We start from the raw sequence: 72,089 nt of genomic DNA, 5'->3' as shown, positions 1-72,089 counted from the left end.
GCAGCAGGGTAAGAGAAGCTGCCTTATGTTTGGGTATATTAGAAGGTGATAGCGCTGTCTTAACAACTGAATACACTGTTTGATGATTTTAATATTACGGTATATAGATAACAGCTGCATCAAAAATAGGAATATTTATTCACCTTTATTATTTATTTTTTCTGTTGCGCAATTCTGAAATTTCACTACATATCTCTTTGAGCTTTTGTTGTGCAAGAGCTGCGGAAATATAGATATGACCTGGGCACTGCTGATCTGTTGTCTATGTAATTAAAATTGCTTCTGACCACCTTGATTATTTTAAGGGGTCCACAGCATCAGGTGATGAGACACCCGATTGGGCACCTGGGTGATATTCTTTGGTGGTAGCCCATGGTGGAAGATTTATGATACTGTGGAAGATTTACCTGTATTGGCGGCACATGAACTGTGGTGGCTTTTTTTTCTGGACTCTTACAACCAAATTGGATGATATAAGGTACTGTTTTTTTTTTTTCATTTATTTACTGCACATGATATATGATGGTTTTAAAATTTATGAGCATTTTTGTTTATGCACATTCTGATTCAACATGTGATCATTTTTTTTTACTGTTATTGTGAATATATATATATTAAAACCAAATATATATCTTTATAATCAAATATTTCAGATAAAAGGCTCATATCAGAGCTCTAAATAAATGTGTCCTGTAATATGGTGAAATGTTAATGTATGCAAAAAATATGTCTTAAATATACAAATACAAGACACGGGATATATAGGCTTATTACCCCCCACACAAAATAAAATGTGGAGCCACACAAAAACAAAAAACATGCACCTAAACACATGTGTGTGCGCATACAGATGACCATTGACAGGAAGGGGTGGAAATCGTGACTCCAGAGGGATACATAAACTATTACAAAATAGTGTGGACCGCTATTTTCTCATAAAGTCCTTTCGGGCCAAGGTGTTGAGCATAAAAATCTAGAATGTTTCATGCTTACACAACTTCTTTAATCTTGGATGCCCGCAGTCTGCATCTGGTGTATAAGACGACCCCCGATTTTTGAGCCAAATTTTTAAATATAAAAGGTCGTCTTATACGCCGGCAAATATGGTAGTTCAGTCCCAAGTCTTCTATTTTCTTCAATCAAGTGGGCATCTCAAGGGCTATCTAAGGGCTATCTCTTCAGCCAGGAAGTTTGCCAAGGTCAAAGTTTTAGGCGAGGAAGGATCCTTTGCTGACTTACAGCTCCAGGTGGGATCCCCCCAGTCTAGTTGGAGTAAGGATTGAGCCATGATGTCAATCTCTCTAGAGCTACATCCTCAGCAGGAAGCTTGGCCAGAATCAGGGCCTTTAAGGCCCCTTTGACAGCTTGCTGCTCCAGATGGAAGCTCTTTCAGTCCAATTTTGAGTAAAGTCTGTCATGAAGGCAACCTTTCTATGTTTTTTTCCTCAGTCAGTAGGTTTGGCAGGATCTGGGATTTGTACCAAGAAGTATCCTTGTGGCTTTCTGTCCAGTACGGGGGAGTGTTTATATCCATACTGGGTGGCAATCTGAAGTGACTTTGGAATTCTATGAGAACAAAGGATTAGTTCCTCCCATATGCAGGACCACCAAGAATAACTGGTTCCATGCCATAGATATTTGGGATACTTCAAGCATGCTCTCAAGCTACAGCTTTGCTCAGAGTTTTAGGACATATTTGTCACTCTCTCTAGCAGAATCAGTGGGAAGGAGATGTCATCCAGAATGGATGGGTCATTCCAGCTAGCCATTAGGCTTATAAAGCTTAGGGCTTGGTTCGTACGGAAGCAGTCACCACACACTAATCCAGGAGTGTGTAGGCTACATGGGCTCGCTGTGAAAGGGCACCAGGAATAGCTGTGGGAGGATGACATGTCCTCCATTAAAGCTGTTCTGGCTCATTGTGGGGTGTAGCTAACTTCATTATGCTGTTAATATCTATCCATAGGGTTTATGTTGGCTATGATTGAAACCCTACTTTTCCGACTTCCCATCCTTAGTTTCCAAACATATGCTGCGATGGAAGTCTGTCTGGAAAACTAAAAATTTACTATCAAATACTTACCGTAATTTTCCTTTCCTGATGGAGTATTTGATAGTAAATTTTGCGTTATCATTTTCCTCACACTTCACAATTATATGCAACTTTGTGTTAGTCTATCACATAAAATCCCAATAAAATACATTTACAAATCTGGGTTGTAACATGACAAAATGTGGAAAATTTCAAGGTTATGAATACTTTTTCAAGGCACTGTATGACAGAAGACATACATGCAGTCTGTCATTAAAAAGCCTGCCTGTCAGATCTTATGAAATCCCTAATGTCTGAAAGCAAAAGAAGCCTTCACAAATGAACAAAGTTAAAACATTTTAGTATGTGTTTGTTAAACTGTACAACTACTTCATGTATCCAGGTGAATTATACCTTATTAAACCCCCCCTCCTCCATTCTGAGACATACAAAAAAATAGCAGATAGACTCAAAATCAGTTTACTTCAGCAGATCACGCAGCGATTGCAATTGTTTGCCAGATGTTACAGCCTATCCTTACCGCTCACTGGCTGGTTGCTAGAGGTTACAACACATTATTTCTGCTTGCTGATTGGTAGCTAGAGGTTACTGCACATTATTAGCGCTCACTGATTGGTTGCAATAGATAAATGCACATCATTACCACTCACTGAGCAGTGGTGCAATCCCAAATAATTGAGTGAGTAAAGCGGCACATTAATACACATACTACTTGAGAGGGTCAGAGACTGCGGACATACTGCACGAGATTACCAGAGACTGCGGACATACTGCATGAGATTACCAGATACTGTGACATACTGCATGAGATTACCAGAGACTCTGGACATTCTGCATGAGGTTACCAGAGACTATGGGCATACTGCACAAGATTACCAGAGACTGCGGACATACTGCACAAGATTACCCCGAGACTGCGGACATACTGCACAAGATTCCTAGAGACCAGGGGCGTTGCTAGGTTGCAAAAAGACTAGGGGCTTCAGCCCGAAGACGGCATGGGGGGGGGTCCGGGTGTGGTGGAGTGGCGCGGGGTGACCTACCTGGAACACATACCCTGACCTACGTGTGTGTGTGTCAGTACACACACACACTGACGTGTATGTATGTCAGTGTGTGGGTATGTATGTCAGTGTGTGTGTGTCTGTGTATGTCAGTACACACACACACTGACGGTTCAGTTACACATTCCATGAGATCAGCATGTAAGGAAGCTCTTAGGGACACTAGCATGTCTTTCAGGGCTGTTTCTGACACATGACCTGACCTGACCTACATACACTGACCTTACCTACAAACACTAACACTGACCTTACCTACATACCCTGACCTTACCTACATACACTAACACTGACATGTCCGACATACTGACATGTCCTACATAAACTGACATGTCCTACATACACTGACATGTCCTACATACACTGACACGTCCTACATACACTAAGGCCCCATACACACGAGAGGATTTATCCGCAGATACGGTCCAGCGGACCGTATCCGCGGATAAATCCTCTAGAGGATTTCAGAGGATTTCTATGCGATGGCGTGTACACACCATCGCATTGAAATCCGCGCTGAAATCCTCTGCCGATGACGTGTCGCGCCGTCGCCGCTATTATGACGCGGCGACGGGCGCGACGCTGTCATATAAGGAATTCCACGCATGCGTCAAATCATTACGACGCGTGCGGGGAATCCCTTTGGACGAATGGATCCGGTAAGTCTGTACAGACGAGCGGATCCATCCGTTGGAATGGATTCCAGCAGATGGATTTGTTGTGCATCACAGCAAATATCCGATCTGCTGGAATCCATCCCAGAGGAGATTTCTCCGCGGAAACAGATCCGCTGGCGTGTACACACCATAGGATCTATCCGCAGAAACCCATTTGCTGGGATTTATCTGCGGATGGATTCTATCGTGTGTACGGGGCCTAACACTGACATGTCCGACATACTGACATGTCCTACATAAACTGACATGTCCTACATACACTGACATGTCCTACATACACTGACACGTCCTACATACACTAACACGTCCTACATACACTGACACGTCCTACATACACTGACACGTCCTACATACACTGACATGTCCTACATACACTGACATGTCCTACATACACTAACACTGACATGTCCTACATACACTGACATGTCCTACATACACTGACACTGACATGTCCTACATACACAATTACTGACCTACATCAGCTGTGGTGTGCGGCGCCGGCACGCCCAATGTGCCCATCATAGAGATGCAGCCAGAGGAGGCTTGTAAAATGATGAGCGCAATAGTAATATAATAAAGAATTACAAGTGCAAAAAGTGCTAAATATAACAGTAAAATAAATGCAGTAATGTGCAATGAACAAAAAAATTATCACAAAATGTCCCAAATGGTGATAAACTGTGATCTTCGTGTATAAAACTGATGTTCTGGTAATCTTCTAAAAAAAGTCTTTAAACAGTGGGCTCACAGAGCACTTACCTCCTTGTAGATGTGATACACCTTGAATGGATGTCTCTGTTTTCCTTGATATCTTATTCCGGCTGTATACCTCCTGGAGTAGTTCCCATAAGATGGTCTCAAACCGAGTTCCAACTCTGCTCTTTGATCCAATTATGGATCGCAGCCGCCGGACAAAGAGGCAGCTCCAGGTTAGGAATTGCTGCAGCCTTTCAATGGCTTTCTTGTTCTGCACCGCGGTGAACCTTTTAAACTCCTCGGGGAGAGAGAAGCGCATAACAAATCTTTGCAGCAGTTTGGCTGTGTGTGTGTGCTCAGGAGCCCCAGGTGGGACATGACCGCGCCGTGTAGCCAGAGGAGGCTCAGGAGCCAAGGAGGAAAGGAGAGCTGCCGAGCCGAGCAGGGAGAGGGATGTGACATAGCGCGCCGGGCGGCATTGTAATTCCCGCCTTCTGAGCTTGCGGCACCTATGATGGACGAGGTCCCGGATTGGACCAGTGGGACATCCATCATAGGCACTGCAGGCTCCAGAAGGCGGGACCTGCTGTGTCACTCGGCGGTGCTCGGCAACAGAATGGTCCCTGCTCAGCTTCACTCGGGGGGGGGGGGTTGTAATTAAACACTGCATGCCCAAGACTCTGGCTTTTCGGCGGCCCATTCGGGGCTCCAGCCTCCTTAGCCCACCCCTAATGATGCCCCTGCCAGAGACTGCAGACATACTGCTCAAGATTAACAGAGACTGTGGACATACTGTATGAGATTACCAGAGACTGCGGACATACTGCATGAGATTACCAGAGACTGCGGACATACTGCACGAGATTACCAGAGCCTGCGGACATACTGCACGAGATTACCAGAGACTGCGGAGATATTGCCGGAGATTACCAGAGACTGCGGACATACTAAATGAGATTACCAGAGACTGCGGACATACTGCACAAGATTACCAGAGGCTGCGGACATACTGCATGAGATTACAAGAGACTGCGGACATACTGCAGGAAACAACCAGAGACTGCGGACATACTGCATTAGATTACCAGAGACCGCAGACATACTGCACAAGATTACCAGAGACTGCGGACATACTGCATTAGATTACCAGATACTGTGGACATACTGCATTAGATGACAGACTTTGCAGAGTGCACAGAGGACACAGGAGGATGTATTCGCACGCTAGCCAGCAGAGAGGGGGCGAGGCCAGGAGCTCCACTCAGAACAGAGCGCCTGTAGTGAGAGCCAATGATCAGAGTGGGCGCGTCAGTGGAGCTACCGGCCCCACCATTGGACCTCTGTATTCCTCAACCAGTATAGAGGGGGCGAGGCCGGGAGCTCCACTGACACGCCCACTCCAATCACTGCTCTTACTACAGCCGCTCTGCATACAGGCTACATTGGGTGGGGTCATCGCGTCAGTGGAGCTCCCAGCCCCGCCTCCTCACTGCTAGCTTGATTGGGAATACAGCCTCCGTGTCCTCTGTGCACTACTGCACTCTGCAAAGCCGTCATCGGGGCCCTAATTCACAGGTAGCGTGGGGCCCCCTACAATGATTGAGCCCAGGGCAAGTTCCTCGTTTGCCCTGCGCTAAAGACAGCCCTGGGTAAAAGTGAAATTCTCCCTTGATATTGCTTCTTTGATTTGAGAATGCTCAACCAGAAAAACACCAGAATTGTTTTCCCATTGACTTCAAAGGGGTTCAGATTCAATATCTTCTGATTCCCAAACATTTTGACCTGTTGAGCTGAATTCCCATGAAGCGAACATCAAGACATATTCAAGCAACACTAATGTTGTTTTACCACTCCAGATTCAGCAAAGAATTACGCCGGCGTATCCATAGATACGCCACGTAAATTCAAAGCTGCGCCGGCGTATCTATTTTCTGTATTCAGAAAGCAAGATACGCCGACATTAGCCTAAGATCCGACTGGCGTAATTTTCTTACGCCGTCGTATCTCACGCTGGCCGCTAGATGGCGCTTCCGTCGTTTTCGGCGTAGAGTATGCAAATTACCTAGTTACGCCGATTCACAAACGTACGTGCGCTCGGCAGTAGTTTTTTACGTAGTTTCCGTAAGGATTTTTCAGCGTAACGTTGCTCCTGCTATTAGGTGGCAAAGCCAATGTTAAGCATGGACGTCGTTCCCGCTTCGAAATTTAAATTTTTTACGTTGTTTGCGTAAGTCGTTCGCGAATAGGGCTGGACGTAATTTACGTTCACGTCGAAACCAATACGTCGTTGCGGCGTACTTGGGAGCAATGCACACTGGGATATGTACACGGACGGCACATCAGGTCATCACACATTAACATAAAACACGCCCCCCTTCCACATTCCCACATTCCGCCCCCATTTACGCTACGCCGCTGCAACTTACGGAGCAAGTGCTTTGTGAATACTGCTCTTGCTCCTGTAAGTTGCGTTGGCGTAGCGTAAATACGATACGCTGCGTCGCCGTAACTATGCTCGCCCCTACCTGAATCTAGCCCAGTATGCCTAACCAAATACTAGAACATCTAAAATAAAATAATGACAATAATGAAATTTAATGTAATTGGGCCTAATATTAAGTACAATAATATTCTCAAACTGGTTAATTAGTCTCTGCCATATACTCGCTTGATTTTTACTCTAAGGAATATTGAAAAGCCATCAGGGTCCAAAACAGACACATCTGCAATATAGAAGACATATTTAAACCCTGCTAATCAGCTTCCCTTCACAGCGTTGGGTAAATCTGTAATGATCGAGTAGATGGCAAACACATGTGTCTCAAACTGTACAGGCCACGTTGCCTTACAACTGACTATGGCTAATGGACCCTGTCTGTTTTACACGCTGAATATGAATGTAAAAGGTAAACAGGCGAGAGGCTTTTTTTCTTAATCAGGTATACTTTTTGCAACATAAATTAAAATAAATAAAAAGTCTACCACTAAATTGATTGCATATGATATGAGGTTTGTTAGCTGATCATCTGCAATGTACCTAAATGCTTATGATCAGTTTCTTTAAGTTGATTTTCTATTTATTGTGGTAAATTTCAGAAAATAACAATGCTATTATTATTATTATTATTTTATAATACTCATTGTTTTCGCTGAAAATTGGAAATTAAATTTTATTTCATATGCAACTACTATTTTGAATAAGTTAAACATACCTGGTGTATAAACAATATTAGTAATTAAATTAAATCTGATTGTCTTATTTTTGATTTTTGTTCTGGTTTTATTTTTAGATATAATGACTGTCACTCCATTTAATATGACAACAGCAAGAGAGTTTATTATCCTGGGCTTTGCAGATAGTCAGGAATTCAAGGTTCCCTTATTTTTGCTTTTTCTAGCAATGTACCTTCTTACAGTGCTAAGTAATCTAATAATTATTGCTTTAGTTTGTCTGGACAGTCACCTGCAGAAACCTATGTATTTTTTCATCTGTAACATGTCTTTAATTGACATGTTATATTCCTCTGTCACAGTTCCAAATCTGCTGCAAAACATCATAACCAACGATAAGAAGATTTCATTCCAAGGTTGCATGTCCCAACTCTTTTTTTTCAACTCTCTTGGTAGTTTAGAGTATATGTTGCTCACTTCCATGGCATATGATCGCTATGTTGCTATATGTCGTCCACTGGTCTATCACATGACCATGAACAAAAAGGTCTGTATAATTTTAGCAAGTGGTGCTTGGGGTGGAGGCTTTGCTGCAGCTCTTCCGCTTAGTGTCCTAATTTCATCTCTTTGTTACTGTGCTTCAACTAAGATCAACCATTTTTTTTGTGATCTTATACCACTGTTAAAATTAGCTTGTGATGATACATCTGCTGTTGAGTATGCTGTATTTGCAGAAGGAATAATAATTGTTTTAAATTGTTTCTTGTTAACTTTAACCACCTATGCATACATTATAGCCGCGATCCTCAAAATAAGCTCAAAGGAAGGTCGATACAAAACTTTTTCCACCTGTGCTTCCCATCTTACAGTGGTCAGCCTCTTCTACACAATGATTGCCTGCATGTATATGAAGCCATCATCTTCATATGATTTGGATGAAGGGAAGGGTCTCTCTATCCTTTATGTAATCATTGTTCCTATGCTAAATCCAATTATATATACTTTGAGAAACAAAGATGTGAAGGAAGCATTCAACAGATTAACTAAAATATAATAAATTAAATATATTCCATTTTTCTCTGTTTATTTTAGTCCTCATTTTTATTGTTTATTTTAGTCATTGTGTTTATATATAAAATAAATCGAAAAAAAAAAAACAAGAATGATCATGTTTCCTTTTTACAGACCACAATTTGTTTTGGGTAACTTTAAAAAAAAATAAGGAGGGGCTAGATTCTTAGCTATGTTTTTTATATTAAGATACGCATAGATTCCCATTTTATCTTCAGTGCCAATAATTCATGTCTATGTGATACCATAAATAATCAATATGTTCAAACAGTATATATAGTACAGTGACAACTGTGCCAAGATATACATTAATCCATGTACAGTACAGACCAAAAGTTTGGACACACCTTCTCATTCAAAGAGTTTTCTTTATTTTCATGACTATGAAAATTGTAGATTCACACTGAAGGCATCAAAACTATGAATTAACACATGTGGAAATTATACATAACAAAAAAGTGTGAAACAACTGAAAATATATTCTAGGTTCTTCAAAGTAGCCACCTTTTGCTTTGATTACTGCTTTGCACATTCTTGGCATTCTCTTGATGAGCTTCAAGAGGTAGTCACCTGGCGCAGCACCCCATCACTCTCCTTCTTGGTCAAATAGCCCTTACACAGCCTGGAGGTGTGTTTGGGGTCATTGTCCTGTTGAAAAATAAATGATAGTCCAACTAAACGCAAACCGGATGGAATAGCATGCCGCTGCAAGATGCTGTGGTAGCCATGCTGGTTCAGTATACCTTCAATTTTGAATAAATCCCCAACAGTGTCACCAGCAAAACACCCCCACACCATCACACCTCCTCCTCCATGCTTCACGGTGGGAACCAGGCATGTAGAGTCCATCCGTTCACCTTTTCTGCGTCGGACAAAGACACAGGGGTTGGAACCAAAGATCTCAAGTTTGGACTCATCAGACCAAAGCACAGATTTCCACTGGTCTAATGTCCATTCCTTGTGTTCTTTAGCCCAAACAAGTCTCTTCTGCTTGTTGCCTTTCTTTAGCAGTGGTTTCCTAGCAGATATTCTACCATGAAGGCCTGATTCACACAGTCTCCTCTTAACAGTTCTAGAGATGTGTCTGCTGCAAAAGGTGGCTACTTTGAAGAACCTAGAATATGAAATATATTTTCAGTTGTTACACACTTTTTTGTTATGTATAATTCCACATGTGTTAATTCATAGTTTTGATGCCTTCAGTGTGAATCTACAATTTTCATAGTCATGAAAATAGAGAAAACACTCTGAGAAGGTATTTCCAAACTTTTGGTCTGTACTGTATATGTTCTTCCAAAAACAAACACTCTGCGCCACAAACCCACTTCCAATGCAAATAATTTCCATGTGATCCTCCAAACACTTTTGACACCAATACATTTTCAGACCCCACGTGAATATGTACTTACCTCCTTAGGTAGACCTCTAAAATTGTAGGAGGTCTTAACACATTTTATCCCCTAAGGGGTTAATGTTCCATTGGGCTCCTGCAGCACCTATCCTTCAATTGAGCACAACAATACAGTTTTTTTTTTTACTTTTTCTAACCACTTAAAGAACTGTCCGTTCCTCCCCTTCCCCCTTCTTCAGTATAGGCAATTTTTCCATCTTTGGCACTGTCACACTTTGAATGGCAATGCTCCAGTCATGCAGCACACTACCAAGATGAATTTTATAAAATGTTTTGGACAAATCCATTTTTCTGAGTTTCTGTTACAAAATATTATAAATAAATAATCTGTCTTCATACATTTGGGGAAAATGTATTCTGCTACATTTATTTCATGTAAAAAAACATTGGGGTTGATTTACTAAAGGCAAATCCACTTTGCACTGCAAGTACACTTGCAAGATCTCGCTGTAGATCTCGCTGTAGATCTGAGGGGAAGATCTGAAATGAGGGAAAGCTCTGAAATGAGGGGAAGCTCTGTTGATTTCATCATCCAATCATATACAAGCAAAAGTTGTGTTTTTAATTTTCCTTGCATGTCCCCCTGAGATCTATGGCGATGGCACTTCCAAGTGCACTTGTAGTGCAAAGTGGATTTGCCTTTAGTAAATAAACTCCATTGTCTATTATTTAGTTTGTGTACACACTGATCGCTCTTCAGGGAGCACTGCGAGAGTATATATATGAATGAGGTCTTATTGTGACACTGGGACTGGTGTGGTGGTGATAAGGGGCACTATAACTGGTGTAGAGGTGACTGGGGATGCTGTGACTGGCTGCACTGGTCTGGTGACATTGTACTGCTGTGACAATAATCAGAGACAATAGCTGGTGGCACTGACATACAGAGATATCAGAGAGGCCAGCCATGAGTGGCAGATGCAAGAGGCCGTATATATACACCCTTGTGCATCGATGCTTGTTCCATCCACTCGTTTTAATAAAGTGGCCAGATGTGAAGGGGTCAACATGATTAAAGCAAATGAAAACACTCAAATTCTGTAGTAAAAAAAAAAGTCCGTCATCTTAGAACTCCAGCCTTAAAATTGCTCAGCGTCTATGGAGCATTCGGCTTATTGTCATCCTATGTACAGATACTCCAGTCTCTGCTGTGCAACTCTGCAGCTGCTCCATGGTTACTTTAGGTTTCTGTGCTGCCTGATTAATGCCCTTCTTGCCCGTTCCATGAATTTTGGTGTGTGTCCGTCTCTTGGCAGGTTTGTTGTTGTGCCATGATCTTTCTATTTGGTTATGATAGATTTGATGGTGCTCCTAGGGATCATCAAATATTTGGATATTTTTCTATAACCTAACCCTGACTTCTCAACAACAGTGTCCCTTACTTGTTTGGAGAGTTCCTTGGTCTTCATGGCAGTGTTTGGTTAGTTGTGCCTCTTGCTTAGGTGTTGCAACCTCTGGGGCCTTTCAAAAAGGTGTGTATATGTAATGACAGATCATGTGACACTTAGATTGCACACAAGTGGACATCATTTCACTAATTATGTGACTTCTGAAGGTAATTGGTTGCACCAGAGCTTTTTATGGGCTTCCTAAGAAAGGGGGTAAATAAATACGCACATGCCAATTATCATTTTTTTTATTCTGAAAAATAGTTTTATGTATATATTTTTCTAATTTTACTTCACCAACTTAGACTATTGTGTTCTGACCCATCACATATATTTCTGACTTTCAGGGGAAATTTTTCTCTTTTCTATATGTTAACATTATTCCTAAGTTAAACCCTATACTAGAACTGTACTTTTAAACCTTTTACTTTACGGAACAAAGCTGTAAAATTTTATGTAATAAAACTTAACAGATGTAAGTTATGTAACTAATGTATCCTTCTAAATTTATGTTCTTTTTTATTCATGTGTATAATATTGATAGGCTTAGCAAGTCTCTATGGTAAATCAGATGCAGCACAATGGCTTGTTCCCTTGACTGACATCTCTGGACCCCATGTTTGAAACCCACCAAGGACACTGCAAGTTTGTATTTCTACCTGTGTGTGTGGATTTTCAAAAACAATTCCATAGTAGATTATAAAGACTCTTAAAATAGACCTAGTAAGTGTATGATTGTTGTAGGTACATTAAATTGTGGACATCCAGTTGGAGCATCTGAATGGAGAATGTGCCTTGCGAAGAGTCAACTTGCAAACTTCCCTCACTGAAGAATGATAATTCTATTTGACAAGATAATGGACTAAATGTGGTGAAAGATTCCCAGAACACTGCAGGTTTTCTATTGATAGAGCACTTTAGAAGTTATCTCCTTTTAGGCATAATGTCTTTCGTTGACACTGTAGAGGAGGCATTTGTAGGCAGGGGGAAAATCATTGCTTTTCTCTTGCCCATGCAAATTTGAGCTTGAGTTACTGAGCTTTGTTTCATATCAAAAAGCAAGAAGATGCTGGAAAACATCTGAAGAAGACCTCAAACTCCCATCCTGACTGAATATAAGACTATTTTATATTCATACAGAATATTTTATGTTTACTGGAGAAAGAAAAATATCTTTGAAATTTTATTTTTAGTTCCTAACATAATATATAAAAATTTAAACAAAACTTCCATTACATACCTCTCCATGCTGTACTAATATTTTTGTTGAGGATATGTACGCAGGCTTCTCTTTACCATACACGTGATCAACACATGAAAAAAAAAAATAGAACATGTTTTAAATCTTTCTTATGGATAAAAAAAACGATAGAAAAATACGATCGTCTGTATGGAACTCCATCGGTCAAAAATCCATGCATGCTCAGAATCAACTCGACGCATGCTTGGAAGCATTGAACTTCATTTTTTTCGGCTCGTCGTAGCGTTGTACGTCACTGCGATTGGACACGATCGGATTTTTGACTGATGGTGTGTAAGCAAGACTGATGAAGTCAGCTTCATCGAATGTCTGACGAAAAAATCCATCGGATTAGATTCCATCAGATATCCGATCGTGTGTACGAGGCTTAAGAGTACCTTCTAACATACGTCAATGTTTTACTTGTGGTCCGGGTTAAGGCTCTGGGAATCAAACCAAATTCCCAGAGCCCATATTACACCGGGGCCCTGCTCATCTGATGCATGATATCTGAGGAGGGTCCTCTCTCACCATCAAGAGGGGGATTTCAGTCCCTTAACCACCACCAACTTTATGCAGAAGTACACGTTCTATATGCCTATATGATACACACTATGTCCTGAAAGATGTGTCAAGCCCCTTTGAATCCTTTATAACATTTGAGAAAGTTTCCAAAATGTATCATTTGTTGTAGCACGAGACTTTAAAGGGCATATGTGGATTGACAGCTTTGATCGTTCAAAAGTATATAAAAAGTTTATTGTACAAAATAATAAAACACATATCAGTAGCCCATAAAAAACACATTTGTTGATCTACACATTCCATATTAGTAAAGATTCATGTCACAATAAAGCTGGATGCTTGAGGATCCTTCACATAGGCCTCTGCTTTACTCATGATCTATGTTAAGGCCCTGGGTATCCATCCGAACACCCGAAGACCATGTTACATTGGGAACCGGGTCACCTGACACATGGGGGGGTCTTTTCTAACCTTCAGGAGGGTGATTTTGGCCCCTCCACCTCCAGCTTCTCCGGGTATGCACAATTACTTTAAAGGTAACACAACTTCACTCTTAACTGAATTTACTATTATTTATACACCTCGGGGCAGTTAGGACTTCCCAATAAATTTTTCCTAGCTGAGACATTAAAGAGGCAAACAATTATTTTGTTTTAATATTTACCTAATAAAGAAAGATAAATCACACAGTCCATATGTTGGTAATTATACAGTACAGTGTTTCTTACATCAGTCCTGCATAATGGCAGCAGATACAGAACATCAGTATTTCAGTTTTCAAGTCCTGGTATTTATTAGAGATGGGCCAAACACCCCCCTGTTTGGTTCACAGCAGAACTCCTGAACAGGGTAAAGGTTCTAACCCAAACAGTGCACCTCATCGAAGTCTATGGGATCCGAACCGTAAAAATAAAAAGTGCCCATTTTGAAGGTTTACATGCAAGTAATTGGCCATAAAATGGGTAGGGGGAACTGCCCTGGTTGACATGTTTGAATGCAAAGATACATTTTAAACACATTTTTTTTTCAGGAACAGTGATTTTAATGATTCTTAAAGTGCAACAATAAAAACAAACATAATCCTTAAAATATAGTGCCTCGGGGTCCCCTTAGTCTGCCTAAAAAAATGGTGCATCTATAGCATGCATAGAAAATGCTGCTGCAAAAATGACATTTCAAAAGAGAAAAATATTCTATGCATTAACCCCCCTGATGGTAAACCCGAGCGTGACTCGGGGTTGGTTTTCAATGCTAAAATCGGTATCCCCGAGTCACGCTCGGGGTGGACGTGCAGCGGCGCGGCTTACCTTTTGCTGGATCCACGGGCAAATTACTCACCTTGTCCCTGGATCCAGCGATGCCATCCCGCTGTGTGAGCGAGCGGGACCTCCTCGCTCGATTCACAGTCCCCGTGTGCCGCCGATCTCCGTTCCCTGCGACGTTACGACGCACGGGGACGGAGAACGGCGCCAAATTCAAAAAAGTAAACAAACACTTTACACACAGTATACTGTAATCTTATAGATTACAGTACTGTATGTAAAAAATACACCCCCCCCCCTTGTCCCTAGTGGTCTGCCCAGTGTCCTGCATGTACTTTTATAAAAATAAAAAATGTCATTTCTGCCTAAAAACTGTAGATTGTCCAAAAGTGTCCCTTTATGTCAAAAATGGTTTTAGATCAGCTAGAAAACAGCAATAATAAATTATAATCACTTGCAGAAATGTGCGATAGCGATTTGTGGGGAAATTCGTCATAAAAAAAAAAAAATAATGACAGCGACAATTCTGCAACTGAGCAAATTTCAGTGATTTTGAGTTGATTACATTATTGAATAATTTTTATTATAATTATATTATTATTTGTTATAATTATTTATAATTATTTATTATATTATAATTTATAATTTTGTTTTAAAAAAAAATCATACCCGGGATGCCTACAAGACTCTTGCTTGGTCAGATTTAAGTGAGTCATTTCTAAAAATTACAGGCCTACAGTATAAAACGCCAAATTTCCTTGCAAAATAAATGTACCGCTTTTGGTACGTAATTCCAGACAGAATCATACCGCCAGGGAGGTTAAGATAAAAAAAATCTTCAGTGTGTAGCAGCCCCACCAGCCTCCCCCCCCCCCCTTATTACCTACCTGAGATCCTTCTTTCTCCAGTGATGTCCACGATCCCCTCAGCTATCCAGGATGCTCCTCCTGATTGACTGAGACAACAGCACCATTGGCTCCTGTGGCTGTCAATCAAAGTCTGCCAGCCAATCAGGGGAGAGAGGGGGCAGGGCCAGGTCGGGGCTCCTGTCTGAATGGATACACGGAGCTCTGACTCGGCTTGGGTGCCCCCCTGTAGCAAGCTGCTGGCTAAGGGGCACTCAAAGGATGGAGGGGTTAGGAGCAGAAAAGTGGGACCCAAGAAGAGGAGGATCCGGGCTGCTCTGCGCAAAACCAACTGCATAGAGCAGGTAAGTATAGCATGTTTGTTATTTAACAAGCCTTTACAATCACTTTAATCTTTAAGACATGGTACAAAAGTAAGTAAACAGTCTCTTTTGGTCTCTGGTGCAAATGTCAAATCAGAATCAAAGCATCTAAATGCTAATAAACAAACACCTGCATTCCAGTATGGCCCCAGAGAAGTGTATAGGGATCAACTGCACAGGTGAATTTTTTATGTTAAGATTGTTGCAGACTATGACTGTGAGTTACTTTATGAAAGTACAATTACCCTTTAAAGCAGGATTAGATTTGGGTTTATGTGTATGCATGATAGCAGTTGCTACTTTTGCTGTGTGTAATACTTGTGTGACTCATTGCCACATAGATGTTTTTGCATGTTTGTACAACAGAACTTTCTATCTTTAATTTGTTCCTTTCTAACCAGGAAACTGCAAATATGTGGATGGGTTTATTAACGTCCTATCTACATTTTATTACAGCATTGCCATACAAGAAGTCTCTTGCAAGCTACTTTTCAAACAGAGCTACATTTCAGGCTTATATTTTTAACTGTTCCCTATGCAGTCAAGAAAATAAATAATATTGTGCAAACAAGTGAGCTCAAAGCTCAGTGGCAGAACTACCAGGGTCACAAAGGTCGCCCTGGCATTCCACCACTGTTGGGGTGGCCCAAGCTGGGTTGCTCGGCTGGCTCTGAGCTGAGAGAGCATCCCTCTCATATCTTTTATCCAGTGTTTAGAGTGGGTGTTTAGAGCATTTTGCCTAGTTTTCCATGAAAATAAACATCTAATACTTTAAAGACACACATCAGTCCAAAAGCACACCTCAGTCCAAATCATAGTGGTGATTAAAGCAAATTGTTGCAGAACTGATTTAAGGAATATATATACAGTGCCTTGCGAAAGTATTCGGCCCCCTTGAACTTTACGACCTTTTTTAACATTTCAGGCTTCAAACATAAAGATATAAAACTGTAATTTTTTTTGAAGAATCAACAACAACTTTTTTAACAAATTTTTTAATAAAAAAAAAATTTGGCGTGCAAAATTATTCAGCCCCGTTACTTACAGTGCAGCAAACTCTCTTCAGAAGTTCAGTGAGGATCTCTGAATGATCCAATGTTGACCTAAATGACTAATGATGATAAATAGAATCCACCTGTGTGTAATCAAGTCTCCGTATAAATGCACCTGTACTGTGATAGTCTCAGAGGTCCGTTTAAAGCGCAGAGAGCATCATGAAGAACAAGGAACACACCAGGCAGGTCTGAGATACTGTTGTGGAGAAGATTAAAGCCGGATTTGGATACAAAAATATTTCCCAAGCTTTAAACATCCCAAGGAGCACTGTGCAAGCGATAATATTAAAATGGAAGGAGTATCAGACCACTGCAAATCTACGAAGACCTGGCCATCCCTCTAAACTTACAGCTCATACAAGGAGAAGACTGATCAGAGATGCAGCCAAGAGGCCCATGATCACTCTGGATGAACTGCAGAGATCTACAGCTGAGGTGGGAGACTCTGTCCATAGGACAACAATCAGACGTATACTGCACAAATCTGGCCTTTATGGAAGAGTGGAAAGAAGAAAGCCATTTCTTATAGATATCCATAAAAAGTGTCATTTAAAGTTTGCCACAAGCCACCTGGGAGACACACCAAACATGTGGAAGAAGGTGCTCTGGTCAGATGAAACCAAAATCTAACTTTTTGGCAACAATGCAAAATGTTATGTTTGGCGTAAAAGCAACACAGCTCATCACCCTGAACACACCATCCCCACTGTCAAACATGGTGGTGGCAGCATCATGGTTTGGGCCTGCTTTTCTTCAGCAGGGACAGGGAAGATGGTTAAAATTGATGGGAAGATGGATGGAGCCAAATATAGGACCATTCTGGAAGAAAACCTGATGGAGTCTGCAAAAGACCTGAGACTGGGACGGAGATTTGTCTTCCAACAAGACAATGGCCCAGATTCAGGTAGATTTGCCCATTAGTTGCACATGTGAAGAGCAGCTGATTTGCTCTGCGCTGGGGCAAATTGGAAAGATTGCCACCTGATTCAGGATTCCTTTTGTCTGCTAACTTGCTCCTTTGTAAGGCAAAAATCAGGGCATAAGGCAGCGCAAGTGAAAGTGGGTGTGCCCTATGCAAATTATCTTTTTTCCACTCAGCAGTGGTTTGCGCCTATTTTCAGGTCAAATTTTGCCCACCTGCTTGCACTGAGCAAATAAATAGGGGCAGACCTGCGCAGGTCCTGTGCAAAATTACATCCTGCTTGTTCCACCCCCCCCTGAGCAAGGTAATTTTGCCCTTTGCTGCGAGATGGCACCTCCCAGCCAAAAAAAAAAGAGGAAGGCTAATTTTGTGGCAGCGGAGATGGAGATCATGCTGGAGGCACTGACACGCCATACTGCTGTTCTGTATGGCGCTGAACGCCAAAATACTACCGTAGCCCAAAGGAGGGCAATATTTGAGGCGATAACCTTAGACATCAATGCCCTGGGCTTTGAGGACCGGACTTGGATGGACATCCAGAAAAAGTTCACGGACATGCGGCGTCGCACCCGGGACAAAATTGTCCTCATTAAAAAGCACAGCAGGGGCACCGGAGGAGGACCAGCCTGTTCTGTGCGACTCAGTCCGGAGGAGGAGGTCATCTCTCAGAGTCTAGCGCTGGAGCAGGTGGAGGGACTGCCAGGCTATGACTCCACTGTTGGGGACTGGTAAGTTTTTTTTTTCTCATATTTGCTGTGTATCATGGGAGGGGGTAGAAGGGAACATGTAACAAGTTTTTTGTTTCTCATATCTGCTGTGTATCATGGGAGGGGGTAGAAGGGAACATATGAGGGGGTAGAAGGGAAGATGTAACAAGTTTTTGTTTCTCATATCTGCTGTGTATCATGGGAGGGGGTAGAAGGAAACATTTTTGTTTTGTGTCATCCACAGATGTTGATGATGAGGCTGGGCCGTCGTCGGCTGTAGGGCGACCCACGCCATCCCCAGAACATCATGGGGTGCAGTCAGGCCCTCTGCAGATCCTGGGCATGTTGGTGGAGGAGGATATCGGCCAGAGTCCATCTAGGGAGGAGGATGTGGTGGAGGAGGCCGTTATCCTCAATCTGGAGGAAGCAGTGTCCCTCCAGGAGGATCCCACCATCCCTGACCGACCCACCACCCCCCCGACCATAACATCATCCCCCTCCAGGGCAAGCCCCTCCAGTGTCCCTCCCTCCAGTGTCCCCCCTCCAGTGTCCCCCCCTCCTGTGTGACCCCCTCCCCTTCTGCTCCCTCAGTTCGTGCCCCAGCCTCTCCTCCAAGGAAGGCTCTTTCTAAAACTAGGGGTGTACCCTCCAGCCTCCGTGAGGGTCTGCAGGAGGAGCAGGCCCGGTAGACCCACCATATAGGGGAGATGGTGGGAGACCTGAGGCGGGTGGCGGACAGCCTGGCATCCTCCTCCTCCTCTGTCCAGCAGGCCCTCACCCACCATGCTGACCGGGGGGACCGACAGAATGAGACCCTGGAGGATGTTAGTGGTAACTGCACAGCCATTGTGACCTGTCTGGTTGAACAGCAGGATGCAACTGCATTATTAACTTCGGAGGTGAGCAGGTTGGCAGGTGCGGTGGAGGCCAACACTGCTGCTGTGCAGGAGGAGGGGAGACTTACCCGACGGCAGTTGAGGATCACCACCACATGGCAGATGAGGATGCTGGGACAGACCAACACCGTCCTCAACCGCCTGGCCAACGCCATGGAGGGCTTGCAGGCACCACCTGCCAGGAGAGATGAAGTAGGGGTTGATGCTCCCCCCCCCTCCATCCCCACCCCATACTCCACCACGGCATCTGAGGAGCCAGAGCCGGGGCACCCGTGGGCCAAGGATGTCCAAAAGAAAAAAATTATTTATGACCATTTTTTTTTTTTTGAGCTTGTTTTTTTGGTTATGCTCAGATTTTGATTTTTCTTTTTTTTTATTGATGCTCAGATTATGAGCTTTTTTTTATTTTGTAGCTGCCCCTGGCATGTTGGCACACAGATGTGAGATCCAGAAAGTGTGGGTGCTCTGCTTGTTCAGCTCGTCCATCTTGGTGCTTCTGTAGTTGCTCTCCAGCTGACCTGTGGCCATCTGTTGCTAACTTGCCCCTGCTTTTATAAAGTGCAAATTTGCCCCGGCCAAACAGCTTGCGTGCTTTGGGAGCAAAATGCTCCTCACACGCGCAAGTTTATGAATCAGTGGCAGTTCCTCATTTGCATATTTGCTGAGGTAAAACCATGAGAGCGCAAGTTGCTCCCTGAGCAAAATTGACCCTTAATTGCGCCGGGGCAGAGAAACTGCCTCCGTGCAAAAATGGCACATTTCAGGCTTAGCTTGCTTTCTGGGTCACCCGCAAATTTGCCTGGGAGCAAATCCGTACTTGCGCGGCGCAAATCACACTTGCTCCCGCGCAAGTCGTACCTGAATCTGGGCCACTGATCCAAAACATAAAGCAAAATCTACAATGCAATGGTTCACAAATAAACATATCCAGGTGTTAGAATGGCCAAGTCAAAGTCCAGACCTGAATCCAATCGAGAATCTGTGGAAAGAACTGAAAACTGCTGTTCACAAACGCTCTCCATCCAACCTCACTGAGCTCCAGCTGTTTTGCAAGGAGGAATGGGCAAAAATTTCAGTCTCTCGATGTGCAAAACTGATAGAGACATACCCCAAGCGACTTACAGCTGTAATCGCAGCAAAAGGTGGCGCTACAAAGTATTAACTTAAGGGGGCTGAATAATTTTGCACGCCCAATTATTACGTTTTTTATTTGTTAAAAAAGTTTGAAATATTCAATAAATTTAGTTCCACTTCATGATTGTGTCCCACTTGTTGTTGATTCTTCAAAAAAAAAAAAAAATACAGTTTTATATCTTTATGTTTGAAGCCTGAAATGTGGCAAAAGGTCGCAAAGTTCAAGGGGGCCGAATACTTTCGCAAGGCACTGTAGATGTTATTTTGGGTGAACCTCCGCTTTAAAGCGGTTGTAAACCCAATTAAAAAATAAAATAAAAATAAAAACCTGCAAGACAAAGGTATAATGAGCTAGTATGACTAGCATACTAGCTCATTATGAATTACTTACCTTAGGCTTCTTTCACACTATGGATTGTATGTCCGTTTTATAATATCCGTATTACACCTATTAACGGACGTTTATTAACGGATTTAATCAGGGCTGGTGCAAGGATTTTTGACACCCTAGGCGAAGCCTCATTTTGACGCCCCCCCCCCCGTGCGCGCACGCCATTCGCTCCCCGTCCGTACCCCCCTGCACATCTGCCCCCCCCCCCCCACATACACACCAGTTCCCACTCTGTACCTCCCTGCACATATGTTTCCCCCACACATCTGTCCCCCCCCCACACCAGTTCCCACTCTGTACCCCCTGCACATCTGCCCCCCACACCAGTTTCCACTCTGCCCCCCCCCAGTTCCCACTCTGTACCCCCCCACACACCAGTTTCCACTCTGTACCCCCCCCCACACCTGTCTCCCCCCCACTCTGTACCCCCCCACACACCTGTCCCCCCCCTCACACCAGCTCCCACACTGTACCCCCCTGCACATCTGTCCCCCCCCACACCAGTTACCATTCTGTACCCCCCCACACACACACATCTGCCCCCCCCCCTCACACACACCAGTTCCCACTGTACCCCCCTGCATATCTCTGCCCCCCCCACCAGTTCCCACTCTGCCCCCCCCCACACAAACCAGTTCCCCCTCTGTACATTTTTTTAATTTGTGAGTGGGTTCAGGCTGCAGCACTGAGCGTCCTGCCTGTGCTTCCACTAATATACCTTAGCCACAGCGGCGTTGCTGCTCATCTGTCTCCTCTTCTCACTACAGATCCCCGACCCGGTCATCGCGGCAAGCCCGGACTTGCATGCAGGGCTTCATAGGTATGCGCAGCCTAATGCATTAGGGTGTGCACCTCAAAACGCAAACACTCGTGTGTGTGTGTGTGTATATATATATATATATACACACACACACACACTATAAATAAATGTAATCATTTTACAATTTAGTAGGGTAGTGGAAAGTGTTAGTAGTTTTTTTTTTCTTTTATTATTTAATTTTTGTATTTTTTTACAATTTTATTTATAATTTGTATTATTTTTTACAAGTTTTTAGAAGCTTTGGTGAAATATCAGCAGGGGGAATCAGTGCTGAACAGGGTCATTAGGGTAAGGTGACCAAATGTTTTAAATTAAATCTGGGGACATTTTTTTCCTCCCTCAAATCATAGGTATGTGGTGTGTGTTTATGGAATGATTGTATGATATATACATTTTTTCTCACATGTTGCCCATGAGATAAAAAATATATATTTCTTAGAATTTTTGGGGATATGACTACCAAATGTTAAGAAGATACGATAGAAAAAATAATTTTCAATGCATTTATTGATATTATACATAATTATATATTTCTCTATATACTGCATCTCCCCCCATCTCTCTCTGTATATACTGTGTCCTCTCTCTCTCTCTCTGTATATACTGTGTCCCCTCTCTCTCTCTCTGTATATACTGTGTCCCCTCTCTGTCTCTGCACATACTGTACCCTCTCTCTCTGTATATACTGTGCCCCCTCTCTCTCTCTGCACATACTGTACCCTCTCTCTCTCTGTATATACTGTACCCTCTCTCTCTGTATATACTGTACCCTCTCTCTCTGCACATACTGTACCCCCTCTCTCTCTCTGTATATACTGTGCCCCCTCTCTCTCTGCACATACTGTACCCCCTCTCTCTCTCTGTATATACTGTGCCCCCTCTCTCTCTGCACATACTGTACCCTCTCTCTCTCTGTATATACTGTACCCTCTCTCTCTGTATATACTGTACCCTCTCTCTCTGCACATACTGTACCCCCTCTCTCTCTCTCTGTATATACTGTACCCTCTCTCTCTGTATATACTGTACCCTCTCTCTCTGCACATACTGTACCCCCTCTCTCTCTCTCTCTATGTATATACTGTACCCTCTCTCTCGGTATATACTGTACCCTCTCTCTCGGTATATACTGTACCCTCTCTCTCGGTATATACTGTACCCTCTCTCTCGGTATATACTGTACCCTCTCTCTCGGTATATACTGTACCCTCTCTCTCTCTCTGTATATACTGTACCCTCTCTCTCTGCACATACTGTACCCCCTCTCTCTCTCTGTATATACTGTACCCTCTCTCTCTGTATATACTGTACCCTCTCTCTCTCTGTATATACTGTACCCTCTCTCTGTATATACTGTGTCCCCCCTCTCTCTCTCTGTATATACTGTCCCCCCTCTCTCTCTCTCTGTGTATATACTGTACACTCTCTCTCTGTATATACTGTACCCTCTCTCTGTATATACTGTGTCCCCCCTCTCTCTCTGTATATACTGTCCCCCCTCTCTCTCTGTATATACTGTACCCTCTCTCTCTGTATATACTGTACCCTCTCTCTCTGTATATACTGTACCCCCTCTCTCTCTGTATATACTGTACCCTCTCCCTCTCTCTCTCTGTATATACTGTACCCTCTCTCTGTATATACTGTGTCCCACCTCTCTCTCTGTATATACTGTACCCTCTCTCTCTCTGTATATACTGTACCCTCTCTCTCTCTCTCTGTATATACTGTACCCTCTCTCTCTCTCTGTATATACTGTGTCCCCCCCTCTCTCTCTGTATATACTGTACCCCCTCTCTCTGTGTATATACTGCACCCCCTCTCTCTCTGTATATACTGTACCCTCTCTCTGTATATACTGTACCCTCTCTCTCTCTCTGTATATACTGTACCCTCTCTCTCTCTGTATATACTGTACCCTCTCTCTCTCTGTATATACTGTACCCTCTCTCTGTATATACTGTGTCCCACCTCTCTCTCTGTATATACTGTACCCTCTCTCTCTCTGTATATACTGTACCCTCTCTCTCTCTCTGTATATACTGTACCCTCTCTCTCTCTCTGTATATACTGTGTCCCCCCCTCTCTCTCTGTATATACTGTACCCCCTCTCTCTGTGTATATACTGCACCCCCTCTCTCTCTGTATATACTGTACCCTCTCTCTGTATATACTGTACCCTCTCTCTCTCTGTATATACTGTACCCTCTCTCTCTCTGTATATACTGTACCCCCTCTCTCTCTGTATATACTGTACCCTCTCTCTCTCTGTATATACTGTACCCTCTCTCTCTCTGTATATACTGTACCCTCTCTCTCTCTCTGTATATACTGTACCCTCTCTCTCTCTCTCTGTATATACTGTACCCTCTCTCTCTCTCTGTATATACTGTACCCTCTCTCTCTCTCTGTATATACTGTGTCCCCTCTCTCTCTCTGTATATACTGTACCCCCTCTCTCTCTGTATATACTGCACCCCCTCTCTCTCTGTATATACTGTACCCTCTCTCTCTCTCTCTGTATATACTGTGTCCCCCCTCTCTCTCTGTATATACTGTACCCTCTCTCTCTCTCTGTATATACTGTACCCTCTCTCTCTCTCTGTATATACTGTACCCTCTCTCTCTCTCTGTATATACTGTGTCCCCCCTCTCTCTCTGTATATACTGCACCCCCTCTCTCTCTGTATATACTGTACACTCTCTCTCTCTCTGTATATACTGTACCCCCTCTCTCTCTGTATATACTGTACCCCCTCTCTCTCTCTGTATATACTGTCCCCCCTCTCTCTCTGTATATACTGTACCCTCTCTCTCTCTCTGTATATACTGTACCCTCTCTCTCTCTCTCTGTATATACTGTACCCTCTCTCTCTCTCTGTATATACTGTGTCCCCCCTCTCTCTCTGTATATACTGTACCCTCTCTCTCTCTGTATATACTGTACCCTCTCTCTCTCTCTGTATATACTGTACCCCCTCTCTCTCTGTATATACTGTACCCTCTCTCTCTCTGTATATACTGCACCCCCTCTCTCTCTCTGTATATACTGTACCCTCTCTCTCTCTCTCTCTGTATATACTGTACCCTCTCTCTCTCTCTGTATATACTGTACCCCCTCTCTCTCTGTATATACTGTACCCCCTCTCTCTCTGTATATACTGCACCCCCTCTCTCTCTGTATATACTGTACCCTCTCTCTCTCTGTATATACTGTACCCTCTCTCTCTCTCTCTCTGTATATACTGTACCCTCTCTCTCTCTGTATATACTGTACCCTCTCTCTCTCTGTATATACTGTACCCTCTCTCTCTCTCTGTATATACTGTACCCTCTCTCTCTCTCTGTATATACTGTGCCCCCCCTCTCTCTCTGTATATACTGTACCATCTCTCTCTCTGTATATACTGTACCCTCTCTCTCTCTGTATATACTGTACCCTCTCTCTCTCTGTATATACTGCACCCCCTCTCTCTCTGTATATACTGTACCCTCTCTCTGTATATACTGTACCCCCTCTCTCTCTGTATATACTGTACCCCCTCTCTCTCTCTGCACATACTGTACCCTCTCTCTGTATATACTGTACCCTCTCTCTCTGTATATACTGTACACTCTCTCTCTGTATATACTGTACCCCCCCTCTCTCTCTGTATATACTGTACCCCCTCTCTCTCTCTCTGTATATACTGTACCCTCTCTCTCTCTCTGTATATACTGTGTCCCCCCTCTCTCTCTCTGTATATATTGTACCCTCTCTCTCTCTGTATATACTGTACCCTCTCTCTCTCTGTATATACTGTGTCCCCCTCTCTCTCTGTATATACTGCACCCCCTCTCTCTCTGTATATACTGCACCCCCTCTCTCTCTGTATATACTGTACCCTCTCTCTCTCTGTATATACTGTACCCTCTCTCTGTATATACTGTACCCCCTCTCTGTATACTATAACTCCCCCCTCTGTATACTATAACCCCCCTCCCCCTCTGTATACTATAACTCCCCCCTCCCCCTCTGTATACTACAACTCCCCCATCTCTGTATATACTATAACTCCCCCATCTCTGTATACTATAACTCCTCCCCCTCTGTATACTATAACTCCCACTCTCTATACTGTAAACCCCCCCTTCTCTCTCTGTACCTCAATGATGTGGTTCTTCATCGTGTGTAATCACTCTGCAGGCTGCAGACAACAGTCGGGAGTAGCAGTGTGGTCTCTGAACGCTCCTCCACGAGTGTCAGGCTGGGACCCGCCTCCTCCCCTCTCCTTCCTTCTATTCATTCAACAGAGTGTCCAGCAGCACAGCTATGTGTGTCTGTGTGCAATCAGCTGTGCGCCGCTCGGTGGGATCGGGGCTGAATTAGCACTGCAGGGGGAGAAAATCAGTGACCGCAGAATGGAGTTAGACCCCGCGGCCCCTGCCTGCAATACGGGGACAAAAGCGGGGGGGGGATGTCTGGTCACTATCTCGCCTCCTGCACTGGCCGGCGGCCGCTTCAACTTCCACCGACCCGTCCGGCCAGCTGCTGTCCTGTCCCGGCTCTCTCCCCTCATCTCACAGCCGCTGCTACGGGCGGCACTGCAGGTGGGGAATAGCGTAGTGAGGGGGATGTCTCCACAGGCGCAACCCCCCCCCCCCCCAGCTTGGCGGCTGGCGCCATAAGGCATGATTTGTAAAAATAAAGGTCCAGGAGGTATTTTAATGATCTGGATCCCCAGCGAGTGGCTGGGGATCCGGATTTTGCCGCTCCCCCTACCCTGGCGCTCTAGGCAGCCGCCTGACTTGCCTATGCCTAGCGCCGGCCCTGGATTTAATAACGGATACATACGGATAAATATTTTACCATTCTTCCTTTATTGAAAACGGATAATGTTTATCCGTATATATCCGTATACATCCGTTATATCATTCCTTTCTAACGTCCGTTAATAAAAACCATTTCACCCTTTCTTGAAGTCCAGCTCCAGAAGTCTTTACTGAGCATGCTCAGTAAAATTAATGTCCGTTAACATAACGGACATTTACGGAGACATTTACTAACTAAAAAATAGTGCAAGACCCGTCACATATTCCGTTATAACAAACGTCCGTACGTTATAACGGACTATTACGGATCTTTACGGAACATAAAAAAATCCCATAGACTTTAATGATATTTTATAAAGGACGTATAACTTCCGTTTTTTAACATTATCTGACGGATTTTAATACGGATTATTAAAACGGATTTATTTTGTAGTGTGAAAAGGGCCTTAGATAGAAGCCCTCGAAGCCATCCTCATCTCCCCCTGCAGCTGCAGACATCTCTCCTGAAGGTTACTTCCAGGTATCGCCGCTTCGGCGCTGTGATTGGCCAGGACGTCACTCCGTGCATGCGCACGGGAGCCAGCAAATCCGGCATTAGCCATTGAGAAAACCGGCATTCTCAGTGCACCTGCACTGTTGTCTACGGCGCGCATGCGCCATAGACAATGGTGTGTTTCTTTTGGTAAATATCTCCTAAACCGTGTAGGTTTAAGAGATATTGCAAACACCTATAACAACTTAATCTACGCTTACCTGTAGGTGTAACTTCCCAGAGAGGGTTTACAACCACTTTAAGTACATGTTGATATATTTTCTCTCCAGATCTTTCAAAAAAATGTAATGGGAATCCCCAAAATATTTCATTTGAGAAGGATATAAACATAAAATACTATCAAATTATGTTTATGTCCTTCCCACATTGCAAGAGTTTATGAAGATGAAATTGTAATGATGGAAAAGAGATCCTTTATGAAATAATTGGGTATTATTATCTGAATGTTTTTGTTCCTAGGAGAGATCTAAAAATTATCTTGAAAAATCTGACCTTTACAATTTGAGATCCATCCCATCTGGTGAGTGAGCCTTTCTGAAGGTGGTGATGGATAGCACAGTTGGATATACATATGGTGTTGTGAATAATTTAGCTTTTAGATCAATTTCCAAGGACATTACTTGTACGGTGAATGAAACACAGTTACACAGATTGTGAACTTTGTAACATTGTACTGTATGTATTACTTATAAAGGAAATGCTGCGCTATTTGTATGTTAGCATGAGTGCCTTATTGCAATGGCACAAAATTAATAAAATGTTTGCGTGCAAAAGAATATTTTTACCATAAAGCATGTAATCAAAACATCATAAACCTTATAACCCATATATATACTAGAATATATAAAGTGCCTTATGCCGCGTACACACAATCGGTTTGTCTGATGAAAACGGTCTGATGGACCGTTTTCATCAGACCAAACCGATCGTGTGTGGGCCCCATAGGTTATTTATCCATAGGTTAAAAAAATAGGAACTTGTTTTAAAATTATCTGATGGATAAAAAACCTATAGAAAAAAAAACGATCGTCTGTGGGTACGTCCATCGATTAAAAATCCATGCACGCTCAGAATCAAGTCGACGCATGCTTGGAAGCATTGAACTTAATTTTTTTCAGCACGTCGTTGTGTTTTACGTCAACGCGTTCTGACACGATCGTTTTTTTAACTGATGGTGTGTAGGCAGCTTCATCGGATAACTGATGGAAAAATCCATCAGACCGTTTTCATCAGACTAACCTATCGTGTGTACAGGGCATTAGTGTTAATAAATTAACAAATAATGTGTTATCGTGAAAACTCCCAAAATTTCATACAATATAGGATTAAAAACTTCATATACAGTCCTGATCAAAAGTTTAAGACCACTTGAAAAATGGCAAAAAATCATATTTTACATTGTTGGATATTAACAAGGTCCCAAGTAGAGCTTCAACATGCAACAAGAAGAAATGAGAGTGAGACAAAACATTTTTTGAGCATTCAATTTAATGAAAATAACGAATAAACTGAAACAGGCTGTTTTTCAGCTGATCAAAAGTTTAGGACCACATCTCCAAAAAAAAACTAAACCCCCCCAAAACAGAAATCCAACTTCCAAACATGAACTCAGTAATGAGTAGCTCTGCCGTTATTGTTGATCACTTCAAAAATGAGTTTCGGCATGCTTGATGCAAGCGTTTCCATGAGGTGAGTGCGAACATTTCTCCAAGTGGTGAAGACAGCCGCACAAAGGCCATCTACTGTCTGGAACTGTTTTCCATTTTTGTATACTTCCCTTGCCATCCATCCCCAAAGGTTCTCAATTGGATTTAGATCAGGGGAACACGCAGGATGGGCCAAAATAGTGATGTTATTCTCCTGGAAGAAGTCCCTTGTCCTGCGGGCATTGTGTACTGCAGCGTTGTCCTGTTGAAAAACCCAGTCGTTACCACACAGACGAGGGCCCGCAGTCATGAGGAATGCTCTCTGCAACATCTGGACATAGCCAGCGGCCGTTTGATGCCCCTGCACTTCCTGAAGCTCCATTTCTCCACTGAAGGAAAATGCACCCCAGACCATTATGGCACCTCCTCCACTGTGGCACATAGAAAACTTCTCAGGTGGGATCTGCTTGTCATGCCAGTAACGTTGGAAACCATCAGGACCATCAAGGTTACATTTTTTCTCATCAGAGAATAAAACTTTCTTCCACCTTTGAATGTCCCATGTTTGGTGCTCTCTTGCAAAGTCCAAACGAGCAGTTCCTCGTCTTCTGGGGTCCCTTGGCGGCTGTCTCGGCTCCTTCCCGCAAGGGGGTTAGCTTGTGGGCGTGATAGCCGCTATACAGTCGGCAGCTATAGCCGCCGACTGTATCTCTCGGCCCTGCCCCCGGTGCACCACGTTATTGATTTGATTGACAGCAACGGGAGCCAATGGCTGCATTGCGATCAATCATCCAATGAAGAGCCGAGAAGCCAGCGCGTTCACGACGCAGGACTTTTGAGGGCTTAGGTAAGTAAACGGGGGCTCGGGGGGGCCTGTAAGCATTGGATGTTTTTTCACCTTAATGCATAGGATGCATTAACCACTTCCCGACCGCCGCATGTATATGTACGTCCACAGAATGGCACGTACAGGCAAATGGGCGTACATGTACGTCCTTGCCTTCTAGCGGGTGGGGGGTCTGATCGGGACCCCCCCCGCTACATGCAGCGGTCGGGTTCCCTCGGGGAGCGATCCGGGACGACGGCGCGGCTATTTGTTTATAGCCGCTCCGTAGCGATCGCTCCCCGGAGCTGAAGAACGGGGAGAGCTGTGTGTAAACACGGCTTCCCCGTGCTTCACTGTGGCGGCGTATCGATCGAGTGATCCCTTATATAAGGGAGACTCGATCGATGACATCAGTCCTACAGCCACACCCCCTACAGTTGTAAACACACACTAGGTGAACCCTAACTCCTATAGCGCCCCCTGTGGTTAACTCCCAAACTGCAACTGTCATTTTCACAATAAACAATGCAATTTAAATGCATTTTTTGCTGTGAAAATGACAATGGTCCCAAAAATGTGTCAAAATTGTCCGAAGTGTCCGCCATAATGTCGCAGTCATGAAAAAAATCGCTGATCGCCGCCATTAGTAGTAAAAAAAAATAATTAATAAAAATGCAATAAAACTATCCCCTATTTTGTAAACGCTATAAATTTTGCGCAAACCAATCGATAAACGCTTATTGCGATTTTTTTTTACTAAAAATAGGTCGAAGAATACGTATCGGCCTAAACTGAGGGAAACATTTTTTTTTAGATATGTTTTTGGGCGATATTTATTATAACAAAAAGTAAAAAGTATTGCATTTTTTTCAAAATTGGCGCTCTATTTTTGTTTATAGCGCAAAAAATAAAAACTGCAGAGGTGATCAAATACCACCAAAAGAAAGCTCTATTTTTGGGGAAAAAAGGACGCCAATTTTGTTTGGGAGCCACGTCGCAAGACCGCGCAATTGTCTGTTAAAGCGACGCAGTGCCGAATCGCAAAACCTGGCCTGGGCATTTAGCTGCCTAAAGGTTCGGGGCTTAAGTGGTTAAGGTGAAAAAATGCGAACCTTTACAACACCTTTAAGTCATCAAACATCAGAAAGAACCTACTCTTAAAGAGGAAGTAAACCCTGATAGGTGTTACTTCCTCTTTGTTTCCCTGTAAAGGTAAAGCATAATGGACTACTATGCATTGCATAGTAGCCCATTATGTGACACTTACCTGCAGGAGAAGCCCGTGATGTCACTGTCTTCCTCGCTAGTAGACATTCTTCACCCCTTCTTCCGGGGCCGCGAAATCTGGAACTGTGACTGATCGGAGTCGCATGTGCACGGGAGCCGCCTTTTACGGCATGACCCGAGCGTGCCCTTTTTAACCCCCGAAGCACGTGCATGAGAAATTGGCGATTTGCAAATATCTCCTAGACCGTGCAGGTCTGGGAGATATTTCAAGCACCTACAGGTAAGCCTAAGGCCCCATACACACAAGAGGATTTATCCGCAGATACGGTCCAGCGGACTGTTTCCGCGGATAAATCCTCTCGAGGATTTCAGAAGATTTCTATGCGATGGCGTGTACACACCATCGCATTGAAATCCACGCTGAAATCCTCTGGCGATGACGTGTCGCGCCTTCGCCGCTATTATGACGCGGCGACGGGCGCGACGCTGTCATTAAAGGAATTCCACGCATGCGTCAAATCATTACGACGCGTGCGGGGAATCCCTTTGGACGGATGGATCCGGTAAGTCTGTACAGACGAGCGGATCCATCTGTTGGAATGGATTCCAGCAGATGGATTTGTTGTGCATGTCAGCAAATATCCGATCTGCTGGAATCCATCCCAGAGGAGATTTCTCCGCGGAAACAGATCCGCTGGCGTGTACACACCATAGGATCTATCCGCAGAAACCCATTTGCTGGGATTTATCTGCGGATGGATTCTATCGTGTGTATGGGGCCTCAATCTAGGCTTACCTGTAGGCTAAAGTGGTTGTAAAGGGCTTACAACCAGTTTAAACCTAATGCCTTGTACACACGATAGGAATTTCTGATGAAAAATGGCTAATGGAATTTTTCCATCAGAAATTTCTATCTTGTGTAGGCCCCATAAGATTTTTTTCCATCTGAGTTTGGAAATAGAATATGTTTTATTTTTTCTGATGGAAAAAAATCCTATGGGAAATTTCGATTGTCTGTGTGGAACTCCGGCGGAGAAAAAAACATGCATGCTCAGAATCAAGTCGACGCATGCTTGGAAGCATTGAACTCATCATAGTGTTTTACGTCACTGCGTTTTGGACAGTCTGAATTTAGTCTGACAGTGTGTATGCAAGATTGAAGGAAGACAGCTTAAACGGAATTTTGACAGAAAATTTCATCAGATTTTAGCCCATAGGAAATTCCTATTGTGTGTACAGGACATAATTTAAACTGTGTTTCTTTTGGCTTCAAACTACATTTAAAGTGATAAAGTTATTTAAAATAGTTTTAATAATTTGTTTAGTTTATTGTGCCATTTAGTTCTTACACTTTGAAGTTTAATAAAACTCTTAGCTGTGTATTTTGATTATTTAATTGTATCTCACGAGACTCTTTGTAAGCTCTATGGTTTTTGATAATAGGTAGAAATTGTAGTTATTACTTTAGATACTTGAATTAAACACAGAGGATTAGCAAACATCTGGGATCAGGTGCATTATTCACTTGATTAACAATTAGAGCAAATTATATAACTGTTATGTTTACATGTTTTATTAGCTAATTAAAGTCATAGGTATCAAGGCACAGTGGTAGTTTCTTGCTCCCTGAGGCATATTTTTGCTCAGAAGAAAAACAGCCAATTAGTGGTAGTGAAAAATGAAATAATGTTAACTGTGCTGGATACAACTGATATGATTCTAATAAACAAACATTGTTTGATCCTTATGCTTAATGCCATATTATTGTTCCAAAATATGGTATCAATAACTGTAAGCGCAATGGACAGTGTAACTAAAAAAAATTATGGATTACTCATAGGCAGTACATAAACAGTTCATCAGTCCATAGAGAGGAATGGTTGGGTGGTGAAGTCAGGTGGCACATCCCATGTTTTCTCCTTCCAAAATATTTAAAGCCCAGACAGAATTATTATTTTTTGTATGGTATGGAATAGGGGTGGATTAAAACAACTCTTTTCATTGTCTGTGTCCACATTAAAGCGTAGGTCCACACAAAAAGTGAGCCTCCGCTTTTCGGAGGAAAGGTGTCACATTTGACACCTTTCAGGGGAGGTGCATTCTGGGCGATTTTTAGGCACAGTAATGCCCAGAGACTCCAGGGAAATGAGTGTCATCATTTCCCAGGAGGCAATGGGGTCTTAGGACAGGAAGTTGAACCACCTAGAACCAGGAACTAGGCAGATTACGAATTCTGCCTAGTAACAACCAGATAGAAGTGAGTAAATGTTATTTTTTTTTATTCTTTTTACATTAAAGGCAAGCTTTTAATCGAAAGTTCATTTTTAGGGTGGAAATCCCCTTTAAGGAGACTTCCATTCACTTCTCACACCCGGGACACAATTTTCAGTTCTCCCATTTCATGTTAATTTTGCAGTGCAAATGACATATTCACTTCAAGGGTATGCACTGCACTCTTGCCTGTCTTTGTCCATCAAGATTCAGTGCTGCAGGCAGTCTGGCACCTAAGTATGAATTATTTGCTTTTCAGGTAGGACTTCTTTTGCAGTTTTTAAAGTGACAGAGGCACTTTTTGCTAATTTGAAAACTAAACTAACGGCTAGAAATTTAAAGGGATAAAGGTCCAATACAATTAAAAAATAGTAATGCTGGAAGTGAATATAGCCTTGAATGTTAATGATCTTTCTCAAATATTATAAACAAATGCGCCTAAGGCTCTAATCATGTGCTTCCAAAAAAAAAAAACTGTTGAAATCCATGCGACCAGCACCCTGCATGTAGATTAGAGTCCAGGTGCATGGATGAGCGGTCGCCGCTGCAATGTGTATACTAGTTAAGGTGACCTGGGGGCCCCCAAAGTGTTCCCTTAATTTGCCGGCATTTCCTCTCACTGTTTTGGCTATAGGATAGGAAGTGAAGGAAAATCCCCACAATGGGACACAGGTGGCAAAAAATAAAAATAAAACACTGACAGGGGTTATAACCCTGCCTTACTCTATCCAAAATTAAAAAAAAAAAAAAGTTTCGCCTGTAGTTCTACTTTAAGGTATATTCACAAAGACCTGCACCAATCCCCCATCAATCCCCAGCAGCTAAACCAAATTCTATCTCCCCTGTTTAAGTAAACAAAAATGTTATCATACACACCAGCCATATTTAAATCTTCCTTATGGTAGACTCAGACAGAAATACATATGTGTAGTGCCTATGTACTTTATAGTACTGGTGCTAGTCAAATTTAAGTATAGATCAGAGTATAGTTAGACTCTGATCCTGATTATTAGGTGTGAGAATAGGGCCTTTGTCTCAGCTTGGCTGTGCTGTGGGTCATTCTGCAGTATTTGGGTGTTCTCCCAACCCCCGGTACTGCAGGTGGCAGCAGTGGAGTCAAGGTTTGGGTGCTCTTCCCAGCAGCCAATCAGGAGGGTTTGTCCCCACTGTGCATGCTGGGGAGAGGTATTTATGGGACAGACGCCATTGTTTCTGGGTCTTCTTCGTCCAGTGTGGTACCCACCTTTAGGGTGGCCACATCACGGCGACCCGGCGCTATGGCCTACCTGGTCGGGGTGTGAGTGCCACGCGGGGTTCCTTGTTCTGGGACCATGTTGGCCCGGAGCATCTGAACCATGGGGATCCAGTGAGCGACTGGGTTCCCTCTTTTGAAGATCCCAAGCTGTGTGCTGTTCGGTGGGGAGTCGGTCTGAGGAGCGCCATTGAGAGGCTGGCGGTCCAATAGGGCTTGGACGAGACCATCGGGGATCACAGGTAGCCAGACACTGCGGGACTAATCACCTGTCAGTCGGTACCTGGGCGACAAGTTGAAGGAGATCCAGACGTAACTCAACCAAGGAGGCATATCTCCAAGAATTCTACCCAGAGGGGACCTGCGGCAGAGGTATCTTCTGAGGCTCTTTGAGAGGGGTCTGTGGCAGAGACTTTCTCCCAAGTTCAAGTTCACCAAGGAGGGTCTGTGGCAGAGACTTATTCCTATAATTGTCCGAGTGATTCTCCGGCTGCCAGGTCAGTGAGAGAGGCCTGTCTGGGTACACTAAATCCACTCCGGCGGGAGTAACGCAAAGAAGTGTTACGTTTCCTATCATTATGCCTGAATCTGCTATCCTTCCCCCTTTCAACTTTCCAAACCGCAAGTTTTATTGTTTTTACCCGGATGGGTAATAAAGAGCACAGCAAAATAGCACCTGTGGTGGACATTCCTTTACTTCTGTTTATGCACATACGCATCACTCGCCCCTTGAGAATTCGGAGGAGCCACGAGGTAACACGCCGCCCAAAAATCCAGCAGCTCCAATGGGGGTAATGCTACATATGTAATGGAAGAGTTTTTAACCACTTCAATACAGGGCATTTTCACACCCTTCCTGCCCAGGCTAATTTTTAGCTTTCAGCGCTGCAACATTTTGAATGACAATTGAGTGATCATGCAACACTGTACTCACATTTTCCCACAAATAGAGCTTTCTTTTGATAGTATTTGATCACCTCTGCGTTTTTTTTGCGCTTTAACCCCCTTGGCGGTATCCCCGAGCGTGACTCGGGGTTGATTTTTTCTGCTATAATCGGTATCCCCGAGTCACGCTCGGGGTAGATATGCAGAGCCTGCAGCGTGCGCTGGCTTACCTTGTCCTGGATCCAGCGATGTCACCATGCTGTGTGAGCGAGCGGGACCTCGCTCGATTCACACAGCGTCCTCCTGTGCCGCCGATCTCCGTTCCCTGCGACGTTACGACGCACGGGAGCGGAGATCAGCGCCAAATTCAAAAAGGTAAACAAACACTATACATACAGTATACTGTAATCTTATAGATTACAGTACTGTATGTAAAAAAAACACACACCCCTTGTCCCTAGTGGTCTGCCCAGTGCCCTACATGTACTTTTATATAATAAAAACCTTTCTTTCTCCCTGCAAACTGTAGATTGTCCATAGCAACCAAAAGTGTCCCTTTATGTCAAAAATGGTTTTAGATCAGCTAAAAAACAGCGATAATAAATTATAATCACTTGCAGAATTGTGCGATAGCGATTTGTGGGGAACATCGTCATAAAAAAAAAAAATAATGACAGCGACAATTTTGCAACTGAGAAAATTTCAGTGATTTTGATTTGATTACATTATTGAATAATTTTTATTAGAATTATATTATTATTTGTTATAAATATTTATAATTATTTATTATATTATAATTTATAATTTTGTTTTTAAAAAAATGTCATACCCGGGATGCCTACAAGACTCTTGTTTGGTCAGATTTAAGTGAGTTATTCCTAAGAATTACAGGCCTACAATATAAAACGCCAAATTTCCTTGCAAATAATTGTACCGCTTTTGGTACGTAATTCCAGACAGAATCATACCGCCAGGGAGGTTAAACAAAAAAAGAGCAATAATTTTGAAAAAAAACACAATTAGTCAGATTCAGAAAGACTGGCTTAACTTTGAGGCGGCGTAGCGTTATCGCATATACGCTACGCCGCCGTAAGTCAGAGAGGCAAGTGCTGTATTAACAAAGCACTTGCCTCCTAAGTTACGGCGCCGTAGCGTAAATGGGCCGGCCTAATCGCGCCTAATTCAAATGAGGAACAGGGGGGCGTGTTTTATGTTAATGACGCATGACGCGACGTGATTGACGTTTTTAACGAACGGCGCATGCGCCGTCCGTGGACATATCCCAGTGTGCATTGCTCCAAAGTACGCCGCAAGTACGTATTGGTCCCATTCACGGACGACTTACGCAAACAACGTAAAAATTTCAAAATTCGACGCGGGAACGACGTCCATACTTAACATTGGCTAGGCCAGCTTTTTGTTCGATTAACTTTACGCCGGAAAACGCCTTACGTAAACGGCGTATCTTTACTGCGATGGGCAAGCGTACGTTCGTGAATAGGCGTATCTCGCTGATTTACGCATTCTAGGCGTAAATCAGCGTTTACGCCCCCAGCAGCCGGCAGAACTAGACAGCTAAGATACGACGGCGCAGGCTGTCGTATCTTAGCTACATTTAAGTGTATCTCAATTTGAGAATACACTTAAATGTACGCCGGCTTAGATTCAGAGTTACGACAGCGTATCTACTGATACGCCTTCGTAAACGTCTCTGAATCTGGCTAAATATTTTTTACTTTTTGCTATAATAAATATCCCAATTTATTTATCTATTCTTCTACATATTTTTGGTAAAAAAAATCATAATAAGTGAATATTGATATATATACTATAGTGTCAAAAGTTTTGGGACTAAGATTGGGATGCCATTAAAGTTCACGCGCATGCAGGGCTGGTGCAAGGATTTTTGACACCCTAGGCGAAACCTAATTTTGCCGCCCCCCCTGGCTCCACCCCGGACTCCACCCCCTTTGCCCTGCTTATGTATAATATTTGTATACCCTACCTTTTTAATGAAGCGCCCATCAAATGCGGCCTCACCAGCGCCCAATCAAATGCTGCCTCACCAGCGCCCAATCAAATGCTGCCTCACCAGTGCCCAATCAAATGCTGCCTCACCAGCGCCCAATCAAATGCTGCCTCACCAGCTCCCATCAAATGCGGCCTCACCAGCGCCCAATCAAATGCTGCCTCACCAGCGCCCAATCAAATGCTGCCTCACCAGCGCCCAATCAAATGCTGCCTCACCAGCGCCCAATCAAATGCTGCCTCACCAGCGCCCAATCAAATGCGGCCTCACCAGCGCCCATAAAATGCGGCCTCACCAGCGCCCATCAAATGCGGTCTCACCAGCGCCCAATCAAATGCGGCCTCACCAGCGCCCATCAAATGTGGCCTCACCAGCGCCCATCAAATGCGGCCTCACCAGCGCCCCATAAAATGCGGCCTCACCAGCGCCCATCAAATGCGGCCTCACCAGCGCCCCATCAAATGCGGCCTCATGGGGGGGGGGGGGGTCTTGATACATGGCATTTGGCAGAGCAGTGAACATACACACACATTTGCAAATTGCATGTCATTGTCATTATATAGTATACTATCTCATTATCCAAGACAGCAACAGTTTTTACCATGTGATTGTGAGGTGAATTGATGGTCTTGGGCTCAGCAAAATTGTATTGAGGTGACCCTGTGCTGTTTGCTGTCTGGTCTAAAATGCTGCTTTACAATGTACCTGCCTCTGTGTCGGGTGCCTCTTCCAGGCTCCGTCTCCACCAGTCCCCAAGCCGCCGCCAGGCACTGTGTTGTCCCATCATTTACTCCGCTCCAGCGGTGTGAGTGTATGACACGGCACCGTCGGCACGGGCAGCAGAACGTCCTCGGGGGGTCGGGGCTGAGTGTGGAGAGCCGAGAGCTTCCGGGGGGGTGCGCTGACGGCACCGTACTCAAACACCGGAGAGCGCCCTGGGGGGTGGGCTGGACCTGCATACTGTCACATGTTACAGAGCGAGCGAGCGGGCTGGCAGGGGGGGTGGGATGGGTTACAGAGTCAGAGCGGCGGGGCCCGGGGGGAGTGCTGGACTGTATCCACTACACATGTCTGTTTAGAGCGGAGATGGGGGCGGGGGGCCGTGGCGCTGCTTCACACATGTCATGGATGCCTGCCTGGTGTTAGTTGTAAGCTCTCTGGACTGACAGGGCAGTTGTAGTATAACCAGCGGCAGTGCGCTCTAAGCGGCTGCCTAATCCGCCTAGTGGTAGCGCCGGCACCCTGCGCGCATGTCCCAATACTTTTGGTAATATGGTGTATATACAGTAATCTGCTAAGTGATAGTTGCTTAGGGACAGAGCAAAGAGTAATTTCACCAGTGCACATCCAGCTGCTCCTTCCATTAGGCAGTTTGTGAGCTTGGGAAGAGGTGTGTGAAGGTGGGCTAACCTTTCTTTTATGGTTTTTGGATTTGTGCCAGAAAAGAAAACTGACCCACTGCTCAACAATTGCTGTATATGCATAATTCTGCAACAGCATAATGAAGTGGTTGTGTATGGCTGCGTTTAGGCAGGGCCTATATGTTCTTTGTGGGTGGGACCGTCAGCTTTTGCTAGCACTCCATGGAATGTTCATTTTCTGGAGACAAACCCCTCAAAATAGGCAATGTTCCCTGCAATTGGAGATGAAATGGTAACCACACCATAAAGCAGAAGGAAACATAAACTGTAAAAATATTTAATTGGTCATAAAATCTGATTTTTATAAAAAAGAGTAGGGTCCTCTATTTTCAACTTTTGCTATCACCCAAATTTTAGTCTTCACAAACATTATCATAAATCTCGGCACAGATTTACATTTCAATCTTTCATTTCATCTCAAGCAGTAATTTTTTTACACCATCTTTAAACTCGTGATTTTTTAGAGTATAGATTATAGGATTTAATAATGGCACCAAGACAACGTACAATAGGGCAAAAAATTTGTCTTGTTCTGGATAATAACTAGATGCTGGTCTCATATATAAACATATTATGGTTCCATAAAATATACTAATACAAGTGAGATGAGAAGAACAGGTAGAAAATGCTTTATGTCTCCCATGGGAGGATTTTATCTTTAATATTGTGGAAATAATTAAAATATAGGATATCAATGTAAGTAGGAAAGTGACAAGAGTAAGAAGTGTCCCTACAATGTAATTCATCATTTCAACATTCTCAGTGTTACTGCAGGAGATTTTAAGAAGTGGTGAGAGATCACAGAAGAAATGGTTAATACAATGAGAGGCACAAAATGATAGCTTAGATAAAAGAGCAATGTGCCCAGCTGGGTCCAGTAGGCCAATAACCCAGGCTGACGCTGCAAGGCCTTTACAGTGTTTTAAACTCATGAGAGAAACATAATGGAGTGGGTGACAAATGGCCACATAGCGGTCATACGCCATGGCAGCAAGTATGATGACCTCAGTACTAGCAAGGGAAATAAAAAAATACAGCTGAGTCATACACCCCACATATGAAATAGCGTTGTGTTGAGTTAGTAGATTCTTTAATACATTGGGCAGAATGGTTGAGGTGTAGGCAATGTCAATGACAGAAAGGTTTATCAATAACAGGTACATAGGAGAATGTAAATGAGAATTTCCAAGAATAACTACAAAAATGGTCATGTTCCCAAAAATAATGAAAATGTATAAGTGAAAAATTATTAAGAACATTGGAAACTGTAGTGCACCAATTCCTGATAAGCCTTCGATAAAGAACTCATTCCTTGGATTACCTTTGGTCATGTTCACAACTTAAAGAGAAATAAAAAAAACGATGATCAACATTTTCCCTGAATTTACAACCCCAAATTCCCCAAAAATTGGGTCGCTATGTAAAATCTACATAAAAAGAGAATGCAATGATTTGCAAATCTAATAAACCCATAGTTTATTAACAATTGAAAATAGAAAACATATCAAATGTTTAATCTGAGAAAATGTATAATTTTAGGAAAAATTGTTGCGTTTTGGAAGAGGAAAGTTGTCCCATTCTTGCCTGATATAGGATTCTAACTGCTCAATAGTTCTGGTCTTCTTTGTTTTTTTTCAATTCAAGATTCGCCAAATATTTTCAATTGGTAAAAGGTCTGGACTGTAGGCAGGCCAGTTAAAAGAGAAGTAAGGTCCTCCCCCCCTTTTATACTTACCTAGGTGGATGCAGCATCGATGGCTCAGTTCTCACAGATCCTCGAGAGAAGAGCTGCTGAATGTCATTCAGAAGCTCTCCTCTCTGCTCCTCAACACTCACTGGAGTGTTGAGCTGTGGGGAGAGGCTATCTCAGCCTCTCAGCGACTCCCTGAGAGGCTGAGGCATCAGTCCAGGCACCTGGTGGATCCAGATTTTATTGTCGTAATGACACAGTGCCTGGACTGATTCCAGTGATGTCATCAGAGAGCGGACTTCAGACCGCTCTCTGCTTAAAACGAATTGCACTCCTGTGACCCATAGGAGAAGCCTAGCCAAACAAGCTCAGGCTGGACTTCTTCTTTAAGCACCTGGAAACTTCTACTATGAAGCCATGCTGTTGTCATGCAGTATGCGGTTTAGCATTGTTCTGCTGAAATATGCAAGGCCTTCCCTGAATAAAACATTTACTGGATGGGAACATATGCTGCTCTAAAACCTGTATGTGTCTTTAAGCATTGATTGTGCCTTTCCAGAAGTGCAAGCTGCCCATTTCATATGCGCTATTGCACCCCCATACCATCAGAGATGCAGGCTTTTGAAATGAGTGCTGATAACAAGCCAGAAGGTCCCTCTCCTCTTTAGTCTGGAGGATGTGGTGCCCATGGTTGCCAAAAAAGATTGTAAAATTGTGATTAGTCTAACCACAGTAAGGTTTTTCACTTTGCAACAGACTTTTTTTAAATGAGCTTTGGCCCAGACAAGATTGCAGCAAATCTGGATCATGTTCAGATATGACTTCCTCTTTGCATGATAGAGTTTTACCTTGAATTTTTGGATGGCTCACAGACAGTGAGGCTCTGAGGACAAGTCGTTTGGAATGCGTTAGCCTTTTGGACCCACTTTGTCCCACTGTAAGATGTGATGCACTGGAGGTTTGGGGCTGAAAATGTGTCTAACAAGCTTGTACTTTTGTTGGTTTGTGAGATTATTAGTTATCACTTTTTTATACTAATAAAGTTGTTTTAAGGTTTTAATATAGTGCCATCTGAGGGCCATAAGATCTTGGTCATCCAGTATTGTGTTTCAGCCTTGTCCCTTGCGCACAAAGATTTCTCAAGATTCTCTGAAGCTTTTGATGATATTATGTCCTGTAGATGATATATATAAAATGTTTGCATTTTATGTTCAGGAACATTATTCTGAAATTGCTCGACAAGTTTTAGATGTAGTTTTTCACAGATCAGTGAACCTCTGCCTATCTTTACTTCTGAGACACTCTGATGCCACGTACACACGATTGGTTCATCCGATGAAAACGGACCGATGTTTTTTTTTTTTTTATCAGATATCCGATGGAGCTGAGTTTCATCAGTCTTGCCTACACACCATCAGTTAAAAATCCGATCGTGTTCAACGCGGTGACGTAAAACACAACGACATGCAGAGAAAAATGAAGTTCAATGCTTCCGAGCATGCGTCGACTTGATTCTGAGCATGCGTGGATTTTTGACCGATGGATTTCCCCACAGACGATCGTTTTTTTCTATCGGTTTTTTAACCATCAGAAAATTTTAAAACAGGTTCTATTTTTTTTCACCGATGGGAAAAAAAAACGATGGGGCCCACACATGATCGGTTCGTCCGATCAAAATGGTCCATCGGACTGTTTTCATCAGATGAACCGATCGTGTGTACAGGGCATGACTCTCTAAGATGCCCTTTTTGTATCCAATCACGTTACTCGCCTGTTGCCAATTTACCTAATTAGTTGCAAAATGTTCTTCCACCTCTTCCTTGTTAGTACCACTTATTTTGCCAGCCTTTTATTGCTCTGTCCCAACTTTTTTGAGATGTGTTGCTGCCATCAATTTCAAAATTTCCTTTTTTTATGGTCCATTTTCTCTATTTAAACATTTGATATGTTTTTTTATTTTCGATTGTGAATAAAATATGGGTTTATGAGATTTGCAAATCATTGCATTCTGTTTTATATGTGCATTTTACACAGCATCCCAACTTTTTGAGATTTGGGATTGTACAGTATATTATGACCAGTTTATTGCATCATAAAGGGTACCAACAAGTTGATGGTCATGTATAATTCGGCCTTTATATGTCTTTTAGTTCAGCAAACAGATTTGGCCATTTAGTTCAGTAATTTGGTAAGCCACAGCCATAAGGCCCCTTTCACATTGGGACGTTTTTCATGCGGTACAGCGCTAAAAATAGCGCTGCTATACCGCATGAAAAATCATGCCCTGTACTCTTCAATGTGAAAGCCCGAAGGCTTTCACACTGAAGCGGCGCGCTAGCAGGAACGCTCCAAAAGTCCTGCTAGCCGCTTCTTTACCGCGGTATAGGAGCGGTGTGTTCACCGCTCCTATACCGCGCCTTCCCATTGAAATCAATGGGAAAGCGCGGTAATACCACTGTAATACCGCCGCAACGCGGGCGGTATTAACCCTTTTTCGGCCGTTAGCGGGGGTTAAAACCTCACCGCTAGCGGCCGAATATCGCGGTAAAAACGATGGTATAGCCGCGCTACAAATAGCGCGGCTATACCGTCACCGCGGCTGACGCTTCAGTGTGAAGCCAGCCTAAGTCATTCATTTAGTGCTGGTATCACTACTACCACTAAATGAATGACTTCCGTCTACTTGGTTGTTAGGACGCTGACAAATATTAAATAAATACAGTATAATGATGTGGGGTTCCCCCGAAATTCATGCCAGACCCATATCATATATAGAGGTTGGGAATGCATTTTAAGGGGGCCTCAAGCAAAACAACAAAAAAATACCCCAAAAAACATACTGCCTGGCTGGCCAGGAAAGGAAGAGACCCCCTGGCAAAGCTCCTTGTCCCTGTAATGATGGGGATGGGGAGAAGAACCTCTTCTCTTCTACATCCATGGCCTGGTGGATGTGGGGTCTTTGGGGGGGACTTTTTTGGAATATTGAACGCCCCAATAAAATAAGGGGTACCCAGTTCCCTCTCCTCCATGTGAATTAGTAAGGGTACATAGTACACAAAAGAAAAGATACAAAGCAAATAAACACACCCCACTGTGACAAAGTCCATTATTTGAAAAAAGCCACACAATGCAAATCCTTTAATTAATAACGTTGTCCAGTGATATAAATTCATAACAATCATAATGAACGATGCTGAAACAAAATATCATGACCATATTTGGTTGACATCATTGACCAAATATGGTCATGACAATAGTCAGCTGCTGGCTGGGGAAACTTCATTCTCACTGGAACTGTGTCATGAGCAGATTGTCCATGAATTTTGTTTATGCCGGTCGACGGGCATTGCTCATCATAAATTACTTAATAGATCTACATTGTTGAACGTCATGAATGATTTGGGACATGTTTTTTTGGGTTGTGGGGAAGATGTCCTAATCACCATCAATATGGGGACAAGATGTTTGCTAGGGTTTCAAGAAAATATATCCATATCTTACCAAAACACATTATATCTTCCATACTCTTCAATACAGCTATTTGATCTTCCAGGAGGACCACCAACCTTCCAACAGACAGATGACATAAAAGAAAAAAAGAAAACCAGAGAAGTTTGTAGATCTAAGGCCCTGTACACACGATCAATCCAAACTGATGAAAAGGGACTGAAGTTCAGTTTCATCGGTTAACCGATGAAGCTGACTGATGGTCTGATGTGCCCACACACCATCAGTTCAAAAACCGATCGAGTCCAACGCGGTGACGTAAAACACAACAACGTGCAGAGAAAAATTAAGTTCAATGCTTCCAAGCATGCGTCAACTTGATTCTGAGCATGCCTGGGTTTGGAACCAATGCTTTTGCGTACTAACCATCGGTTTTGACCTATCAGTCAGGCGTCCATCGGTCCAATTTTAAAGCAAGTTCTCTGTTTTTGGACCGAAGGACAACTGACCGATGGGGCATACACACGGTCGGTTTGGACCGATGAAACTGAACTTCAGTTTGTTTTCATCAGTTTGGACTGATCGTGTGTACAGGGCCTAAGGCTGTGGAGCATTAATAAAACAGGAAAACTAGGAAATGTAAAGCAGAACTCTAGATAGATATAAAAGACACAAATTATTGCATCTCTGCAATCATGAATACACTGTTAAATCTATTTTTTAGGTATAAGCATAGTAACTACCCAAATTTGACCTGGTATTAACTTTTTGCAATTCTTATACAACAGAGCTGGATTGCGAGAGGAAGAAGCAGCAGAATAAGAAGCTGATGAGTTAATGTGCAGATTTTTTGTCAGGAAGAGAAAACTGGCTGATACTGTAGTGAGCTATTATAAACATGGTAGCCAATCAGCGTCCAGTTTTTATTTGTCAAAGCGTAATTGAACAAACTGAATTTAGAAACTAATTGGCTATAATATACAGAAGCACTAGATGTTGTGCTCTCCAGTTTTAGCAAATCAGTCCCTGTGTTGCTTCTCCTTTTACTGCCCAGTTACAGGTTATGTGTCTGGGATGACTTGGGCTCAGAGAAAAGGTGTTGAATTATGTTGGTCATTAGACTGAAGACAACTAGCACAGAACAAATGTACTTTATATGAAAGCTGTGGAATGAGTAAATACAAACTGCAAGGGGAGAAGAGGGGAGGGGGGAGCAGAGAACAGGAGGTAACATCCTGTGTATAACAACACTGAATGCAGACTGCAGAGGGTGGAGCAGAGAGTGGGGGCACACAGATGGATCAGGTTGAATGTAGCAGGAGGTGAGAATATAATAGCATTATGTTATGCCATAATTGTACATAATGCTACAGTATTATGATCTCACCTCTTGCTGCATACAGCCTGATCCAGCTGTGTGCCCCCACTCTCTGCTACACTCTCTGCAGTCTGCATTCAGTCACTACCATACACAGGATCTTGCCTCCTGCAACATTCAGCCATGTGCTCCGACTGTCAACACTCCTCCTGGTACCACCCTCACAGGTTCAGAGGAGCTGGAACTATAGTGAAGGCACCAGCTATCAATGCACATTGACAGTATTTGTTGTCAGTGCACATTGAAAACAACATTGGTATCATGTGCGTATTTTTTCTGCAGAGAAAAATACTCAAATGACACCAACATTGTGGTGTGAACGTGATATGCTTGCAGAGACCTACGTTAGAAAAATGTATGTCTCAGTACATGATGTGGACAAGACCAAAATATTCTATGCAGGTGAAATCTGCACAATTTTCCATCAGTTATGCATGTATGTTGTGAACAAGGCCCAACTGTTCACATAGTCTGCTGTCTTTTTTATGAACCAATATTTGGGAGTTTAGCAAGGCCTTGTTCACAGCATATACAGTTGTGTGAAAAAGTATTTGCCCCCTACCTGATTTTTTTTTGCATATAAAATTGAAGCATCCAGCCGGCTCTAGTATCTCCCTGCACATTGTAGGTGGCTCCTTCTCTCTAACTTGCAGGGAGGTCATCCAGTGGGTGTGTTGGCATACGCAATGCACCGCGGCACCTGCATCTTCCTGGTCCCCATCCTGCACTCAGTGGGAGACACTCAGGAGATGCAATCTGTGTGAGCTACTGGGAGACAAGCTTTCACTGGTAAACACAGAAGCCGGACTTCTGTGTTTACCAGTGATAGTGCTGAGCAGGGAGCAAAGGGCCTGATTCAGAGGTGGTGGAACTGAGTTCCACCAAGTTCCAGCTAAAAAAAAGCCCTGCTAACATGTATAGGTAAAGTTGATCCAGGGAAAATCCGATTGCCTCTCGGGGGCTCAGGAAGACATTTTTTCCCCTGCTGTAGCAAATTGGATCATGCTTTGCTGTTTTTTTTTGCCTTTCTCTGGATCAACTGTGGATGAGGGATTGTGTATATGGGAGTGTATTATTATTTTTTTGGTTGAACTGGATGGACTTGTGTCTTTTTTTAACTTGACTAACTATGTAACTATGTATCTATGAACAGTAAGAGGGTTATTTACTAAAGGCAAATTCACTTTCCACTACAAGTGCACTACAAGTGCACTTGAAAGTGCAGTCGCTGTAGATCTAAGGGCAAGATTTGAAATGAGGGGGAAGCGCTGCTGATTTTATTATCCAATCATGTGCAAGCTAAAATGCTGTTTTTGATTTTCCTCAGATCTACAATTCTCCCAAAAATGCAGCCTCACAAAATATTCTGCTCTGAGCTTACTAAGCTATCTATAGCCAGTAATCGAACAATGCCAGACACAAGGAAATGGTGAGGTGCTCTACCAGTCTCTGGACACCCATGTTTATCATAAACATACAGACACTTTTTTCGGTACAGTAATGATTCACAGTTGCAGTTAAACAATACTAATTGGTCGGTGATAAGTTACAAAAATTTGTAAATCTCATTTAGTACTGAAAAATAAATCTCAGGCCTCGTACACACCATCGGACATGTCCGATACATGTCCGCTCGGAGATTTCGGTCTGATGGCTGTACACACCATCAAACCGAAATCCCCACGGACAGACAGCGCGGTCACGTGGCGGTGACGTTGACGCTACCACGTCACCAAACCCGGAAGTAAAATACTTCCACGCATGCGTCGAATCCATTCGACGCATGCGGGAGATATCTGTCCGCTGGTTAGGTGTACTAACCAGCGGACATGTCCGCCGGACAGCTTTCCAGCGGACATGTTTCTTAGCATGCTAAGAAACATTTGTCCGCTGGAAATCTGTCCGCTAGCCTGTACACGCGATCGGATCTGTCCGCTGACACTGACTATTTCTGACCTACATTGTTTCCCATTTTTTTTTTTTTAATAAACCAATAAACTGATTACTGGTAACAATAAAGAAAAGTATATTGTGCAACCTCATCAAATTTGTATGAATAGCAGAAGTATACCAGTTAAAAAAAGAAAAGACTCATAAAATCCAACAATCACCTCGTCCCTTATCTTATATATGAGTCTACATAATTATGTATGTATTATGAATTTGTTAAAAACAAATTTATTATTACAATAATATTTCAGTTAAGTAATTAAAAGTGTGCAGGCAATTTCGTTATTTACCCCTGTAAAGTGTTGCTAAGCAATCGAATCCAAATTGTGTAAAGTAGCAGAAGTGTACCAGTTAAAGAAAGAAAAGTATATTGTGCAACCTCATTAAATTGTGTGGAGTAGCAGAAGAATACCAGTTAAAAAAAAAAAAAAAAGACTCATAAAATGCAACAATCATCTTGTGTGTGCAGTTGTACAGTTGTACAGTTGTTAAGTGTTTCTAAGCAATTGAACCTCACCTACTGAACACTCCTATATTATTTGTTGCATGTCCATACATTTGCAACAAAGCCACCTTTATGACAATGCAGCAAGCAAAGAATGTTTTATAGAGAGAGTTTTCCTTAGGGAACTCACTGTGAACTCACTGTGAAATTGCATTGTGGTTTGTATTAATGTAATCATATAATATTCCATGCAAGAGGAGGACCAACGATTAGTTTGTGTTGCCTGAAATTCTAAATGGTACATTATGATAAAAAAAGATTTCATAAAATATGTTGTTGAAAAATTATATAACATTTTGCCCTTATGTCATCAACTTATATGTCACAAACTGACTGGTCTATCAGAGAATTATAGCTTTTTTCCTGATACAGTCAGCACTTTTCTACAGTTGTGACCAGAGGTTATTGTTGCTTAGATATTAAGACCATATTTAGCATGTCAGCAACAGCATGCATTAGTTAACTTGGCAATATCTGTGTGACAAATTTTCATACCTAAATACTTTTTATATACAGTGCCTTGCGAAAGTATTATGCCCCCTTGAACTTTGCGACCTTTTGCCACATTTCAGGCTTCAAACATAAAGATATAAAACTGTATTTTTTTTTTGAAGAATCAACAACAAGTGGGACACAATCATGAAGTGGAACGAAATTTATTGGATATTTCAAACTTTTTTAACAAATAAAAAACTGAAAAATTGGGCGTGCAAAATTATTCAGCCCCTTTACTTTCAGTGCAGCAAACTCTCTCCAGAAGTTCAGTGAGGATCTCTGAATGATCCAATGTTGACCTAAATGACTAATGATGATAAATAGAATCCACCTGTGTGTAATCAAGTCTCTGTATAAATGCACCTGCACTGTGATTGTCTCAGAGGTCCGTTTAAAGCGCAGAGAGCATCATGAAGAACAAGGAACACACCAGGCAGGTCTGAGATACTGTTGTGGAGACGTTTAAAGCCAGATTTGGATACAAAAGGATTTCCCAAGGAGCACTGTGCAAGCAATAATATTGAAATGGAATGAGTATCAGACCACTGCAAATCTAAGAAGACCTGGCCGTCCCTCTAAACTTTCAGCTCATACAAGGAGAAGACTGGTCAGAGATGCAGCCAAGAGGCCCATGATCACTCTGGAGGAACTGCAGAGATCTACAGCTGAGGTGGGGGACTCTGTCCATAGGACAACAATCAGTCGTATACTGCACAAATCTGGCCTTTATGGAAGAGTGGCAAGAAGAAAGCCATTTCTTATAGATATCCATAAAAAGTGTTGTTTAAAGTTTGCCACAAGCCACCTGGGAGACACACCAAACATGTGGAAGAAGGTGCTCTGGTCAGATGAAACCAAAATCGAACTTTTGGCAACAATGCAAAACGTTATGTTTGGCGTAAAAGCAACACAGCTCATCACCCTGAACACACCATCCCCACTGTCAAACATGGTGGTGGCAGCATCATGGTTTGGGCCTGCTTTTCTTCAGCAGGGACAGAGAAGATGGTTAAAATTGATGGGAAGATGGATGGAGCCAAATATAAAACCATTCTGGAAGAAAACCTGATGGAGTCTGCAAAAGACCTGAGACTGGGACGGATATTTGTTTTCCAACAAGACAATAATCCAAAACATAAAGCAAAATCTACAATGGAATGGTTTACAAATAAACATATCCAGGTGTTAGAATGGCCAAGTCAAAGTCCAGACCTGAATCCAATCGAGAATCTGTGGAAAGAACTGAAAACTGCTGTTCACAAACGCTCTCCATCCAACCTCACTGAGCTCGAGCTGTTTTGCAAGGAGGAAGGGGTAAAAATTTCTCTCAATGTCTCTCAATGTGCAAAACTAATAGAGACATACCCCAAGCGACTTACAGCTGTAATCGCAGAAAAAGGTGGCGCTACAAAGTATCAACTTAAGGGGGCTGAATAATTTTGCACGCCCGATTTTTCAGTTTTTTATTTGTTAAAAAAGTTTGAAATATCCAATAAATTTCGTTCCACTTCATGATTGTGTCCCACTTGTTGTTGATTCTTCAAAAAAAATTACAGTTTTATATCTTTATGTTTGAAGCCTGAAATGTGGCAAAAGGTGGCAAAGTTCAAGGGGGCCGAATACTTTCGCAAGGCACTGTATATTTAAGGACACATACCTGTTTTATTTGATACACTTTTCCGTTCAATGTACAAGGGTTTTCTTTTTCACATTTTTTTTGATTAACTTATTACTATTTTTACCTGTCAATCGATTTTTTTTTTTATTAAAGTTTTACCATACATGTTTTAAGCTATAATAATTTTGATATTACGACTTCCATTTTTAGCACCATTGTAACATGCAGTGGAGGGAAGGAGCTATGGTTCTGATGGCACCTTTACATACAAACACTGGTCACTGATGGATACGGTGGCTCTGTCAATAGGTGACCCTTTACTGCACTATTCCTGTAGATTGCTTTCTAGCTAAAACCGGGACCTGGTCTCACTCTGTGTTGTACCTCTCCAAAAGAGCAGAAGATGCTAAGTGATTCATTATGACTGCTGAGTACTATTCATATCCACACTGAGTTTAGTGACACTTTAAAGCAGTAACAGCCCTGGTTCATACTGGTGCGTTTTGACATGCAATTTGACATGTCAAATTGCATGTCAAATTGGCGGCAATTGCACCATCCTGATCGGGGCGACGCCGCATCTGTGGCACTGCACCGATTTCAAAAAGTTGAAACCTGCACAGATGTCCCTGTAATCGCGGCCAAAATCGCGCTGAACTCGCACGGCTTCATTCCCGCAGTCCAGTGTAAACCTGGGCTTAAACCCAAAAGCAAGAATTTATGATATTGCAGCTTATCAATTCTTAGATAAGATGGCTGTATTTGTTTTCTTTTTTTGCCTTTCTTGCTTTTATTTTCATCTAGGGATCTTGCCAGTAAGTATGTTGTTATTTAACAGAACAAGCTCTCCTGCATATGTATCAATAAGGGGGATTGAGTCAAACCATTTACCACTGACAGGGGTGCATACAAAAGTCAGCTTTTTTTTATTTAAGTAAAACCTTTATCCCAAAAGGAAACAAAACTGTTGCTGTAACTGAATTGGTGTTTGGCTTCAATTTGTTAGTGTATCTAATTCTGCTAGTACATCTAACACCCCCCCCCTCCCCATCTGACAATGCTGCTGTCCAGGGTGGAGGCACTCAAATACAGAAGATGTGTTACTGGCCAGGTCATCAGGTGAAAACAGAGGGAAAAAAAGCCTTAAAAAATAAAACTAATACAGCTAATTATTAGACATTATTAGACATCTAATTATTAGACATGCACATTCGTTTTTGTCCGAATGCATTTTTGTCCGAATTTGCACGAAAATGAACGCACAGAATCCGAAATCCGAAAGATCCGTCATAAAAAAATGCCGCTGACAATAGCGATCTGTGACTGTCGAATCTGTGGTCGAATGTGCCTAACCTTAACTCTATTAGTCCAAGATTATTCTACATAGAGAGAAAAGATTCATAATTATAGAGACAGTGTTGGTGTAGACCATGCGTCATGAACGACGAAGATTCGACGAAGCAGAGAAAAACATACAAATGTTGAATCTGTCATTGAAGGCTTATGGTGTCTGTCGAAAGTTCAAAGAAGTTCTAAGAAGATTCGACAAGCAACTAAACTTTACGATGCTGCAACCGTACATTTTCGGTCAAATGCTCGGCCCATAGACTATAGAAGAATTTGAATGTCTGTTGACTAGTAATTAGTGTTGAGCGGAATACGCCATATTCGATTTCGCGATATATCACGAATATATAGCCGAATATTCGTGAAATATTCGCTAAAATCGAATATTCGTGATATTTTATCAAAAAGAAATTTCGCTAATGCGAATGCGAAACTGATTGCGAAATTTCGCTAATGTGAATGCGAAATTGATTGCGAAATTTTGAAACATTCAATTTCACCTGCCCTTTGGAAAAAGTGTGGTTTTACGTAATGGACCCTGCAACTAACAAGGTATTAATAAAATAAATACATTATTATATAGATTTGAGGGTTTACTTTGACCAATTTGTATATTGATTAGTTTAATAAATATTGAATAACCATAGATTTGGAAAATACAAGTAAACCGTTTACGTTGACATCTCTTAAATGTCTTTATGTTAAACAGTTATTATTCTCATTAAAGAGGTGAAATGCAAATGATGACACGGGACAAAAGATGGAAAATTCTTTGAAGATGTGATACACTGGAAAAACGCACAGAAACACTCCACTCTCTCCTATGACAACTGTGGTAGGAGAACTCTGATTGGCTCTGATGCAAAAGAAGGGCGGAGAAAGTATTCGCGAATATTCGGAAATCGAATATTCGCGATTGCGAATATTCGGCAACATAAAAGGATCGCCTCAGCTTAGCTACTCGGCCCAGGGTCTCTAATCATACCAGCAATGCTTTTAGACGTCGATGGAGATCACTAGGATGTGATCTGTTTTAAAAATAAAATTGAAAAAGTTATTCGCAAATATTCAAATATGCCATATTCGGAACGAATATTCGCAATGCGAATATTCGTGAGCAACACTACTAGTAATAATAATTTATAAATATAATTATCACTAGTGTCATACAACATTAGAATTCTATAGCTTGTAGGCTGAACATTCGACCCGAAATGTACTTTTGCGGCATCGTACAGTTAAGCTGCTCCGTCGAATCTTTTTCGAATTTTCGACCGACACCATAAGCCTTCAATGACAGATTCGACCTTAATTAATTCGGATTTTTGGACTAATGCATTTTTAATTAAACAAAATGAATAAAAACGAATTTCGGGAGAACTAAATGTATTTTTGAACAAAAACAAAATTCCAAAACAAAATATTTCAGTGTGCACATGTCTACTAATTATTGGTAAGCTGAACTGTATTACATTTATGGTTTCAGGTCTAATACCGCTTTAATTACTATTTAAATGTTACTTTTTACTGATTCTTAGAAGAGCCTTGTCTCTGTTTATTTTATTTTTTTTCATATACCCTTCTTAGTGCCTTACGTGACCAAGAGACCTGCAGCTAGGCAACCGTTATATAGTTACCTTCTTTCTTGTACAAAGGGTTTCTTATTTCTATTGTTGCGGTAGAGCAAATCAACTAGATTCAAGATCCAGCAGATAAAAGTAGTAGTTGTAGGAAGACGAATTTATTCATCCCAGGGTAAATCCTGGAATATATATATATATATACATATATATATGTATATATATATATATATATATATATATATATATATATATATATATATATATAGTAGCTCATAGAGGTATATTCCATAGAGAGCCTTGCAAGAATGAAAAATAGTTAATTCAGTATGCGTGTATGAATATACACACACATACAAGTCATCAGTTGTATAATAAAAGCTGTGCAATACCTGGATGGAGAGGTTCAGCCATGTGCATCCACCGCCATATGTCAAATGGGTAAGTCAGACTAGGCCCTTTATAATGCTCCAACCTTCCACACTCATCCAGCCCGGCCACTGGGTGATGATGATACCTGATTGCGCATGCGTTGCCAATATCGGCGCACATGTGTTGCCTCATTGAAGCCCTGGACAACAGGGCAGAAGGGGATCCGCTTGTTTACACTGGCAGATCCCCAATCTGCCTCTGTACTAGGCAATTGCTAGTGGACATCGAGTCCACCCGACCAGCGGGAATGCTCCCAAAGCAGCGTGTGCCCACCCGCAGCTGCGCCTGTGCGAGCCGCTGTACAGGTACGGCGATTCACGTAGGGCTGCCAACCTGCCACAGTATACGTGCATGAGCTGGATGTCAAGTGGTTAATAAGGGCTAGGTGGCTAGGAAACGGAGGGCAGCAAGTATTTCTCTCCCCCCCCTTCCAGTACCATACAAGGCCACATGCTTAGTATGATACATGGGGTACCTTCCAAGGGGAAGGCAAATGCCCTCCCCCTTGCAAGGCACTATATCCCAGTGGTGAAGAACATAGGCCTCTTCCCCTTCTCCTCAAAGAAACAGGTTTTACGGCATTTTATAAATGTTTTAACAAGCAGTGGAATGCAAAGTCAACATTAACTGGTTTAGCTATAAACTATACATAATTAAAAACCTCTGTTATGATTAAATTAGGTTAATACTGGTTATTCCACAAAATGAAGAAGATCCCTATTATCATTTAAAGACAAAATACTCCTATCTTCAATAGGACAGCAGGCCTGTGAGGCACATTACTTCTTGCAAGGAAAGTGTCTTTTAAGGAAATGTCATGAGCGGTCTTGTTTAAAAAGTCTTATATAACAAGGAGGGGAGAAGGGACACGAGGGGGGAGAAGGAAAGGACGTGTGTAAACCTGGGTAGCAGAATAGCTTTAGGACTATGAGTGAGACAGCGGCTGGTAAGCTATGCCATGACCTCTAGCCTGGTTCTTCTCCAGTCACTCACCTTGGTGTCACTTTGCCACTATAACCAGGTGTTCTTTTCATGGAACCCCGTTCCTTTGGATAATGGTCACATCTTTTTTTCTACTCCCTAGCTAGTGCTAGCCACTTCACTGATACCTTATTATTACTTAATATATCCACAGGAACCTTACGGGCTACCACCCAATACATACCCCAACTATGGGGATTTTCTTCTATCCAATGTCCAGCTACCAGTGTTCATTTGCCATGTTGCTGCCGCAGTACCACCACCTCAGCTCCCCCCGGGGATTATGCTTTCCACAGTGCTCTTGGTTGCCAACATTGTTGGTTAAAATTTACGCTATCCTACTACTAATCTACCCATAGGTAAGAGTGTTGAGACTCTACTTTATGTCCCCTCCTAGGTTTTTATATATGTACTAAACTACCATTTAGAGCATTTTACTTTATTATATTCACAGATATACCCAGGCCATACTTGTTCCTGATGAGTGGAAGTTATCCACGAAACGCGTCAAGCTTTTTATTGATGTTCTGTCACAGTAACTATATCTTACCATGTATTTTTTACCTCCGAGAATCATGAATCAATGAATTTTATATCTTGCTAACCAACAGCATGTTTATCATGTTTTCAGACAATTTTGTCTTTATGTATTTCTATTGTATATCATATACAACAAGTTGGACACAGCGATGCATATGATGTTACACCATAGGTTTATTTATGTTTTATGCTATGTATCTTATGATTTACCAATCATGCCTATTACTATTTGTACAGTACCTATTGCTATATATGTCCTTTGCTCAGGATACTTTGCTGTATCCATTAAATGTCATTTTAATTCATCAATTGATTCATTTTTCGGTGGTGTGTTTCATCATAAAGTACCACAATTCCCATTTCCTGCCTTCCCGATCATCCCCGCCCTTCCCCCTTTTTCCCTTCCCCATGTATGCTTTCCTCTTTACAAGTAATAGGGCTAGGGGTCATGGCATAGCTTACCAGTCGCTGTCTCACTCATAGTCCTAAGGCTTTTCTGCTACCTAGGTTTACACATGTCCTTTCCTTCTCCCCCCTTGTGTCCCTTCTCCTCTCCTTGTTATATAAAACTACTAGGGATGGAGTCATTGACTTACTTATAGCCACTGCCTCATTGAAATTCCCACAATATACTAACCCTTCAATATTATTTAAAAGGTCATTTAATGTTGCACAATAAAATATAAGTTATTGAATTGCGGCATGTGGTATACTTGGAATATTAACACATTTAGAAATCTACATCTCATAAAGTTTGCAGCTGCATGATCAAAATGGCTTTGATATCCCATCCGCCATGATCTTCAGACCCCATGATTGATCAAGTCTTTTATGTCCACATCCTCCTCAGGAACCAGAAAAGGCAGACTGCCTAACCAGTCTGGAGCTCTGCTTTATCATCAAGTGAAGAACATCCACTAAGGTTTATATTGCAGCTTACCAATTCTTAGATGTGATGGCTGCATTCGTTTTTTTTTCTTTTAGGCTTCCTGTCCTTTATTTTTACCTAGTGATCTGGCCAGTAAGTATGTTGTTTTTCAACAGAACAAGCTGTCTTGCAAATGTAGCAGTTATAGGGTTGAGACAAACCATTTACTACTGATAGAGGCCCTATAAATGATTAGCTCTTATTTATTTACGATATGTAGAACGTTTATCCTAAAAGAAAAAAAAAAACAGTTTGCTATAACTGCTTATAAAGTGTTAGCTGGAATTTGGCTTCAATTTGCTAGTGTATTTAAATCCGCTAATACATCTAATACTACCCTCCTCTCAGGCTGACAATCCTGCTGTCAAAAGGTGCCCATGTGCTCCTTCATCCAGAGTGGGGGCACTGTAATACATGAGCTGTGTTAAGGGGGCAAATTACTATAAAAAAAGGGGGGGGGCTAAAAAAAATAAAACAAATGCAACCACCACATCTAATGATTGGTAAGCTGCAATATATTATTTAATTTTTTTGTTTTGGGTTTAATACCTCTTTAAGTACTTTCCTTCTTGATCTCTTTTTGTTTACTGTTGCATTATTGTTTTTTTATTCCTTTATAATACCCTTTTTCTGTAAATATTTTGCACCGTTTCACCAACAGAACTTATAGAATCCCTGTCTCTTTGAAGAGCACTGCTATCTGGTAAATATATGAAGTATTCCTGTCGGTCATATCAGTGTGTATTACAGACTTTGATTAAAAGTCATAATTATTTTTGCAGGAATTTTGAAGGTTGATATAAATATCTGGTGGCAAATTAGCAGGTGAACTGAGTGGTTAACTAAACCTAGTGTTGTTCACTCTCAGTATGCTGACACCTAGATTAAGAGCTGGGAAATCTTAAAGGGGTTGTAAAGGATTTTTTTCCCCCTAAATACCTTACTTTACCTTAGTGCAGTCCTTCTTCACTTACCTCATACTTTGATTTTGCTTTTAAATGTCCTTATTTCTTCTGAGAAATCCTCACTTCCTGTTCTTCTGTCTGTAACGACACACTGTAATGCAAGGCTTTCTCCCTGGTGTGGAGAAAGCCTCTTGAGGGGGGAGGGGGCGAGCAGGCAAGTCAGGACACTCTCTACTTTGCAGATAGAGAAAGGAGCTGTGTGTTAGTGGGCGTCCTGACACTTCTGCTCGCCCCCTTTAAGAGGCTTTCTCCACACCAGGAAGAAAGCCTTGCATTACGGTGTGTAGTTACAGACAGACGAACAGGAGGTGAGCAATTCTCAGAAGAAATAAGGACATTTAAAAGCAAAATCGAAGGATGAGGTAAGTGAAGGAGGACTGCACTAAGGTAAAGGAAGCTATTTTGGGAAAAAAATGTTTCCTTTACAACCCCTTTAATGCAGAGGGGGGTTGAGAGTGTCATTTTTGTTTGTGACAACATAGTGTGAGCTTCACCAGCTGCTTGGTGAAGACGGTGAGGGTTGAATACCACATTCGCCACTGCGGGTACCTTGCACTAGATATTTTCTCTTTCTCGGACCATTCTCTGTAAGCCCTAGAGATAGTGGTGCGTGAACATCCCAGTAGATCAGCAGTTTTTGAAACACTCAGACCAGCTCATCTGGCACCAACAACCACGCCACATTCAAAGTCACCTAAATCCACTTTCTTCCCCATTCTGATGCTCAGTTTGAACCTTAGGAAGTCGGCTTCACCACGTCTAGATGCCTGTATATATACGTATATATATATATATATATATATATATATATATATATATATATATATACAGTACAGACCAAAAATTTGGACACATCTTCTCATTCAAAGAGTTTTCTTTATTTTCATGACTATGAAAATTGTAGATTCACACTGAAGGCATCAAAACTATGAATTAACACATGTGGAATTATACATAACAAAAAAGTGTGAAACAACTGAAAATATATTTCATATTCTAGGTTCTTCAAAGTAGCCACCTTTTGCAGCAGACACATCTCTAGAACTGTTAAGAGGAGACTGTGTGAATCAGGCCTTCATGGTAGAATATCTGCTAGGAAACCACTGCTAAAGAAAGGCAACAAGCAGAAGAGACTTGTTTGGGCTAAAGAACACAAGGAATGGACATCTGTGCTTTGGTCTGATGAGTCCAAACTTGAGATCTTTGGTTCCAACCCCCGTGTCTTTGTGCGACACAGAAAAGGTGAACGGATGGGCTCTTCATGCCTGGTTCCCACCGTGAAGCATGGAGGAGGAGGTGTGATGGTGTGGAGGTGCTTTGCTGGTTACACTGTTGGGGATTTATTCAAAATTGAAGGCATACTGAACCAGCATGGCTACCACAGCATCTTGCAGCGGCATGCGATTCCATCCGGTTTGCGTTTAGTTGGACCATCTTTTGGTCTGTACTGTATATATATATAAAATAAAACATGTATTTTTTTAGTTACACAATAATGTAAATTATATAGTTAAATATGTAGTTGTGTAGTTAATTATACAAAGCATGTGATGCAAGAGATTAGAACATTGTATTCAGACTAACAAGCCCTTTTTCATCATTTTTATGTTTCAAATTTTTTTTTTTTTTTTTTAAAAAGAAAATAGACAAACAAGGTATAGCAAGCCATATAGGGTCATACACATAGTAGGATTACATGAACGATACTACCACGGGCCCGAAATGGCTACAATGGCACATCATATGTACAGTATAATGTCATCCACAAAAGATCAATATAACATCAGTTATACATAGAAAATAAACAATATATTCAACCCTTCACGGGAAAACATAACACTGAATTATAGACCATGTGGAAAGTACATGACATGTGTATGGCTCATATTAACTCAAACAGACTAGCAACAGAAGAGGAAAGAGAGGGGAGAAAGGAGAAAGAAGAAAAAAAGTGACATCGGGATCTGTGCATTGAACCATAGCCTTGGCTGGTTCCAAATACATCTAGAATAGTCAAAATAAGGCTATAAATTTGATTTAAAATTGTCGGAGTCCAAGTAGAGCAGCCAAGGACACCAGATGTCAAAATGGGCTAGTCTCTCGCATAACTGCACCATCATTTTCTCAGCCTTCATAATGTGGCACAATTTCTTGGCCCACTTAGGAGTTGTGGGTCTAACCGAAGATTTCCAGTGGCGTGGTATAACTGCGTAAGCTTTGAATAGAAATAAGCAAAGGAGGCCCTTCTTAATGAGAAAAACAGATCCAGGTAGGATTGTCAGAAGGGCAATTTGAGGGGTGCATGTATGCCACACAAGGTGACTTAATTAAATAATGCAAAACATTGTATCAAAGAGATTGAATACCAGGACAATCCCACTAGATTAATCCTAGGGTAGCATTGTCTCCCCCACACCTCCAATGCCTAGTACACACACGAGAGGATCGATCCGCGGAAACGGTCCGGAGGTCCGTTTCCGCGGATAAATCCTCTGGCGGATTTTGATCTCATGGTTGTACTAACCATGAGATCAAAATCCCAGCGGAATTCCCTCCGCGGTGACGTGTCGCACCGTCGCTGCGATGATGACGCAGCGACATGCGCGACGCTGTAATATAAGGACTTCCACGCATGCGTCGAATCATTACGACGCATGCGAGGGATGGATTCGGACGGATTGATCCAGTGAGTCTGCACAGACCATCGGATCAATCCACTGGACTGGATTCCAGCGGATCGATTTCTTAGCATGTTAAGAAATTTTGATCCGCTGGAAATCCATCGCCGGGGAAAAAAAACGCGGAAAAATATCCGCTGGATCGTACACACCAGGGGATCTATCCGCTGAAACCGGTCCGCGGATCAATTCCAGCGGATCGATCCTCTCGTGTGTACGGGCCCAACAGTTGTCTGGAATTGAAGGTAGCATTCTAGCTCCTATCATAATAATTTTAAATGATTTGCTTAGTTGATCTTAATACATTATTTTTCTCCTAAGATTTTTGAGCCCAACTTTAATTTCTTGATTTTTCAAACTATATATTATTGGGTTCAATATTGGAATTATTACACCAGATAAAAGAGCAAAAAACTTGTCCCTTGCTGGAGAATAGCTTGATGTAGGTCTCATGTATAAACAAAATAAAGTCCCATAGAAAATAATAACACAAGTTAGGTGGGAGGAACAAGTAGAAAATGCTTTACGTTGACCTTTAGATGTTTTAATCTTTAGAATTGTGGAAATAATAAACATGTAAGATATTATGGTAAACAGAAAAGCATTAAATGTTATCAGTACACCCTCTATATAATTCATAATTTCAACATCAAAGGTACTGCTGCAAGTAAGCTTCAATATAGCAGCAATGTCACAATAAAAATGATCAATGAATCTCAAGCCACAAAAGGACAGTTTAGAGATTAACACAATATGCCCTATCGTGATTACAAAACTAAAGGTCCATGCCAGGGTAGCAAGTGATGCACACTTACCTAAACTCATTAACAGAAAATATCTTAGGGGATGACAGATTGCTAAATATCGATCATATGCCATAACCTCCAGTAGGAGTACCTGTGTACATGTCAGTGCTATGTAAAAATACATTTGGGTCATGCATCTAGCAAAAGAAATAACGTTGTAGAATGTGACCAGCATGTTCAGTACATTTGGTAAAATATTTGAAGCATATATGATGTCTGCAGCTGAAAGGTTCATCAAAAATATATACATGGGAGTGTGCAAATTGGGATTTACTAAAATAATGGTAAAAATACTTAAGTTCCCAAAGATGATGCTAAAATACACGAGTAAGAGAATCAGAAATACAGGCAAGCGAACCTCTGGGATGTCAGATAGACCTCTGATGGAGAAACCTGTTCCATTGAATATGTCTTCTAAATTCATTTTCAGAGTGATTTCAGAGGATCTTCATAAGGATCTAAACATGATAAAAATGTTGTTGATGTTGATGTTTTTTGAAAAAGAAAAACCAATATGATATAAATTAGCTTTGTCTATGTTATAGGACCATACTTAGTAAGATCCTTAAGCTGCGTAGACACGACAATTTTTCATGTCATGGGAAAAATTACATTTTTCTCTAAGTGATTCTTGTCAAGCCTGCCTTGCATACACACGTTCTTGAAAAAAAAAATGCTTGAGCAAAGCGCGGTGATGTACAACACATACAATGGCACTATAAAGGGGAAGTTCCATTGGCATGGTGCCACCCTTTGGGCTGCTTTTGCTGATTTTGTGTTAGTAAAAGTTTGGTGGGAGTTTGGTGAGAGTCTTCGTGCTTTTCAGTCTGTTACAGCGTGACGAATGTGCTATCTCCATTACAAATGCTAGTTTTACCAGAACGAGGGCTCCCGTCTCATAACTTGCTTCTGAGCATGCGCATTTTCTTCCCATCGTTAAACCCTACACGCAAACGTTTTTCATGACGTGAAAAATGACGACGTGAAAAACAAGAAAAATTAGAGCATGTTCTAAATTTTTAATGCCCATTTTTCACGCCGAGAAAAATGCTCTGGAGCCTACACACGGTCGTTTTTAATGACCAATTAAAAAAATGGCATTTTTCACGTCATGAAAAACGGTCGTGTGTACGCGGCATAAGAGTATGGTTAGTAGGCTTATGCAGTCTTTGCCTCACCAAACAAATGATAAGACATTTAGTGCACCTTTCCTTATTAGAGTCCCCTCTCCTTCCCTAGTTTTTTTTGTAATATAATATATTTAAAACAAGTGTGAGCTCTACTTAAGCTCTTGAATAAAATAAAATAAATAAATAAACATAATAAAGACCTGGTAATGTACATCGTTCTCTGTATTTGTCAGTGGATGGTCAAAACAGGTTAACTTTCAAAGTCTCAACAGTAGTAGACAGACAGGCAGTGTTAAATCATAACATTGTTTATCTCTGCTCTGGGCTAAACTTTCTACACATCCAAAAACAGAATTTGTGAGATGTAGATTAATAAATTATTGGGGCATCTACAATACTTTGGAAATAGAAAACATAATTTTCTACTTAAAAAAAAAGAAATAAAAACTGCTACATTGCTATCCTCAACCTCAATCAATAACATGTGGTTATTATGTTTTCTGTTGGCAAATACAGCTAAAAATATGCAATTAACTTGTGATGTATTGTATAATAAATGATCCCCTTTTCATTGTTATACTGATTATTGTTGGTTAGTTATGTAACCTTATAGCACTTACACTTTCCTGGAAAAAAAACATTGAGATTATTTCTACGATACATTTGGACAGTTTGTTTTACGTTTTTTTTAAGAGGTTCACCAAAGCCTACTGATAGTCAAGTTTTCCTAAACAGCCAGGACTCAATTGGATTGCTTGTGTTATAAAGGATATCATGAACACAAAAATGTTAAACATAAATCAGTGTACTTACCTATACATATATGTGTCCAAATGCCTTATCATATATAAAGATATAAAACAGCAGGATAGAACATAAAGAAAAAATGTCAAAGGCCTCCTATTTATACTGTGTGAGACAAATTACCATCTCTGTTGAGAGATGGAAGTATGGGGATTAAAATTATCATTGACTCTTTGTATGAAGGACAAAAACAGCTGAATGTCTCTAATGATTAAAAAAAATCAACTTAAAAGGGAAAATGTAGCCTTTAGAACTCTTTATTATTAAAGATAAACAGGACACATGCCAATCCAAGCAAAATGTTGGCTTTGGCTCATTTCTTTCCTAAAAAATTCTTGATAACCCAGGCAGATACATGTTTAGCCATTTCCAAATGATCACAATTGCATTTAGAAAGCCTTACAATATATGACACATTACAGACAAAGAAATTCTGCATACCATAAAAACCTCAAACAGCCCAGTCTCTAAAGCAGTGGTTCTCAACCTGGGGGTTGGGACCCCCTCAGGGGTCAAATGATGATTTGCCAGGGGTAACCAAATCCTGGGCTGTTCCTGAAGCCTGCACCTTTTTTGCAGCCACCCAGCAGGGCTGTCCCTGGAGCCCACAGCCGCCCACTCAGCCTCTTTGCAGCCACCCATTCAGTTCACAGCATGGCTGGGGGGGGGTGGGCAGAGACTTTAGGTCAGCTGACTGGTGAGGAATGTGAAGTGGGAGACATAGTGAGTAACACTACCTGTGATTATACAGTTGTGTTCAAAATTATTCAACCCCCCAATGCTGTAAAGGGTTTTAGGGAATTTAGTGTACATTTGTAATTGTATTCAGAATGAAATCCTACAAAGACTTCTTAAAGAACCATATGCAACTAAAATAACATCAATCGGTTTTGTAATACAGTAGTAAATATTTATTTTGTGAATTCTTCATTTACACAATTATTCAACCCCTTAAAGACTACCACTCTGAAGAACAGAGGTTCATTGAAGTGTATTCAATCATGTATTGAAAACACCTGTGGATGTCAAGGAGCAGCAATAAAGCCTAATAAGCATTAATTAGGCAGCTTTAAAATGACTGTGATACTCAGCTCCTTCTAGACATTTACTGGTGTGGTTACAAACATGGTGAGGTCAAGAGAATGGTCCAGGAAGACAAGAGAAGAGGTGATTACTCTTCACAGGAAGGGCAATGGCTATAAGAAGATTGCAAAGATGTTAAACATACCAAAAGACACCATAGGAAGCATCATTCGCAAATTCAAGACAAAGGGCACTGTTGAAACGCTACCTGGTCGTGGCAGAAAGAAGATGCTGACTTCGACTGCTGTGCGCTACCTGAAGCGTAGAGTGGAGAAAAGTCCCCGTGTGACTGCTGAGGAACTGAGAAAAGATTTGTCAGATGTGGGTACTGAAGTTTCTGCTCAGACAATACGGCGCACACTGCGTAATGAAGGCCTCCATGCCAGAACTCCCAGGCGCACCCCCTTGCTGTCTCTAAAGAATAAGAAGAGTCGACTGCAGTATGCCAAAAGTCATGTGGACAAACCACAGAAGTTTTGGGATTGTGTTCTGTGGACTGATGAAACTGTTTGGGCCCATGGATCAACGCTATGTTTGGAGGAGGAAGAACAAGGCCTATGATGAAAAGAACACCTTGCCCACTGTGAAGCATGGCTGGGGTTCAATCATGGTTTGGGGCTGTTTTGCTTCTGCAGGTACAGGGAAGCTTCAGCGTGTGCAAGGTACCATGAATTCTCTTCAGTACCAGGAGATATTGGATGACAATGTGATGCAGTGCAACACAAACCTGAGGCTTGGGAGACGTTGGACCTTTCAACAGGACAATGATCCCAAGCATACCTCCAAGTCCACTAGAGCATGGTTGCAGATTAAAGGCTGGAACATTTTGGAGTGGCCATCGCAGTGACCAGACTTAAATCCGATTGAGAACCTCTGGTGGGACTTAAAGAAAGCAGTTGTAGTGCGCAAGCCTAAGAATGTGACTGAACTGGAGGCTTTTGCCCATGACGAATGGGCGAAGATACCCGTAGATCGCTGCAAGACACTTGTGTCAAGCTATGCTTCAAGTTTAAAAGCTGTTATAACTGTAAAAGGATGTTGTACTAAGTACTAAGATTGAATGTCACTTGGGGGTTGAATAAAACTGATAATGATGTGAGCACAGAAAATACATTTGTGGTTATTTTATTATAAATGTTATGTTATTTTTGTCTGACCTACACGTGCCTCTTTGATTTAATTGTAAGCAGGATGACTGAATGATCAAAATCAATGTCAAACTGGCCAAAACAATCAATTTCAGTGGGGGGTTGAATAATTTTGAATACAACTGTAGTTCCCATTAAAAGTCCCCACTACAGTTCTCAGATCAGCAAATGACCTTGATCAAGAGCACCTATGTTGGCTGATCAGAACTCTCCCACCAGCACTGCCACTCATCCAAACTCTCCCACCAGCAATGCCACTCATCCCAACTCTCCCACCAGCACTGCCACTCATCACAAGTCTCCTAACCACAACTCTGCCACTCACCCCCAACTCTCCCACCCCCACTGCCACTCATCCCAACTCTCCCACGCCCAAGGAGTAAGGGAAGGAATAAAAATAGAGATTACATGGAAAGGAAAAGAGGGAGAAAAACAAATAAAAAGGGAGAGAAAGATTAAGAGAAAGAGCAAGAAAGAAAGCTAGATTGAGGGATGGGGAAAAGAAAAGAAGAAGAAATTAGGATAGAAAGATAAAAGGGGAAAGAAAGGAGAACAAAGAGTGGTGCTGTCAGGGAAATGGCCGTAGAAGAAGTACTGGCAATCTTGCCAGTAGAAGAAATGGGCTCCATAGGCACATCATGTGACAGGTGGATCCTCCTGCTGGCCTATTGTCAGGGAAATGGCCATAGAAGAAGTACTGGCAATCTTGCCAGTAGAAGAAATGGGTGCCATAGGCACATCATGTGACAGGTGGATCCTCCTGCTGGCCTATAAAAGGCTGCCACTGTCTGATCCAAATTGCTGGATTGTCATCAGCCTTCCTGAGTTCCTGAGCCTCTGTACTACTGCTGTTTGGATTTCCTGTTGTGACCCGGCTTGTTCCTGACCTGTCTGATCCGCTCTCCTTGTTTGACCCCCTGGCTTGCTTTACTGATTTGTTACCTTCTCCGGCACCTGATCTCGGCTTGTTTCACAGACTTTGCTTCAGTTTTCTGTTCCTGCCTGTTTTCCAATACCAGACCTTTGGCTTGTCTCTGTTCCTGCAACCTGCATCTCCTGCCTGGATCCACAGTGTTTGATCCCCAGCCGGCTTCCATTTTTTACTGTTAGGAGTCCCCACAACTTGGGAAATTTTATCAAGATGAAAATACAGATTTGTATATTGGAACATGGCAGCATCATAATTCTTAACGCGTTTCGTGGGAAAAAGCACTTCATCAGGAGCAGATGCGTCCAAAGATATGTAGAAAAGTATATATAGAAATTAATGGTAACTACAATATCAAAAAAGATATAGGTAAGGGAAAGAAAAGCACAAAGATGAAAAGAGCAAATCAACACTGACCAAACTTCTACTAAAACAAGATTAGCAGAAGGAGCCCAAAGGGTGGCGTCTGACAATTGAACTTTCTCTTTTGTAGTCTTGTAACAACATAGAAACGTCACTGCGTTCGTGTTTGTTGGCTGAAAATGTTGGGCTGTGTGTATGCATACCAAGTTCACGGCGAAGGCCCTTTGAACCAAATGCAACAGAAAAGTTGGTGTGTACGAGGCTTAATACTAAAAATTGTCTATTACGATTATATGGTGCTATTATGGGTAGGTAAAAACAGCACCCCATGTGGAAGGATTCTAAGAATATGTACAGTAGATGTACATGACCAACTAAGAAACAGGAAAGATGAGGATATAATGCAAAGTATTGCATTAACCTTCATATAAACCATCAGGCAAAGCAGAAAAGCAGTGAGTGAGACTAAAGTGATGTGAAAAAGGGGGACATGATAGTGAGAGTATTTTTTTTTTGTTTAATCTCTCTTTATCAAATTTTTTTCTTAACATATAACATTTAACATGCCTTGATACTTAAAAGGTAGCTCAATACTACCTTCCTTTACTATATGGTGGTTTCTCCGATCCCTCCCCCCCCCAAAAAAGGGGGGAGTAAGAAGGAGTGTTTGTGACTATAAAGGATGTATTATTGTATGTATATACCTAGTGCTATATAAATGTGGCACTTATTATGTTTCCTTTGTGCCCTCTTATACTTGTTTTTCCGTGATTCAGATTTACCTCCGTTATTGAGGGGGAGAAAAAAAAAGTGTTTTAGATGTTGCATTTATATGTGTCTTCTTATTTCCAATTATCGTGTTCCCTGCTAAATTATAGTGAGAGTAGTTACCTGGTGTAACTAGAGTAAAACATGATCCAAGTGTGGATACGTGTAAACGGCGCTTCTGTCGCCATATTGCGTTCCACGTTTGAATGCATACGTGACCGTGCGACGACGTTATCGCCCGGCGCCGTGTGCGTTTCAGCCTGGAACGTGGAAGTTCCGCGCGTAATCATGCTCTATTCGGCACACATGCCTCTGCACTATAAACAGAACAGCGTGTGTGATACATGCTGTTCTATTATTGTCAGCCATAGCCGGCCACGCTACAAGCTACTGGTACCAACTTTTCCCATGCTGAACATCATGCCACACTGGATCCCTACCAGCATTTAGCTCATTGCATGATTAGACCCATGCTGTCATGCTGCCATTGCTAGGAATACCCTAAAGATATCTTCCTTCACCGGACCCTGCACTACAGAATCCCTTGCTGCTAAGATACTACAACACTTTTCCTCTGCAAACGGATAAGTAACAATCATGTCACTTATACTGCTCTAGAATTACCTGCTTCATATATTGCTTTAGCCAAGCACTGTATTTAAATCTAGCTTACTTAATACTAACCTACTGCTTGGGATTACTTAGTGTATCTTCAGTGCCCTGAATTGGAATATCTTAAAGGGACATACACTTTCAAATCAGCTGAGCTATACTTGCCTCTCTTGTACAAATATTACTTGCCTACAGTATTCTTATTTGCTACGTGCTTGGCATACGTTGTTAAAAGTATATGGGCTCACACCCAAAATTTCTGAACATGTTCGCTCTAGTATTTTCATGCTAAGGGTTGTAGGTATTTTATACCTGCTCCCTTAGTAGCCCACCGCATTCCTTTATGTTAAGTGATATGATGTAGAGAACCCCCAAACTCCTGTTCTCTGATTGGAGTGACGCCTGGGGTCCCATGCTGACAATCACTTGCATAGATAAGTGCATTGGAATCTTTAATGCAATTCTACCTGTTGATTCTTATTGTAATTTTCTATGCTAAGTGGTTGAAGGCATGTTGTAATACCTCCACCCTTAGTAGCTCAATGCATTCCTATATGTGAGAGAGATGATGTAGTGAACCTCCAAACTCCTGTGTTTTGATTGGAGTGATGCCTGGGGTCCAGTACTGAAATCTCACATAACATAGGGAGGTGCATTGAATTCTTTCCCTAACCGCAGTTGTGGTTCACTTCCATTCACCATAGTTTGTGACAATACGGCATGCCTGAGAAATAGAGGGGTCTCAAGGATTCCCCAACTAACCCCGAGACTCCAGTGAAGCAATGTGGGCAGGGAGGACTATACCGGTACTTAATAATTAGGTTTAGAAATCTGAATAATTCATATTTATGAAAGCATTTATTAACAAATAAACATTCAAGACAAGAATAAAATTACAAAAAATACAGACATTACAAAAAATACAAACTTGACCACAATCAGGTCACCGGTTGTGCAATCCCCATTTAGCAGATGGGGTAAATATCGGTGAAGCAATTGAAATCATGAGACCATAAGTCTCGAGTCTCGACTAGTTTCGCTTTCGCTTCGTCAGGAGACGGTCTAAAAACACAACATAAAACAAACATCAGGTATATTAAAAACAACACAATTTGTTATTAGTAACGGGGGTCTTTTGTATAAAAAGACTGCCCGGTACATACTGTAATATCCAAGGGGATTTTTATGTCCAAACATGTCTCATACCTAGAGGCACAAAGTCTCTTGTTCCCAGAGAGCGGGTCCCAGTTGAACGATAAGTGCATAAGAATTATGACCAAGTCTAATAAAACAGACCTGGATAAGACAACAATATATGGTAAGTTGAATGTGTATATATGAAGAATATATACAAGAATGGGAGAGGAAAGGAGGTATCAATTTGTGAAAGAGCTTCCGCGGATGCAGAATGCATGCAGTGATGTTGGAGACTGTGATCTAAAAGAAGGATTAGGTCCGGATACGGTCCAAAAATTACTTATAGAGGACAATTGGTGCATATGTGAGGTGTGCTGAAAAAAGTAGTATAGTGGGTGCCACCCAAACTGAGAGTGAGTGAGGTGAAGAAGGGAGAAACCAACAAAGAAAGGAGAAAAAGTGGGGGGGGGGGTTTGAAGTGGGGGAGGGGGGGAAATGAAGAAGCCAGGGAAAGGTGAAAAGGGGGAATATTGGGATGGGAAGTGGACGCAAGGAAAGGGGAAAGGGGGGAAAAAAAGGAGGGGGGGAGAGAGGGGGAGGGAAAAGAAGGGGGGGGAAGGGGAAAAAAGGAAAAAGAAAAAAGGAAAGAGGAAAAAAAAAAGGGGGGGGAGGCCAAGGGAAAGGGAAGATGTGGGGGGGAAGATTGACAAAGAAGGGGGGGGGAAAAAGAGGGGGGAAAGAAGAGGGGGGGGGGGAAAGGGGGGAGGGAAAGAAGGAGGGAAGGGGAAGAGGGAAGAAATGAGGGGGAAAAAAGGCAAGTGAAGGAACAAAAATGAGGATGGAGTTGATAAAAGGGAGTGGGAAAATTATATAATATAATAAAGTACCATCGAGATCCATCCTAGTAGGTCTAGGTTAAGCGGTACCAATGCAGATATAATGAAAAAAGTCAAACAAGCTCAGAGTGACTGAGGGTTCCACCCAGTGTGTAGTTGAAAAATACAGTGGTGCCAAGAAAGGGACCTAAAATCCAATTCCCGTGAGAGAGTAGTGCAAAGACTAACAAGATATCCATACCTGTATGCCCAATAGGGCCTTTAAAGATTAGAAAGGTAATAATGGGTCCCAGGACATAGACGTCCTGCAAGCCAGGAAATGCTCACACTAGTGGCCTGATAAGGAGGCCAATGCAGAGGGCTGGTAATATATTAGTTACCAGTCAGTGGGGATAACCTTAAAGTGAGCCTAGAAAAATAATAGCAAACAAAAATCAAATAATTAGTGTCTATGTTAAATCGTCCAGTGTTAGATGGGGGTAATACCCCCTCTATGAAGATAGCCTTGTACTTACTTTTGGTAGTTGGAGTAGTGTGTATGTCCTGGGACCTGGCTCCGGTGCATTGTCTCCAGCTGAGGACTGCAGCTAAATACTTCCCCATGTGCGTCTCAATCAGGTGCGTCCTGAGCACAGGAACGCCCTGACGTGTGTAGGGGCGGGTTTACAGAGAGGCTGGCTAACTCTCTGGGCGGCGAGGGACCTAGGTCACGTGCTTTGGTCATCCAGTAGCTTCTGCACACAGAGCTAGGGGAGGAACCGATCGCAGCACGTCTCCGCCCGCTCTGTGTCTCGCTGTAATGACACATCGTGCAGGGAGGGAGGGCGGGGACAGCCGTGCGGATACGTGGAGGGATAGGAGTGACTTTCTCGATGTGGGCGGATCTACGCCCACGAGACTAAGCCATCCCACTGTGTGTTCGAGTGACAGGCAGCCAGGGGAGAGACCGGCTGGGACAGTTCATGTCACGCATCGCTCTGTAGACACGGCGGATAAGAAGAAAAGAGAGGAAAGGGGGGGGGGGAAAGGGGGGGGGGGGAACGGGGAAGACCAGTGATCTGCATGCTGTAACCAAGGTGACCGCCGGTGGGCGTCACCTAATGAGGCAAGAAATGGTAGTTTCAATCGCCTGTGGTTTAAATAGGAGGATATCACAGCATATTGGCAGTATGTTGCTGGAGACATGTCCCGGAGTATGGGGTCCCAGGCAATAAGTATTTAGATATAATTTACACAATCTAAGTATGCTGACGGCTAGGTGTAATAATTACTACACTTGGATGTAAAGGAAAAAGAGAAAAAGGAACAATCAAGCGAGTGAGGGCAAAAAATAGAAAGAAAAGAAAAAAAGGGGGGGTAAAAAAGCCGAAGGGAAAGGGGGAAAGTGGGGAAAATGTTATCAAAAAAATCCTGGGTATCCCAGCTCTATGGGTCAAGAGTACATTTAAGGCATGAGGACATGATGGACGGGGTATTAAAAATAGCAAAAACATTAATGATAATAACATAATTTACAATTAATTAATCATTACATTTGAGGAGTTTACATAGCAATACAGCCACAATTTATATTTAAGTATATAAAACAACCTTCTGTATAACTGGAGGTTGTTTATTGCAAGTCATTTCAAACAAAATAGTGTATTAACTCACAGATCGATCACTTATGGTGACAAGAAGGACAATTACAACAGAAAGGACAGCGTGTCGGGGAGCAAAATATTATGTGTCTTCCCGACCCAGATAGGGGGATTCAATCACATGAATCTCACACTGCCATTTCGAGAACCATCCGTGTCAGAGCAGGTCGGATCAATGGATGGGTTCTAATCGGCTCCCTGTCCCAGTAAGAGGAGGAGCGGAGGGGGGAGGGGGGAAGGGGGGGGGGCAGAGACCCAATCAAAACCGTCTTTATCACAAAAATGGTTTAAAAGAGTTCATTTCATTCAAACCGGGGAACACCGTAGCCTCCAGTCGTTCTATCCATAGGCATTCACGCTGGAGTAATATCTTGTCTCTATTCCCTCCTCGTGTATCTACGGCATGCCTCATTGTACAGCCCAATGGAATATTGCCAAAGGAAGTGTCTTAAATAGGTCCGACACAGGCACGTGACCCAACTAGCATCATGCTGGCATGATGTAAATAGGGAGGCGTGGCCAAACAGAGCGACGGGCTGAATGCGCCAAGGGATGGACAAAGCAGGATTACCCGCCATGACGCCCACGATGGACGTCATGTGTAGAGCACAGGGTGTGATGCCGATGCACAGAGAAAATTGTCCGCCCAATCCCCTGCATCCCAGAGAATAGGATGAAGGGGAAGGGGAAGGGGAGGGCATACGATGCACATTGCAGCTCCCAGGTGACAAACAGCCAGACTGCTCCACTGCAGCAGTCCACATAATATTTCACACCATGGCTAATGCAAAGTAGTGCTGGAAATATTTAACTATAAAGTATCAACCAGAGACCGTCCATGAAATGCATAAACCACGTAAAACACACATTGGGCAATAACACAAACACACATGTTAATTAAATGCCTCCATCCCTGTTAAGTAGTTCAGTGGCTTCACAATTTCACCTTACAAGCTGAAGAAAAATTAAAACATGCCCCTCTAAACCACTATAATATTGTGGCCACCAATGTTAGAATATGATGTACAAATTAAAGAGGGCTGTAGCAGATAATGATGCCCTCGGAGGGATGGGTCATGGGAATCCCTGTGTTACTAACTTATGGATTTTGAAGATCCTATTGGTTATATAAGGATCTCCTAGATTCAGGTTGGTTATTAGTGGATAGTCAGTGGGCTCCAGGTCCATTCCCTAACATTATATTCTTAAAACTCATACACCTCTTCTGAGATACCATTTCTGATTCAAGCAGCATGGAACTTTGCTACCCCTCTACCATTTTGGACTTTCTACCATTTTGTACCTTTGTTATTATTAGTATGGCTAAGAATCGCGCTCTTGCGTGCCCCTCTCAAACCTCTCTCCCCTCTGTGTACCATTCAGAACAGTGTGAGAGGAGAGGGGGAGGGATCGGTGGCAGCAACGCTGTAGGGCTGGATGTGTAGTGCCCAAAGGGCTGCTCTGTGACAATTGCAGTCACAGATCCAGCCATTCATCTATCCATGCTCAGCCATCCCTGCCATACTCTGCAATACCCTGCCATTCTCTGCAATAGCCTGCTATACTCTGCAATACCCTGCCATACTCTGCAATACTCTGCTATACTCTGCAATACCCCACCATAATCTGCAATACCCCGCCATACCCTGCCATACTCTGCAATACCATGC

General features: G+C 42.2%; 3 protein-coding genes across 3 annotated transcripts; 1 reads left to right on the top strand and 2 right to left on the bottom strand.

The window, feature by feature from the left end:
- Positions 1–7,794: 7,794 nt before the first annotated feature.
- On the top strand, positions 7,795–8,730 carry LOC120910677 (olfactory receptor 5A2-like). The gene has a single exon (XM_040322430.1). It carries the CDS (start codon positions 7,804–7,806, stop codon positions 8,710–8,712), a length of 909 nt encoding a protein of 302 aa, XP_040178364.1. The 5' UTR covers positions 7,795–7,803; the 3' UTR covers positions 8,713–8,730.
- A 30,290-nt stretch (positions 8,731–39,020) lies between these two features.
- Positions 39,021–39,856, bottom strand: LOC120910676 (olfactory receptor 1C1-like). The gene has a single exon (XM_040322429.1). The coding sequence runs from the start codon at positions 39,839–39,841 to the stop codon at positions 39,038–39,040; it is 804 nt and encodes a 267-aa protein (XP_040178363.1). The 5' UTR covers positions 39,842–39,856; the 3' UTR covers positions 39,021–39,037.
- A 19,541-nt stretch (positions 39,857–59,397) lies between these two features.
- LOC120910675 (olfactory receptor 1044-like) lies at positions 59,398–60,420 on the bottom strand. The gene has a single exon (XM_040322428.1). The coding sequence runs from the start codon at positions 60,392–60,394 to the stop codon at positions 59,462–59,464; it is 933 nt and encodes a 310-aa protein (XP_040178362.1). The 5' UTR covers positions 60,395–60,420; the 3' UTR covers positions 59,398–59,461.
- Between the last annotated feature and the right edge of the window lie 11,669 nt (positions 60,421–72,089).

The sequence above is a fragment of the Rana temporaria genome, chromosome 8 (assembly GCF_905171775.1).
Source record: "Rana temporaria chromosome 8, aRanTem1.1, whole genome shotgun sequence".
Classification (NCBI taxonomy): Eukaryota; Metazoa; Chordata; class Amphibia; order Anura; family Ranidae; genus Rana; species Rana temporaria.
This window is presented reverse-complemented; position numbering and strand designations above follow the sequence as displayed.

Bases quoted from the DNA above. Each gene is read 5' to 3' on its own strand.
- LOC120910677 (XM_040322430.1), top strand. From the start codon at position 7,804: ATGACAACAGCAAGAGAGTTTATTATCCTGGGCTTTGCAGATAGTCAG.
- LOC120910676 (XM_040322429.1), bottom strand. From the start codon at position 39,841: ATGACCATTTTTGTAGTTATTCTTGGAAATTCTCATTTACATTCTCCT.
- LOC120910675 (XM_040322428.1), bottom strand. From the start codon at position 60,394: ATGAATTTAGAAGACATATTCAATGGAACAGGTTTCTCCATCAGAGGT.